The sequence below is a fragment of the Aristolochia californica genome, unplaced genomic scaffold, assembly GCF_029961685.1.
Source record: "Aristolochia californica isolate CCGP_79_NKW_82.1479 unplaced genomic scaffold, dmAriCali1.0.hap1 SCAF_3, whole genome shotgun sequence".
NCBI classification, from domain to species: Eukaryota; Viridiplantae; Streptophyta; class Magnoliopsida; order Piperales; family Aristolochiaceae; genus Aristolochia; species Aristolochia californica.
The window spans coordinates 1452502-1504230 of record NW_027181992.1 but is presented as its reverse complement, the minus strand read 5'-3'; the positions used below and the strand labels follow the sequence as shown (position 1 = coordinate 1504230).

Sequence of the window (51729 nt, the reverse complement as noted above, 5' to 3'; positions counted from 1 at the left end):
TAGACCTGTTTGCTCCTAGTTTAATTGCTCAAAATAGTAAAAATCGGATGAACCCTAATCGTAATGCTCCCACCTTACCACCAATTTTTACCGAGTCTGGAGAGACTAAATCTTTACACCTTCAACTAGAAAAACTCTCCGAAGAAAAGCATTGGTAGCACAAATCTCTTTTGGATTCACAGATTAATAGAGGACTTCTTTTGCCCTTTTGGAAGACGGTCAAAAGGTCTCTTCTGAAACTTTTCTCTGTTGTTGCTTCATTGGCCGGCCCCGTTTCCTTTTCGCCGTTCTGTTCATATTGATAAATCTAGCGTCCAGACCAAAAAGACACCCCATCGCGTCACCATGCTCACTGCAGCCGCTGGGCCTGGCTTTTTAATCTTTCTTTACAACAAGTAATGATTTATCCGCTCTCTGCAGTCAAGGTAAGGTGGCTCCAGCGTCGCGTGTGAAGCGGCGAGTATTCAGTCATATTCTTTCAGCTCTTCGGCTTAGAGAATATAATAATTAAGTACAAAACGCTGTGCGTGGATGCTCGGTCTTCCAATTTGCCACTTTCCCACGAAGGAAAATAGCAAGTGGTGCGTTTCGTTCAGACAGGACAAATCCCGGATTCTTCTGAATTTTGCCGCTGCGGGGTGTTGGAATTTGGAGAGGGAAATTCTCTCTCGTCAGTCTGGAGAGGCGTCGCCCGTCGTCAGTGAAGGGATTCGGTTTGCAGCTACCGGGGGGATTGGGCGGTCGTCGGATGTGATTGATTAAACGTGGAAATGGTGGAGTATTGTGTTAGGAGGGTTTCTAGGGTTCTGTAGAACCCTCGGTTTCCCCTATGGAAATGCCAGGGCGGCGATTGAGCTACTCGCTTCTTCGCCAGTTCCCGGACGAGACGCAGGCGCAGCAGACGGCCAAGTTCTTCTTGTCGGTATCGCCCGTGAAGAGTAAAGTGAACCCCGACAGAGCGCTGGATTGGCCGATCGCGCTCTCCGAAGGAGGGCCTGAACCCCGCGGCCGGATTGGGTCACTTTTCCCATCGGTTGGTTTGCAGAGGCAGTCAAGCGGCAGCAGCTTCGGGGACAGCTCTCTTTCGGGGGATTATTATCTTCCTACGCTGTCAGCAGTGGCGAATGAGGTGGAGTGCTATGGTCCGGTGCAAGATGAGGGGTTTAGAGGTGGAGGCAGAGATGGACAGTTAAATTTGGGGGTTGCCTCGGGCCCGGGTGGATCTTCGTCGTCTAAGAGCTGGGCGCAGCAAACGGAGGAAAGCTATCAGTTGCAGCTGGCGCTGGCTTTGCGCCTTTCCTCAGAGGCTACTTGTGCCGACGATCCCAACCTTTTGTATCCTGTGCTGGACGATTCAGGGGTTGGCCCGTCAGTTGCCTCCGCGGAGTCCATGTCACATCGTTTCTGGGTACGTGTCCTACTGAATTTTTGTTACCTTCATTCTGAATTTAGAAATTCTTCTTTCACTCGGTCCATTGTACTTCCTTAAGCTGTCAATCATACCGTTTACCCGGAGAAGCTTTACCATAACTGACGACATGTTTGTTGCATTGAAATTTAGTCTGTTGTTGACTATTTTTTGCCGAGAAAGTTAGTTTGGCGAAGTCCTATTGATTTAGAACTTCTGTTTGGATTTTCTGAAATTTTCAGTTTTATGTTTTAATGTATCCGGACTATCAAAAGCTGTGAAAAACTGTACTTTAAACTTTCTTTCTCAAACAGTGGCTATATGGGTGTACAACTGTTACGGTCGCTTATTTCTTTATCAACAAAGTCTGCATCATATTGTGCCCGGTGAAACATATGATACGGTGCTTCCACTTTACGGATGGGTAAAATGTTGGGCCGTTTGATGATATAGCGCCACATTTTCTTTCTCTATGGTGCTTCCACACATTCAGAAGCTTCTGTATGGTATGAGGGCTCCATTGTGTCTAACATCGTGATTTCTTCCATTTTCTATTTTGAAAACTAGTGCCGACCAACACTCCCTCTTACCCTGACTTCTGTTTGAAAATTCAATTAGGATAGAATTGTTATTGTCAAAGCCTTGTCCCAAGCATGTTAGGCCAGTCATCATTGAAGAAAAGGCTTAGTAGAATTATAATGAAGAGAAGGGGGCTGGCTGCATTAAAACAATGTGAAGAGAAGGAGAGCTGCATTAAGAAAATGTGAAGAGATGGAGAAAAGATCTTTGACAAGGGTCTGCCACATGATACTTTTGTTTGATTTCTGAATTTGCTTCTGTATGGGCGTGAGGATATCAAATATCTTAGGATGATGAATATCTCAATTCTGTTAACTCCAGTGGATTGTCTTACAACCAGTAGCTCTAGTATAATCTCCTCTGGAAAGAGGGGGGAGGGGGGGACAAAGAGTTTGTTTCCAAAGAGTCCTTGAGCAACAGGGCCTGGACAAAGAGTAGCATAACTGTCTTTTACAATGCTGCAACTACCTGCAGCCGAGGTTCTTTAAATACTGCCTGATGTTTTGTTAAATTTTGCTCTAGTGGTAGGGGTTTATTACAGGATGAGCTTGCTCAGTTACCTGTTTCATTAACCATGTTCTACTAGATTCTTTTCAACATGTCTGATTGTAGAAACTTCTTTAACTAATTTACGATTCTTCTCAATCGTTTGAAATAAATTTTGCTAGGATTTATAGGCCTCTGGGAGGAGCAGAAAATGAAATTTCTCCTTATTTTATTTTGTATAATTTGAATCCTCATTTTAAGGGTAGACTATCTAGGTAATAAGGGTGTCTGCCATCAGCATGTTTAGCACTCTTCTCCTGTTTCCTGAGTTTTGATGTCTTTTATCTCCCCCCTATTTCAGTTCTTATTCTTCAAATAGAACTCATCACTTTCTCAGAAACGAAAAAGAAAAAGCTAGATTTGTTAATAGATATGATAATTTTTTTTTCTTTTTATGTGTACATGATATATGTATATTGTCTATAGATTTACATAAAAACAAGAATTATTGTTTACTCTTAAGCATCCAAGGTACCTCTTTTTATACCCAAGAGATTAATTGTTCAAATCATAGTGGATGATGATAATCTTTATAGGGCTAATTGCATGTTGATTTAATTGTCATATCATTTGATACCAGGTAAATGGCTGCCTGTCTTATTATGACAAGGTCCCAGATGAATTTTACCTGATCCACGGAATGGATCCTTATGTCTGGACAATATGTAGTAATCCACAAGAAAATGGTCGAGTCCCTTCTCTTGAATCACTTAAAGCGGTTGATCTTCAAGAATCATCAGTTGAAGTGGTTTTGGTTGATAGGCAAGGTGATCCTAATTTAAGGGAGCTCGAAAATCAGGTAGTTAGCATCTCATGTAGCTGCATTATCACCACCCAGGTGGTGGAACAGCTTGCAAAACTTGTCTTCATTCAGATGGGGTGAGTTATCTTACTATTTACCTGCGGCATAATCTCTCTCCTAAACCATTTAACTGAGATTTTATTTGTATCTCAAGGGGTGTTGCTTCTTCTGGTGAAGCTAGTTTACTCCCACGTTGGAAAAACTGCTGTGAAATTCTGAAGGATTGTTTAGGATCTCTTGTCCTTCCCATTGGTAGCTTATCTGTTGGTCTCTGTAGCCACCGTGCTCTGCTTTTCAAAGTAAGAAAATTGTTTCTTTTAAACACATCAATGGCTTCCTCTTTCATTTAAATTGTTTGTTCATGTCCAAACTATTTTCAGATCAGCACCATGTGACGCTCAAGATACCCAGTGCCATGTTTCTCGCTGACAGTTTACTTGGTGTTTTTCTGTTATACATGTGGTAGAAATGGGCATCTTTGAAGATCATGTATTGGTAACTCCTTTCTTGCAGGTATTGGCTGACAAAATAGATTTACCGTGCCGAATTGCTAAAGGTTGCAAATATTGTCAGAGAGAGATGATGCTTCCTCCTGTCTTGTGAGATTTGCTGTGGACAGGTTTGTCCTCCCTTGGGGTTGTGTGAAGTACTTTATCTATGATACTGATCCACTATTCACGAGTACATTCTTTATGTCTCTTCCCTCTCTCTCTTTCAGTTTCTCTCTCATGCATGCAGGTAACAAGTAATATCCAATTTTTACTTTTTCTTTTTTACCACCCTTTCTGTTTCTTTATGAACATCTTTATCTATTCTCTATTTATTTATCGGAAGTAAAATCATCCTTTATGTGGCAGGGAATATTTCATTGATTTGGTTGGGAACCCAGGATTTTTATGTGAACCTGATTCACTGTTCAATGGACCGTTTTCTATCTCAATTTCTTCACCTCTGTGTCTACCAAAATTCAAGTCTGTTAAGGTCAATGAAGATTTCAGGTCTTTGGCCAAGCAATACTTCTCCGAGTTTCAATCACTAAATCTCAAATGTGATTCAACAGGTCATTACTTCTCTGATTAATCTCTATAAACCATATATTTAGCATCTTCAATGAGTTTCTTTTGGAATACTACCCTCACCTTTTTGATGTCTGTTTTTTTATGTTTTGAATTTATCTGTTCTAGGACAAGAAGATGGTTTAGATGCTTCATATCCTTGGAATTCAGAGATTAAGTGCCGAATACCTCCTGAGGAAGATTCTGAGGCTCCTGGACCTCATACTGTGAGAGATCCTGCTCGATCAAGTGAAGAACCCCAGATACAAAGGTGGCAGAATCCTTCTCAGATTGGATCATCTCAACCTCCTAATATGAAGGACTCCATCCGAGCTAGACCTATCCAGCAAACTGAGAGAAGACATATTTCTCTTTTTGCATTGTCTTCTCAAAGGGCTGGCAAAGCTAAGGATATAAGACACATGGAGAGTGGCCAAGTCCTACCAGCTAAAACAGACAGTGAATTGGCTTTTGAAATTGATGATCTGGACATACCATGGAATGATCTTGTTTTGAAAGAACGAATAGGAGCAGGTATGTATAATGCTGTGCATTCTAGAGGTATTCTTTGGGTATGTTTGATTATGGGAATTACGTGCCTTTTAAATTTTTTGATGGCAAATTTGGACTGCATGTGATATAATACCAAATTTGTATTATATACAGGTTCTTTTGGGACAGTTCATCGTGCTGATTGGCATGGTTCTGTAAGCATTCTGTAAACTTTGCTCTTAATGTTTGAGAATTTATTGTTTCTGGGTACATGATGCAAGTGACTCTTTTGTTCTTTAGGATGAGGTGACTGGATTCATGCAAAAGTTTTTTATGAAGCTTAATGATTTATTTGTTTGTTTCTTGACTCTACTCAGGTGAAGGTTAGAAATCACATTGGATTTGTTGAGTTTCATTTTCTGAACAAATACCTTTTCTTTTTTTTGAGAATAATGAGACAACGAATACCTTTCTTGATTATGTCTTATCTTTTATTTTATGTTCGATTTCTGTCTTTTACTCCTTGTAAATTCTGTCTTGGACTATGTATTTTGTTACGGATACCATAGCTAGGTTTCTCTGTATATTGTTGGTTTTCTTTATTTGCTATACTTAAAAAAAGGTATTTTTTCCTCATACAATAACATTTTCAGGAAGTTGCTGTTAAGATTCTCATGGATCAAGACATTTATGCAGAGCGATATAAAGAATTTTTGAGAGAGGTATTTACATGTCAGTTCTGCTAAGCTTTCGTCATTTTTAAGAAATGCATTTGAACTAAGCGTGTTTCATTTTGTATGGGATGAAGGTGGCCAAATCTTTTGTTTGGTGGGATATATTTGCAGCTGTAATTTCATCCATTTTTTTCAATATTAGGTTGCAATAATGAAACGGCTGAGGCATCCGAATATTGTGCTATTTATGGGTGTAGTTACACTACCACCAAACTTGTCCATTATTACAGAATACTTATCAAGGTGTGGTTGTTAAATAAATTTTCTTTAAGTTCTTTTCTTTTAATAAATCTTGAGATACCTTTACTAAGATTATTGGTTATGAAATCACAGAGGAAGTCTTTATAGGCTTTTACGTAAACCTGGTGCAAGAGAAGTCTTGGATGAGAGGCGTCGGTTAAGTATGGCTTATGATGTTGTATGTTTGTTTCTCTCTTTCTCTGTCTGTCTGGCACCTTCTCTCTCTCTATCTCTCGCTCAACCCCGGGCATAACAAGCAGTTGCAATTAAAAAATCAATATCAAGTTAGTTGTTCCATTTCCATTTAAGATTGCACATACCTGCAAATTTTCCATTTAGCACCCTCTTCTTTGCTTGGTACAGGCGGAGGGAATGAATTATCTTCATAAGCGCAATCCTCCTATCATACATCGGGATTTGAAGTCTCCAAATCTACTGGTAGACAAAAAATACACAGTAAAGGTATGATATTTCCTCACTTGAAAGAAACTGAATTTGAGTTTGTGGTCCATTTGTCTTCTGATCTATGTTTCTATTAGGTTTCTTATTTTGGGAAAGAGGGTTAATTGTAAGCTATGATCTTGAAAAAAAATTAAAGCTTGTTCATGGCTACACTAATAATTTAGTTAAACATATAAATTTCTGATGAATTAATACAAGAGCACTGAATTGAGTTTGTTGGCGTATGAGGTGAAGATGCTCTGTGCTTGAGAAACAATTTATTTGAGAAATAGACAAAACTATCCAATGATCATTTTTTTGTTCTGCCATAAATTTGTTGTTGACTTTACCTTGGGTGAGAAGTCTTAGTAGTGGAAATGGGTTAAAGATAAATTTGTCTTAAGCAGCAAATTTCTTTTCTTCTTTCCCTTTTTGAATGGTTGAGCCACAAGTTTGTGATAAGCAGAAAAAAATTGTGGTAATTTAACAGTCCCAAGTGTCCGGTACAGTGTTGTTGGTGTTGCATTTCTTTGTAAGTTGGTTCATCAATGTCATAATGGCTTTACTGTATTCTTGTGCTGATGGAGGTCATATTTTGGAAAATACCGTATGCTAAATGAAGGTTTCCAAGGAGATTTGTGGGTTTAGAGTCTAGAGGAATATGTAGTGGCTTGGAATATTGTAAACTAGCCTGTAATATTAGTAAAAAATTTGTATTCTGAAATTTCTTCAACTTGTGGAGTATCCTATCTATTTCCTATTATATTTTCCTTTTTTCTCATTCCAAAAAACATAACTTTTTCTACACTTGCTCTGAAGTTTCTTCAAGTTCTGGAGTATTTACCTGCTTGTATTTTTTGTTTATTTCAGTAAAAAAATAAAAATAAAGTCTAAACTAGCCATGTTTTACTAGGGTATTATCCTTGTCACTTTTTTGTTCAACTAATACCTCATGGAACTGGAATAAGCAAAATTATAATGCCAAACAATGGCCACCATCAAGAGGATGGAGAAAGTGTTGGGATAACCAGTCTTGTATGCAATAGATTTGTGTTTCTACTTCACCTTATTTGTTTTTGCTTGCACCATCTGATGATTTGCAATGACTGATTATCTATCCATCATTTAAAATATTGAAGCATAGATAGTCAGCAAATGGTATCTGAAATTTTTTAATTCTGTTGATTTTCTGAGATATGTGAAACATTAGTTGTTTTGCCCTTAAACAAATGATATCTTCACCAAAAGGGGAAATACGTAAACATCTTTCAGAAAGAAATTCTATCTTCATATACTGTTGAGAAGGAGAACTCATGGGGAAAAAAATCTGTTCCTTATAAGGTATTGATGAAGAATCATATGGAAGTGGATGTCTGGTCTCAATGATTATAAGGATGATGGTGAGGGTGGTGATTTTATTAGCTGTCTGTTTAATTTATGTTGTTGTCTTTCTGCTGATTGGCTTGATTTCTCTTTTCTATATTCTCATGACAATCATAGAGGACCATTTCCATCCTATCAACAATTTTTAATCTGTTATATACAGGTATGTGATTTTGGTCTGTCCCGCTCAAAACAGAGCACATATATATCCTCAAAATCAACAGCTGGAACTGTAAGTTTCTTAGATACAAATGAGAATCTTGAGTACATTTATTAGTTTCTACATTCAGTTTCATGTTCTTCTCTGATGATTTTATCTATCATTTTATTAGCCTGAGTGGATGGCACCTGAGGTTCTCCGTGAGGAGCCATCAAATGAGAAGTCTGATGTATATAGTTTTGGTGTTATCTTGTGGGAGTTGGTCACATTGCAGCAACCTTGGAGTAACTTAAATCCAATACAGGTTTGTGCTACTTTTGATGGCAGTTTTTAATCTTTGACTTTTTTATAAAAATTATTGAAATAAGGAAGAAACCTGGTTTGACCAGGTTGGTCAAACCCCTTTGTGGTCTGACTCAGCTTAAAAATAAAAATAAAAACTACATTCTTGGAAAGTTACTGGAAAACCAGTTGAAAGTGGGTAAAAAAAATAGGGAAATTAAAAAATTGATTTGGCCTTTGGCTCAGTGGTCACATGGGGGGTTTTTACTGTGACGTCTGGTGTTCAAGTCTCACCAGGGGTAATGCGGTGCGTGTGCATATGTAATCGACATTCAAAAGAAAAAAATACAAAGTGGAGCCAAAACAAGTGAAATAAAAAAAATTAAGATAGTATCAGAAGCATATTGAAAAAAAAAATGACCAAATTGAAAAGTGGTCGCTGAACTTGGTTGTACTGAAGATGCTAGCTTTTGTTTTTGACTTTTGAAACCTGCTGATTGTAGAGCTTTACCTCTATCAAAGGACACTGACTTTTAGTTAGAGATAGGTTCATCGCATAATGCTTTCTTATCTTGTCCTTTTCTTTTATTTATTCAACTGTTTGAGGTGCTTCATGTAATTAAGGATGTGAGCTTAAGGTCATTTCTTTTGACAACCGTGTCATGTATAGAATAATATTTGGATATTACATGTGTGCTGTTCAAATGCATGACGATGGTGGGGCAAGGGTTAAGTTGCCCTTCATGTCATTAGCGCCTCTGGTGAGCTTTGTTTAAAAAAAATGTACGAGTACGATCTTTTGTTGAGAATAATTGGAATTTCATTGATCAACTTGATGGAATGTAAATAATTTATTTGCAATTGAAATATTATTTTAATATCTTTGGCGTTACACAAATTTTGAAATTTTAAGAGTTGAATTGGAATATTGTATTTTTTTTTTTTTTTTATTTGCGGCTTTAGCCAGGATTCTTAAATGGAAAGAATTTGGTAAAAAATTTAGCCAGGATTTTTTTGCAACTTTAGTCAAGAATTTGGACAGATTAGATTTTTGTTGCAAACTTCTGCCGAGATTAACTTACAGACTAGTTTGTGATTAAGTAAGATATTTCTTCATCCCCAAGGCTTCTGTGTGTGTCTACACTTAAATCATTTTGAGTATCCAATTACTCATTATGTGATTCTCAAATGGATTGCGTGTGCAAATGACTGTCAGGATAGGATTCACCTATGGGGCAAGATGAAATGTGACAATTAAAAAGGTTGGGTAGTTAGGTGTTTAATTTTTTGTTTTCTTCTTGCAGGTGATCGCTGCCGTCGGTGGTAAGAATAGACGGCTTGAAATTCCAAGTAGTGTCAATCCTCAAGTGGCAGCTATGATTGATTCTTGTTGGGTTAAGTATGTTAATTAACTAATCTGAAGTTTTTTTATCTGATTCATCTCCTTTTACCCTTTTTTTATTTGGGCTGCTAAGATATTTAGCTGCTCGATGGGTTTTAGATAAGATCCCACGGAGTTTGAACATTGGTCGTCTTCTTGGTTTGCTGAGGCCCGAGAACTCAGGTTTGATAACAGTCATGTTGAGTTTTCCTTAGGTATCAATGGGCTGCCTGGACCAGTATGTGCACTGACCAATAAAGTGATTGCAGTTGAAAGATTTGTTTTGAAAGAAAAAAAGTTAAAAAGTTTTCTGAACTTATTTAAGGGTGGGTTCATGTGGTCATGGCAAAGCTTGCCAGAAATTAGCTGGGTCAGCGTAGGGATACACTCTTGGCTTGTGTTCTCAAACAATTAAATAATCTATACTGCAGTGAGCCCTGGAAGCGGCCTTCGTTTGCTGATATAATGGAATCCCTGAAGGAGTTAATGAAGTCCCCTACATCTCAATCAGTTGGGTGAGAGATGTGATGACTTACAAGAAGGAGAAAATAGCTGATTACAGGAGAGATTTGGTGGGTGCTTTGATGCGATTCATTGGTGATCTCATTGATGGCACAAGTCCATGGCTCTGCTTTTCTTAGGTAATCTTTTTAAGTGTCTAATTCTCAACCACATGCGATCCTTGCATCTTGTCATGATATCTCTCCCGGACTTTTTATCAGATTATATTACGCCGTTCATTCAAAGAATACACAATTTTAACGCGTACTTGCGATGCTTGATCAAATGACACACAGAGATGAAGAAGCTTTTTGATCATGTAAAACTCACTGTTCCGGTAAATGTATATGTTCTTTTTTTATATTCTTTTTCCTTTCCTTTCTAACCCCAAATATTTTTTGTATGTATTGTCAGAATATGTAAATTATATGACCAAACCATTTGTAAAAGTGGGTTTTTGTTGATAGCAAGAACTGTTTCTTTGTTTAGTGTAGAATTTGAAACACCGAATAATTGTAATTGTTCATTTATCTTTTGCGACTCGTGGTTCCTTCTTTCTCTTCTTTTCCACTAGGGACTACCTTCAGACTAAATAGAGTTTAACTTACGGATGATATTGTTGTCTCCGCGCTCGTCCGTATTAAAACTCTAGAACTGCAAAGGTCGTAGTCCCTTGTGTTGTGTTGCAGGTCTTGTCCGAGATTCTTCGTTCAAACTCCGAAGCCACTCAAACGGAAGTGCGTAAGTTCTGTCAGTAATCGGTGAGCTGCTGTTTTTGTATTGGCATTACCATCAGATGTCTGGTATTTAGGCGAATCGTAGAAATCGTTAAACCAATACCTATTTACGACGTGCTTGTTCAATGCAACTCATCACAACACCATCATTCAATTGGATCAAATGAGTTAAATTCATGATATCAGAAAAATATTTTCTTAAAAAAAAAAAAATCTGCTCAAACCTCTACAGACCAACTCATCCTCCAGCACTTACCACAATCAATGAGTTTTTTTTTTTTTTTTTTTTGTTTTTGTCGCAAATCTACTTTAAACTAGTTTAAAGTAATTCTCCACCAAAGCCGAATTGGCCCTCGAAAGCTCCTCCGCACGGTTCAGGACGTTGTCTCTGAGCTTCTCAAGAGACATCTTGAACTCCTCGAGTTCATGCAACCCACGTCCCCTGACATCGACCTCCCACCAGGACTCTTGGCCGCCACTCGCGGCCGCTGGTTTCCCTCTCTCTTGCAGCACCTCCTTCTTCTTCTTCTCCGTCTCCACTTGCTCCATCAGATCACAGCAATGTCGGCTGAGCTCCTCCGTCATGGGACCCAACTGGGGAATCTCCGTCCCAGCGTTATGTCCACGGAGGAACCGCTCGATTACGGAGTCTACGGAAGGGTGGCCAAACGTGAAGATTTTTCCTGCTGGAGAGAAAACGATGATGGCAACCTGGGCGTTGCACAGAAGGCAGAGTTCCGCAGCCTTCTTAAAGAGGCCGGAGCGACGTTTGGAGAAGCAGACTTGGCGGGCGTCCGGATTCTCTATCTTCTTTATATCGATCTTCTGACGTCCCATACTAGGTTTCTTCACCATCTTTCGAGAGCAGAACAAACTGAAGTCAGAGGGAGACACGAGTGTCTGTGTGTGAGAGCGGTGACGAGGGAGGCTGAGTTTCCTGGAACAGAGGCAAGGCTATTTTGATGTTGCGAGTGATGTTGACGCCGCCGTTTCTGCTGCGGGATGCCACCCGCATGTGCGCATCGTCGAAATTCAATTAGTGAGGATGCAATGACACCCGGCTGTGGAAGAACCTCGAACGGTCTCCTTCTCCGTCATCAGCAACTCGGACCTAGTTCCAAACAGAGCAACATCTTTCCCGCAGCACAGACAGCTGGTTTCTGATTTATTTCCTCGTTAATGATGGTTCCACGCTGTTCGTTGCCATATTTCTGCTGATTGATTCAGCTCGATCAAAGGATCATTGCCAGATTGGTTTATTTCAAGAAGTTTTCTCTTCCCGCTGGCATCTTCCGAAAACAGCAAGCCATAGAAATTATCTGATTTCGGAAAGTCCTTTCTGGCTCCCGTCTCGGCTCTGGACTTTGCTGATTTATCTTCCGAAACTTACGGATTTAACACATTACAGATATTGCCGGTTACGGATTGCAATTTCCATCAGCATTGATCTTATTTTCCGAAGTCTCCTCCATTACTGAAAATTCTCTGGATCGTCTCCATCGCTCGTTAATGCCGGCTATGCGCTCTGTTTGTTGTCGCTGCCGAAGAAGAAGAAGACGACTCCCATTAAATTTTTCCTAAGTTAGGAAAATTTAATCTAGCGACCGGCCCACGCCTGTTACAGACCCAAGGTATATATATTATCCTTGCCGAGTTTTTTTCTGGACAGTTTCCGCCGAGAGTTCGGCATCGGGGAAGAAGAAGCACTGTTGAAGAATTATATGTTTCCTAAAGTTAGGAAACTGATTAAATCCGGGTCGCGTGTCCGCCGAGCAACCCGGACCGGCCGAGTTCCCGTCAACCCAGCGAATCCGCCGACCCGAGGGAACTTACTGGTTCTGATCATGACCGAGTCAACTCGGACCAACTCGGTCCGTTCAACTCGGGTCCTGGTTAACCTGACTTGGGCCACTTATGTTTATGCCTCCGTATATGTATCCAAGCCCCAAACTTTATACATATTTCTTCTGTATATATATCCAAGCCCCAAACTTTATACATATTTCTTTCACAGACTGAGATATATTGATTTACTATTTGACTCGACACGACACAGTACTTTTTTTATGGCTGGATTATTATTTTAAAGTATTGACGGATTATTTTAGTACAAATATTGATATTTGCATTGTATTTTGTTTTCATGGGTAATTTTTACAAGGATTATTTTGGTTCTTGTTATATGGGCTCAGACCCATTGCAACTACTGCTATTATGTCTCTTTGGATGAGACATTATTATGGAAGAAAAGATGGTCTCAGTATCTATGGATCCACTAATCCCGTGAATTGAAATTTATTACTCCTACTACTTAAGAATCATTGTATTGTGGAAATACACAGTGATGGAGGAGTTTTTTATTACACTTATGAACAGTGTATAAACCCACTATCTACATTAATAGGAGTGACACTATCTACAAAAGATAAGAGTGTGTCGAACATCCAGCACGAGTTATTTGACTAAATTATGCAGCAATGTCATACGACTTGAAGTGATTTTACTTTCACTTTTCTTATGCCAGCTGGACCTCATGAACGAGAGCGTCAGTGTGAGGGGGAGTGTTGGAAGATACGAAGGACTGTTATTTTATACGAAAAGATTATTTACATCATTTTGAGTAAGCTATGATGTTTTCTCACCCCACCTTGAGGGGGAGTATTGGAATATGGGCCCAAGCCCACACCACCAAGGAAAGCCTACATATCCAAGTGTGTTAGAAGATGAGATCAAACCTATAAAACCAAAGAATGCTTACACATCTAAGAGATGTAGAAGACGGGCTCAAGACCCACAGATCATGGAGAAGGTACATAGGCCCATACAATGATGGCAGCATGGTAAATAAAAGGTTATCTCATAAAGATGACATTAATGTAATTAGGTTAAAGTTCTAGGGCTAAAACCCTAAACCCTAAGTTCAGGGGTATTATTATAATATAGTAATTTCATTAATATATAAATAAAGTTTCATAGGAGGGTTAGGACATAAGTCCATAATCCATTCTTCATTTGGTTTTCTCCCAATTTTTCTCTTTTTTATCCATAAGCTAAATCTATGAAGTCCTGAAAATCAACAAGAGGAAAGCATTAATTTCCGGTATTTAAGAAACTCACCATTCATGGTTTCTTCCTAAAACGGGGAAAGTTAAATTAGTAGACTAAGAGTTTGCTTGATTTAATTTTTTTATTAAATTTTTTTTTTCCCAATAAGGATTTAAGGACCGAAGTTTCCGATATGAGACGAAGCATATTTTTTATAAAATAGTTTATACTTATTTTCCTCAATTTTTACTTTAATTATATTTTAATTCATTTTAAAATTTTAAATACATATTTTAATTTTTTTCCTTTACTCTTCTCCTCTTCTTGCTATTTGTCTTTCAACTCTTATTTATTTTTCTTTTCCTTTTTCCCTTTCCTCTAATTTTTTTCGTTTTTCTTTTTTTTATTCTCCCATTTTTCCTTTTTTTGCTTCCCTTTTTTATTTATATTTTTATAAAATAGTTTATATTTATTTTTCTCATTTTCATTTTAATTTTAATTTTCATTTTAATTCATTTTAAAATTTTAAATACATATTTTAATTTTTTTCCTTTACTCTTCTCCTCTTCTTGCTATTTGTCTTTCAACTCTTATTTATTTTTCTTTTCCTTTTCTCTTTCCTCTATTTTTTTTCGTTTTTCTTTTTTTTTATTCTCCCATTTTTCCTTTTTTTGCTTCCCTTTTTTATTTATATTTTTATAAAATAGTTTATATTTATTTTCCTTATTTTCATTTTAATTTTAATTTTAATTCATTTTAAAATTTTAAATACATATTTTATTTTTTTCCTTTACTCTTCTCCTCTTCTTGCTATTTGTCTTTCAACTCTTATTTATTTTTCTTTTCCTTTTCTCTTTCCTCTATTTTTTTTCGTTTTTCTTTTTTTTTATTCTCCCATTTTCCCTTTTTTTGCTTCCCTTTTTTATTTATATTTTTATAAAATAGTTTATATTTATTTTCCTTATTTTAATTTTAATTTTAATTTTAATTCATTTTAAAATTTTAAATACATATTTTATTTTTTTCCTTTACTCTTCTCCTCTTCTTGCTATTTGTCTTTCAACTCTTATTTATTTTTCTTTTCCTTTTCTCTTTCCTCTATTTTTTTTCGTTTTTCTTTTTTTTTATTCTCCCATTTTCCCTTTTTTTGCTTCCCTTTTTTATTTATATTTTTATAAAATAGTTTATATTTATTTTCCTTATTTTCATTTTAATTTTAATTTTAATTCATTTTAAAATTTTAAATACATATTTTATTTTTTTCCTTTACTCTTCTCCTCTTCTTGCTATTTGTCTTTCAACTCTTATTTATTTTTCTTTTCCTTTTTCCCTTTCCTCTATTTTTTTTCGTTTTTCTTTTTTTTTATTCTCCCATTTTCCCTTTTTTTGCTTCCCTTTTTTATTTATATTTTTATAAAATAGTTTATATTTATTTTCCTTATTTTCATTTTAATTTTAATTTTAATTCATTTTAAAATTTTAAATACGTATTTTATTTTTTTCCTTTACTCTTCTCCTCTTCTTGCTATTTGTCTTACAACTCTTATTTATTTTTCTTTTCCTTTTTCCCTTTCCTCTTTTTTTTTTCGTTTTTCTTTTTTTATTCTCCGATTTTCCCTTTTTTTGCTTCCCTTTTTTATTTATATTTTTATAAAATAGTTTATATATATTTTCCTCATTTTCATTGTAATTTTAATTTTAATTCATTTTAAAACTTTAAATATATATATATATTTATATTTAATTTTTAATTTTTTTCCTTCACTCTTCTCTTCTTCATGCTATTTGTTTCCTTTTTCCTTTTGTCTTTCAAATCTTATTTATTTTTATTTTATTTTTCTCTCTCTCCTTTTTTTTCATTTTCCTTTTTTTTATTTTTTTCTTCCCTTATTTTTTCTTTATATTTTTATAAAATAGTTTTTTTATTTTCCTTATATTTCACTTTAATTATATTTATACTATATTTGTACTTTATTTAAAAATTTTAAAAATTTATTAAATTTTTTAATTTTTTCCTTCTTTCTTCTCCTCTTTTTGCTATTTGTTTTTATTTTCAAACTCTTATTTATTTTTCTTTTCTTTTTTCTCTCTCCTCCTTTTTTTCCTTTTTTACCCTTTTTTATTTTATTTTTATAAAATAGTTTATATTTATTTCCTCAACTTTCACATTAATTAAATTTTTTATTTATTTTAAAATTTTAGATATATATTTTTATTTTTTATTTTTTCCTTCGTTGTTCTCTTTTTCTTGCTATTTGTTTCCTTTTCATTTTGTCTTTCAACTCTTATTAATTTTTATTTTTATTTTCCCTCTCTTCCATTTTATTTTCCTTTTTTTTCCTTATTCTCCCATTTTTTCCTTTTTTTCTTCCCTTATTTTTTTCCCCTTCGTTTTTCTTTTCTTTTTTTCATAATCACTTCACGAGAAGTTTATTAGTCTCACATAGGTTAAAAGAAAGAGAATGACTGTAGAAGCCTAACTAGAAGGAAGGTAAAACGTGTTTACTTAGATGGGGTGAATCAGTGATGAGTTTTTGTTGAACGAGTCGAAACTCGGAGACATCCCGTCCCATTCCTGGCTCCTGCTTGTTGGGTATTGTTAGGTTAACAAACCGGCTTGCGAACTTTCGAACCGATCCTTGGTTTGGTTAAGTTCAATTTGATTACTTAAATGAGCCTCATTTGGATCTCGAACTCATTCGGTTTGAGATCCAAAGAAATTGTATTAAATTGAACCAGAACCGAGTCGAGCTCAAACTGCTCGTGAATCAGCTCGATTCGATGCTACCCCTACCAATAACGTACGATAGACAAAAATTCTATTTTCCTTTGACCAGATTATTGACTTAAACATGGCTAATTCTGCCCATGAAGAAGCTGGGCCCACCTGCTAGTTTGCCGTGGTTGCTTGCGGGTTTTGCAAATTTGGCAACTTATACGACCATACCTTTCATCGATTTATCCATGTATGAATTATTGATTTTATAATTTTATTTTTAAATTTTAAACAAAAACACCTTTACATAAGAAACATTTTTATTATATGAATTACTACACTAGACATTAAATTGCCTAAATGCGAAATTAACATGAGAATAGTATGAATTGCATAATTTTAACTAATATATTATCATTATACACAAAATATTCTCATAATATATACATAATTAAAAAAATTATAATATTATACATAATATTTAATTTCATGCATTTAATGATATGTAAAAAAGTATACAAATACAAGTAATAAAATATATTACCTTTTAAACAAACGAAAGCAAAGTGGCCTAAAGGTCACAGGCGCCATATTTGGTTCCAGCGTTCGTGTTGGCGCAAAATAATATTGAGAACCGAGTCAGATCGGACCTCTCTCGGGCCGCTTCAGCAAGTTTAGTCAACTGAAAGTCTGGAACCACCTTGTTTTTTTATTTACACCGAGTCGCCCCAGCTTGCAATTCGGTTTCCGAGTTAAAACGGTAAGACGATTCAACCAGAAACAACTCGGACCATATTTATAAAAAAAACCTCATGATTTTAATTTTTATGTTTCTGGGCGATGTCACGCCAGCGAACCTTTTGGAATGGTCAACGGCGCTGGATCCGATGCCTGAGATGTGTAAAACTTTCGGGGCCAGTACAAAACATATTCCATTTATCTTTCGGAATGGTCGCCTGGCACCGGCGTTCCTTACGACGTCGACGCCGGCGAACCTTTCGGAATGGTCGCCGGCGTCGGCGCTGCTTCTTTCTCCAAAGATGAAGGGGGGAAATGAAGTTGCCCGGGCAATAATCACTTGAAAACGAAAAAAATTACCGAACGATGAAGGGGGAAAATAACATCTGAAACCCAAAAACAGTAAAAAGAAAAAAAATCTGCTTAAACCTCTAAAGACTTACTCATCCTGCAGCAATTACCACAATCAATGGTTTTTTTGTCTCAAATCTCTTTTAAAGTAGCCTAAAATAATTCTCCACCAAAGCTGAATTGGCCCTCGAAAGCTCGTTCGCACGGTTCTGGACGTTGTCTCTGAGCTTCTCAAGAGACATCTTGAACTCCTCGAGTTCATGCAACCCACGTCCCTTGACATCGACCTCCCACCAGAACTCTTGGCCGCCACTCGCAGCCGCTCGTCTCCTTCTCTCCTGCAGCACCTCCTTCTTCCTCTTCTCCGTCTCCACTTGCTGCATCAGATCACAACAATGTCGGCTGAACTCCTGCGTCATGGGACCCAACTGGGGAATCTCCGTCCCAGAGTTATATCCACCGAGGAACCGCTCGATTACGGAGTCTACGGAAGGGTGGCCAAACGTGAAGATTTTTCCAGCTGGAGAGAAAATGATAATGGCAACCTGGGCGTTGCACAGAAGGCAGAGTTCCGCAGCCTTCTTAAAGAGGCCGGAGCGACGTTTGGAGAAGCAGACTTGGCGGGCGTCCGGATTCTCTATCTTCTTTATGTCGATCTTCTGACGTCCCATACTGGGTTTCTTCACCATATTCATATTCGAGAGCAGAACACAACGCAGTGAGAGGGAGACAAGAGAGAGTGTGTGAGAGAGAAGAAAGCAACAATTTCCGGTATTTAAGAAACTCACCCATCGTGGTTTCTTCCTAAAACAAGAAAGTTAAATTAATAGACTAAGATTTTGCAATGATTGTAATTTTTTATTGAAAATTTCTATTTCCTTACAAGGATTTAAAGATCCAAGTTTCCGATACGAGACGAAGCAATTTTTTATTTTTTTTCCCTCACGTGCAGTAGGAACTCTAGTGTAGCGAACTCTAGTGTAGCGACTTGCTGAGCCGACACCGTCAATTTTATGATGGACAAAAATTTTATTTTCTTTTGACCAGATCTTTGACTTACACATCACTAATTCTGCCGATGAAGAAGCTGGCACCATCTGGCTCGTTCGTTCCTTGGGCCCACCTGCTCGTTTTCCGTGGTTGCTTGCCGGTTTTGCAAATTTGGCACCTTTCATCGATCTATCCATATATCAATTATTGATTTTATAATTATTTTTTAAAGTTTTAAACAAAAACACCTTTATGTAATAAACAATTTGATTATTCCTGAAATAGAAAGTTAAATTAATGGACATGTAACACGTGGTTTGAATTATCTCGCCGCCATGTTGACCGGATTTTTCAATTTTTTGTTACTATAAAACGATCTCTAAGTTTAGAAATTTCGAAAATATAGTGTTTAATCCACTTGAGCAGATCGAATATCTCTTCTTCGTAGATTGCGTGGGCCCACCCTTCTTCCTTCATTTCTTTCTCAAAAATACCCCCGCTCACTTTATTATTCCTAGTTCGAGTCGGTCAGAGTCCTAAGCCTATTTTAAAATGATTAAGCCTATTTACCTATTATTAAATTCAAATATTTGTACTCATTAATAAATAAGACAACCTTTCTCCTCCTAAAAGAGACATGAGGGGCGGAGGCGGTTCAGGTCGGCAACAGGCACTCTTCTATGTGGGTCCCAAAAATCTTAATTTTTCCTCTGACCAACTGCATTACGTATTGAACCTTGATTGAAGACTCCACTAATCTTTTCAATAAACGAGCTGTCACTTTCTGCCTGCTCCATGCCAGTCATGCCAATTTGGCAACTTGCTGCACCAATACTGTCAGATGTGACTTAGACGCCGCGTGATGAACTCCTTAAATACTATGTCCTTACTTAGTTGCTAAGTATGTCTTACGGCAAATTTCATGAGACTAACTGAGCAGAAATGCCCGAAAGTCAAAAAAGTTTAGCGATTGTTTAGGAAGCTACGTGGCGCGTTTCTATTGTACGCTTTCTAGTTGCTGAACGCGGGGTCGTGCAACCAATGGACAAAATTCAGATGGTAGCCCTTGGGACACGATGTCAATGTGATTCAACCGGTCGGGGAACCGAACCGGTTCGAGTTTATGAAATATTATAGTTTTCATGATTTGGTTAATTATAATATTAATTTATTTGTTAACTCAATTTAGATTTTCCAGCCATTTTTAAGAATCTAAAACTATTATTTTTATATGTTTAAACATATTTTATATAGTTTTAAAGTAGAGTAAAGGGCAAGTAAGTAGACTTCAAGATCAGTTTGGACCTAATAATAACCCAAATAATTGATACCCCGGTTCGGTTCAGCCGGTATCACCTTGGTTCTCCTCAGTGTGGTGGTCTAGGTCCCACGTGGGGACCTTTCTTTGTCTCTTTCTGTTAACAAAACATCTCCTCTGCGACTGTCGGACTGTTGAAACAAGGGCCCGCCAAATAGCTGTACCCTGTTTCTCAACCGCTGTTTCCCCTCTCTACGAACGTATCAACCGACTTTCACTCCAAGTCCCAGTCGTCTCCTTCCTCGAACCTCTCTCGTTGGTCTACAATAAAATATCCTCTCAAATCCTAGCAGATATTTTCCTACCAAAGGCGGCAAAATTGATGCAGATATATTCCCCCCTCGCTCACTGACCTGTTCTCCATTGTCCCTGTCTGTTGTTATCAGTTACAAAGCGAAACACCGGACATTCCTTCCCTTCTCCTCTTCTTTAATCTTTGCCTTACTATGGATCCCAGGGATAAACCCCATTTTTCTCCCCCGCGTTCTATTCAATCTTCTCAAGGTTTTCCTGTAAATGAGGAGCCTTTGGGCTCTTTGCCGATGCGCAACATCGAGGCGTTCTCTTCTGTGACGGATGTTAAAGTCGAACCTTTGGAAGAGGGCCCGCATTTTTCTGGGAGTAAATGGTTCGGATCTTCTATAGAGATTGAGTCATTATCTGGTCTGCACTCTTCTACGGGTGGATTGTTTGAGGAGAGTTTCACGGGTGTTACTTTTTCAGCCTCGAGCCCGAGGACCTCTGCTTCGCTGGCTCATGAGGCGGGAGGTGGGCCTTCTGGGGAGGGGCTATCGGCTGTCATAATGTCGTCTTTGTCCTCTCTGTCTCCACAGGTTTTGCCTGAGGTGGAGACAGGTGATAGTACAAGTCCGGTGCCTCAGCCTCTTGAAGCTCTGCAAAGGGTTCCTATCCCTCCGTTTCTTTCCAAGACTTATGATTTGGTGGATGACCCTGCGATGGATTCTATCATTGCGTGGAGTGCTAGAGGAGCGAGCTTTGTGGTATGGGACCCTGTGGAGTTTGCCAGAACCATTCTTCCTCGGCATTTCAAGCACAACAATTTCTCCAGTTTTGTTCGGCAACTAAATACATATGTGGGTATTTCAAAATCGTTCTCTGTAATGGCTGATGTAAACTGTTTTTAGTTGTTTGTTCTTTTCTCTTTTCATTTGTTGCCATGATTCTGCTTGTTTTCTCTTGGTAATTGCGCTCGGACTTGATCGAGACGTTATTCTGTAGATTGCTGAAGAGGCTTATGTAATATCACGATGTATCATGTAAGAATTCTGGAATATGAAGAATATGCGATCGTATCCTTTTTTCTCTTCCATATTCTTGGGTAGACAATTTAATTTGGATGACTTTTTCTTTTTGTGGTAGTTTGCTTAAGAGCCGCTTGATTGATCTAACACATGTATTATTGGCTGAAGACTTATTAATTTTAGCCCTTTTTTGCTGGAAATGTTTCTGGGATTGGTTTGGTAGTGGCCAGCTTTAGCGATCATGCAGGCTACAGGATTCATACGTGTATTCTTGGACTGCTAGAGTATCCTTTTGCATCCTCTGGTAAACCGGCTTTTGGGATGGACACCTGCACTCGTGTTTCATTGATATTTGTAATTAGAAAGTTAGATTTCGAGGTTCAGGTGGTTGTTAACATTTACCATGCGATGAGAATTTCACATCATTAGGTGAACATATGTATTGGTTTTAGATATTAAATGCTTGGAAGGCCTCCATATGTGTGTACCTTGTGGTGACTAGAACTTCTTGTACTTCTGGATTTGTGGCCTGGGTATTGAAGTTATTGGGAGAGTAAGTTTGACTGCTGTGAGATCCAAAAGGACTAGAATGGAGCTTTTGCTATATTATGAGCTATGTTCGTGATTTTATCTATTTACACCTCATCTCCCCCTATGGAACGGCTTTTGTACTTGGAATGGAACTTTAGACTAACTACTGCCGGAACAGAATTAGGAAGCACAACACGCTTTTGCAGGATCTCATGGTCTAAATCAAGAATTTTTTTGTTGATTTTTGAAGTTCAGATCATTGATTTCTTTTTGATTGTTTGTTTTTTCTGCACTCTACCCTACTTTGTGTGAATTTTGGAATTTGGTGTTCTGATTTGATTCTTAGTTTGTTAATTTCATCAATATGAATGCTCTGTTGGGCAATAGAACATCTTGCTGTTTCATTTTGTAAAGTTCTTTGGAGGTTAAGTTGTTTAGGAGAATAAAAAATGTAAAGTTGCTTAGTAAGCATCCAGGATCAAGGCCAGGCTTGTATTGGACAAAATTTCAAGTCATACTTTTGTATGGATTTCCAATTTATTTGTCTGGGCTACGCTGAGCTGCATTTCTTATAGTTGTTAAACTCTTTTGTTTCCTTCTTAGTGACTTGATCATACCATTGTAAAAAGAAAATCATCATAGTAACGGAACTGGAGTTAGTAATGTGTTAGTATTACTCCTTTTCTTTTATTTTTCTCACATGTAATTGTTGCCTTCGAATTTTAAAAGTTTGTACTTGTATGATTAAGAACTGTTCTCTTTTTTTCTTATGCAACTCGTTCTGCCTTACCTTTACTTTGAGGCCTACAGAAGCAGCCTTGTAGACCTATTAAGTTACTAGCCTGGATGGTGAGCTCTTTCTTGGAATACATCCACAAAGAAAGAAAATCCCTCTCCTCTGATCTTGTTACCCATTAGCAGGATGGGTATCTCCTTCTTTAGCAGGTAGAGATATTATCAAGAATTGCTCTGCATTTCCAAACTTTTGAGTATTAATGGCTATTTATTTTCCTAATTTCTGTACTTTATTTTGTAATATTTGCCCCTGTACAGATTTTATTTGTTTTCCTAGGGGCCAAAACTTGTTCGTCTGTGTGGCTATGAGAATATTTCATGCTTTTATGTTTCATATCTCATTTACATTCCCTTTTTTACTAAAATTTCCGTTTTAATGTTTTTCAGGGGTTTTTTAAGATTGACACTGATCGATGGGAGTTTGCAAATGAAGATTTCCTGCGAGGGCGAAGAAATTTGTTGAGAAACATTCACAGGCGAAAATCACCTCAAGTGCAGCATGTTGGACTCCATATTGAGCCTTATACTGAAGCAGGGAAGGTGGGATCTGAGATAGAAAAACTGAGGAAAGAAAGGAGCTCACTAATGCAAGAGGTCATTGAACTGCAGGAGGAGCACATGAAGACTCTCCACGAAGTGGGTACAATGACGGAGCGACTTGAAACAGCAGAACAGAAACAAAAACAGATGGTTTCCTTTCTTGCAAAAGTTCTTCAAAACCCTGTTTTCATATCCTATCTACAGGCTCAGAGTGAAAGAAAAAACATTGCTTCAAGGGTGAAAAGGAAGTTTGTCAAGCAACAGCAAGTGACTCAAAGTACCTCAGACCAATCCAAGGAGGGGCAGATTGTGAGGTACAAAACAAGTTGGAGTGGTTCCATTGGTCCTATGGGTGAAATGCAGGACATAGAAACTGAAACAGGTGAGCAAGATTCAGGATATCTTTTGCAGGATTTAGTTGGAAGACTGAAGCTTGGAACACAAGGCCAGATGGGGGAAGTGTCATCCGAAGTTATGCCATATCTTGGGGAAACTGTGGGTCAGATTGGAGCAGGGTCATCCAGCTCTGTGGACCCTAGTAGCTCCAGTGGTAGAGAGTATTTTTTTTATTTTCCTGAGGATTTGTCTCCAGTCAAAATGCCTTCACCAATGTTCTCCCCAGCAGCTGAGAACCTTGTTAAACCAGAAGAGACTTGGGGAATGGGTTTGGAGACTGGTTCAAGTCAACCAAGTTCGAGCCAGGATGTGTGGGGCAATCCTTTCAGCTATGAATTTGAAGAACCCCTGTGGAACCTCGGTTCCCAGCGAGTGGATGAAGGTTTGGCTATTGATAAATGGATGGGCGAGGAACCCTTTTTGGATGATGCAGAATGGTCAAACGAGGATAGTTCTAAAGATAACAGACCTTAAGGCCTCCTCTGACTATCATTTGCTTTACTAGCTCTTATAGGGTTACTATTCATGAAGTTCCATTGGTTTGGGATACATTATGATTATAATGAGAGATCCTCTTTTACAAGTCTCTACAAAATTCACCTCTTTCGTATGTTTTACTGATGATTTTCTTCATGATTCTTTGTGTGATTTTTTTTTTCTCTGCCTCATTGGCGAGGCATTGTAATTTATTGGCCCTTTTTTTTTTTTTTTGTATTAACCGTACTGGGAGAAGAACTGCTGTTCTTGTTTTTCTTCTAACGGACAGCAGGCCCTGTAAATATGTTTATGCTACTTTCAGCATTTTTAGGAGGGAGGGGGGTGAATCCATTGCACTTCTAATTATATATATATTATTATTATTATTCATAATGGAGTTTGTGCAGCCTCTATAGTGACCTCAAATCATTTGTTTATAGCAATAAACACACAAAAAACGTAAGTAACTTAAAACAAGGGACTTTTACCCAAATACCAAATTTAAAATTTTTATTTAACTAAATAAACTACCGGATTTTAACATTTGAAATCCATGTGGGATTGGTCAACATCCCACATGAGCGAAGCTTCTCCACATGGCATCACGTCAATTGCTTACATTTCTTTTAACGAATCACGTTCTGCCACTTGAGAAAAGTTAATTGCCAGCGAAGAAGTGGAGGTCGGCCACGAGTTCACGCGGCGGCTTTTCTCGAGGAAAAATTGGTTTTGATGAGTCCATTCATTCCTTCATTCATCGGCTCTTCTCTTGCTTGTCGACGATAAACAATAACTAAATTCCCATATTTGCCCTTCTCTACCCTCTCCCTCCTTTCGTCGCCAATGCTCTACCCGAACTATCTTCGACACCCACTCTCACTCCCCCCCTCTCTTTCTCCTCCCCGTTTCCCTCTTCCTTCCCACTTCGGTTCCAATCTCTTAAATCGCCTCCCCTCCTATTCCCAGAACAAGCCGTCACTTTCTCTTCTGTGAGCCCCCGTCCATGACGTACTTCCATCGCTTCGGGCGGCATCCGTCGCAGTGTCGGCTTGGGGATTTCGGGCGGTTTCTTTCGGAATCCAATCGCGTTCCGATACTTTCCAGTAGCTTCTGCTGTTTTCGTTTTCATTTTCCCGTCTGGTGTTTGTAGTGTTGACCTAACTTAGGGTTAGGGTTTTCGTTTGTTGATTTGTTCCCGCATTTTTATTTTTTATTTTTTATCCTGAGATGGAGATGGAGAGCTCGCGGAGATCTATAGATAGAGCGAGAGAACCGGGGGTGAAGAAACCAAGATTGGCGGGGGACGCTGAATTCGACCGTGATCGCATCTTTTCGCAGAGGGCTTCTGTGGGCAGTGCTGTCCCGGTGGTTTCGAGGTTCAGGGCGACCGACAAAGAGAGAGATGATTCGATCCGAGGAGCTGGACACTCTCTGCAGCAGCCCGAAGAGCAGGAGATTGTGGCGCAGTATAAAACGGCCCTCGCCGAGCTCACTTTTAATTCCAAGCCAATAATCACCAACCTAACAATAATTGCCGGGGAGAATACCCAGGCGGCCAAGGGAATAGCTGCTACCATCTGCACGAATATTCTCGAGGTTTATTTCATTTCTGCTGCTCCTGCTCAGTGTGACGCCCATTCACTTCAAATTATCACTAGCCAAATTACGATACTGATTCCGTGTTTACCAAAAAAAAAAGTGCTTTAATCTATGCCTGTTGTGGAAAATTGAGCTCAGTCGAAGCTTAAATTGTAGTGGAGTTTAACTGACGAAATTTTTTCGGTTAAGGAAATTGTTTATGTAATGTGGCAAAAGATAAGTCAGTGATTGCTGTTGTTCCGTCTAATCCTTTTTTTCGTCTCCTCTCGATGGATGAGTTTGGAATCCGTGTGATGCATTATAACCTAAGGTGCTTTCCACTGCGTAGTTATTTTTCAGATGGCTTTTGGAGTCTTTGGATCTCGAGGAAAAAGATGTGGAAGTTATGGCCTTGAGTTCGGGAATATTGGGCATGGAAAAATATATGAAATATGGGAATCATTACTTGCGACCAGTGTAATATAGCATTAAATTGGCAGTTCTGATGGTTTGGTTGAGGCTGGCAACTTAATCGCCTTTTGAAGTAACTCGTGTGGAATCCTTGTTATGCTTGAGGTTTGCCAATTGTGCCATTGTTGTACACAATGTTTCAGTGGGCCATATCATTTCTAATCCACTCTTTGAACCTCAAAGTTTCTTGGCGCTTTTGGTTTTAGAGTGGCTTCTTGTTGTTACTGCTCCATTTTTGTTCCTTCTCACCTCTTTGGGAAGAGTTGTACTATAAATTGTTTGACTATAAATTTGGCCTTAGCTTTATATCTAAAATGTGGGATCTGAAATTATTCCACTTTAATTATTAGCATGAGAAATAAAATGCCATGTCTAAGCTGCCAAAGTTAGTTTACCTTAAAAGAATTTGACTGTGATTTTGAAGTGTATCTGATCTTAAAATAAATTTGCAGGTTCCTAGTGAGCAAAAGCTGCCATCCCTGTATCTTCTTGATAGTATTGTTAAGAACATTGGAAGAGACTACATTAGACATTTTTCTGGCAAATTACCTGAGGTTAGTTTCTTTTTTGTATCACTTATTATAGCACCAAAATCATGATCTGTTTGAGTGACCTTTAGATCTGAGATAGTCCATATGCTTTTATTGTTTCTTAATATTTTAGGTGTTCTAAAATTATGATTTCGTTATTAGGTATTCTGCAAGGCCTACAAGCAGGTTGATTCATCTGTACATGCCAGTATGCGTCATCTTTTTGGTACTTGGAAAGGGGTGTTTCCTCAGGCTACACTTCAAACAATTGAGAAAGAACTTGGCTTCTCACCTGCCATCAATGGTTCATCATTGGGTGCCGTGACATCCAGGCCAGATTCCCAGTTACAACAACCACCACACAGTATTCATGTAAATCCGAAGTACCTGGAGGCTCGACAGCGTCTCCAACAAGTTAGGGTAAGTGAATTTCTCCCCGTACTCAAATCTTACATGCATCATGGAAATGGGCTGAGGTAATAAAATTTAACTATCACAAATTTTACTATTTATTCTTATCCCTTTGTATTGTTTCAATGTCACCAGGTTTTTAAACTCTCAGATTCTCTCTTTGCTAATATGAGTCTATTTGGGAGCTTATAGAGTTCATTAAGTCAATCAATGAAGCCTCAAAACTCTCTCTTTTGGAACCATTATCTTACTTCAGCCATAGTTTAGAGTTCTTATCTTTCAAAAATATGTAAATTTGTGATTTGGGCCTTTGGTTCAATGGTTACATGGGGAGGTTTCTAGTGTGAGGCCTTGGGTTCAAGTCTCACCAGGTGTTAAGGGGGTGTCTACTTGTATATTCTACATTACAAAAAAATATATTTGACTTTGTGAGCCATTTGTTGGCTCAACTAGAACATCATTTTCTTTCATGCCAAGTTACAAGGAGGTGTGGGTCAAACATGATAACACCTGTCAAGTGAACCATCTCTCAGACAGCTTCCCATAGAGATTCTGTAGCAGGTACTATGTGTGTAAAATGAACACTCTCTGCTATAAGCAAGCTGATGGTCGCTTTGATATTATAGGCCTTTATGAGCAGTTAGTAGGCAGTGTTTTTCATGAAACCTACTCAATTTTTGACTGTTTAACGTTGCCCTGTCTACTTGGCAAATGCTATCATGCTTTAGGGAAAAGCTATTAATTTCATGTAAGTCATGGAATGTATTAGTTGTATCTATTGGCTGTCTGTTACTGTAACATTTGTGGTTTTGCATACAGTGACCCTGCTGCTTATGAAACTCTCTTCCTCTAGAGCTAAGTGTGGGACATTGGTTTAGTTTTTTAGGTTTTTACACCTTGGTTTGGGACATGCTAACATGGTTTAGTAAACTGTGAACTATGAGTGTCAATTTTTTAGTTTTTACACCTTGGTTTGGGACATGCTTTTTTTCATGTATTTTTATACTGGATTTTCACACATTTTTCAAGGGATGCTAGCCTAGTTCCAAAGAATATTGGCCATATAGCATTGTTTCCTCTCTTTTCTGTTTGTATAAGAATTCTCATAGTTCTCTCTCTTTTGGAGGCGCTGATTTGGCGTCATGCATTTGTAGATTATTTTCTGGGTTGTTCACTTAAGTTTATATGGTGAAGGCGAAGGGAGTAAGTAACGAAACTACTGGAAGCACGGTTATGATGGCCGAGGATGCTGAGAGACCTGATAGCTCTGCTGTTGTAGGTAGTAGTCGACCATGGGCTAGTCTGCCTGTTAAGGCAATGGTATGCAATTTCTTTCCAGTTTTTTTCAATTCGTAGGTATATTACTTATTTTCCATCTATGTGCTGCTCATCTGACATCAGAAAATTGCAGAACACCCAACGTTCTCAAAGAGATCATCCAAATGAAGCCACTCATAAAAAGAATCCGGATGCTGTATATGGGGGAGATTATGAATATGGTTCTGATATTTCTCAGCATTCAGACTTGGGAATTGGAAAAGGCTGTGAGAGGATTGCTGTGCGAGAAGCAGTTGATAAAGCCTCTTGGTATGGCGCTGCAAGCAATTCTACCAATAAGTCAGCACTGGGTCAGAGGAATGGTTTCGATGCTCCAAATATATACAGAAATAGTAGGGACCCTCGTGCACAAGCCAACAATCAGCGCCAAACAAAGTTTATAGCAAATAGGAGCAACAAGGGGACCTCTGAAAATTGGAAGAACTCCGAGGAAGAAGAATTCATGTGGGAGGATATGAACTCTAGGCTCATAGACGAAGGTGGGACGGAAAGTTCTAGGAAAGACTGTTGGAATACTGAAGAAGCTGAAAAACCATTAAAAAATATGACAAGGGGCAAATGGATGCCTTTAGAGACTGAACTTTTAGATACTTCTAGATGGAATTCACATGATATTTCTAGATTGGAGAAGCCATCTGGTAGCGAAGAAAGAGTTTCATTGAAAATGGTGTGGTTTTCTCTATCCTGTGATACTTCATTGAAGCCCTAGCACTTTTTTTTTTCCTTAGCTTGGGTCATCAAATATGTAAAAAATGTTAAGCATCTTTATAATTTCAAGCTTCTAAATTTCCCTGATTAGCATTCTCTTTACGTGCAGGAGATTGAAGACCGCTTTAATCAACCTCATGGAATACAAAGTAACATGTCCAGTTCAGGTACTGAATCTTATACAGATACACTGGCTGGAGGACAAGCTGCATTTGGTCATCAAACTCCACGGTTATGGTCATCTCAGGATATGCAGCTATCAGATGGCTTGAAGTACAAAAGCGTGGCTTCAATTGTTTCAGGTCAGTCTTCATCTGTTAGTGATAGCTCAATTGCAAGCTTTAGTTTATATCGAACAAACACAGGAAAACTGAGTTCTGTTACTTTGAACATAGGTTCTGTACCTAGTTCAGCATCACGGTCAAGTGGAACCTCTGGGCATCTACAACATCCATTGAGGCCTCCATCACCTTCAGAGTCGTCATCCTTTTACCAGCAGCCTCATTCCCCATCATCAGCCAGCTTGATGGATCAGGACTTCTCACAACCACCATCCCTCTCTAAATCTGGTCAAAGAACTCAGCTTGTGGGACTGAAGCGGGATCCACGTATTCAAGCTAGACATGAGTCTTTATCAGTTGCTTCACAAAGTCAAGCTCTACCAGTTCAGACTATGAAGTTGACATCCTCACAGCCCCTTCAGCATTTACAGAGTTCAACACATTTACCACTCTTTGCTCACCAAAGTCATCATCTACCTGTTTCCCAACAGCCACTGGTAGAACCATCGAATCAGGCACAGAACTTGTTATCTAAGCCTCTGGCAATAGGCTCTTCACTAGCAGTTGACTTCTCTGGGTCAGGAGATTTGAACCAGTCAGCTGTGAAATTTTTGAAAGAATCTAGCACTAGTAGTTTGTTAGCTGCTATCATGAAAAGCGGTCTTGTTGGGAGCAATCTTGTAACCAGTGACTCGCCTAACCCAAGCCATCCTGAGTCTTCACATGTGAAAATTCAACCTCTTCCTAGTGGACCTCCTCCAGTTCAGCAGACTGGTTCCTCCACAACTTTAGTGGGCACAACTTCTCTTGGTAATGTTCCATCTGTTACTACACATACTTCTGAAAAGGTTCAGCCTCCACTTCCTCCTGGCTCCCCTCCTTCCACTTCCATTACGGGTCTGACCTCACCAACATCAAACTCATCTGATGCAGTTCCAAACCCACTGTCAAATCTTTTGAGTTCATTAGTTGCAAAAGGTTTAATATCAACTTCAGCCACTGAATTAGTAAATCAATGTGAGCCTCAGCTGCCACCCAAGCCACAAAAGCAAACCACAGTTCTTGGTGGTAGTTCCTCTGTGCCGGTTTCTCTAAGTGTGACATCTTCTACAGATGAGGAATCTTGTCCAGCGCCTGCTGCAACTGGCATAGCTAGTTGTTCTAATTTAACCGCAGTAGAGGTGAAGCACCCAATAGGCACTGAATTCAGATCAGAGGTCATCCGTGAAATGCATCCTAATGTCATTAATAGTCTGTTTGATGATCTTCCTCACCAATGCAATATTTGTGGTCTAAGACTAGTTGTTCAGGAAGAGCTCAGTAGACACCTGGACTGGCATGCTTCAAAGAAGCAAGAGCTAATCAGTGTCAGTGAAGTTTCAAGGAAGTGGTTTGCAACTGTAGGTGATTGGGTTTCTGGTAATATGGGGTTGCCATTGGGACCTACCATTACACTCAATGAAGAGACAGCTTCTGAGGTTGAGATGTGTGAGCCCATGGTCCCAGCGGATGAAAGCCAGTGCATTTGTGCTCTATGTGGAGAGCCATTTGAAGATTGGTACAGTGATGAGAGAGATGAGTGGATGTTCATTGGAACAGTATACTTACCTACAGTAGCCGGTGAAGGAGTTGTGGAGAATGCAGAAAAAGTTGGCATTATTGTACATGCCGACTGTATATCACGAAGTACAGGCATTGAGTTAGATGCCAAGGCATGATGAAGCAGTGTGATCTACCACTGGGTCTTTTTCTGTCGTGTATGTATACTTATTCTTCACTCTTTTATTGTAATTTTTTTTTTGAAAGATTTTTATTGTGTTTCTTTGTGCTCATGATATCTCGAATGAGGCATGATACCCTGAGAAATTAAGATAAACGTGTGGAAATTCATCTTTATCTAATTCTTAAAGTTGTCAAATAACATCATAGAGCACTGAATCAATTACAAGGCTACGTCAATACTTTAGCTTCAAGGGCTTGGAGGTTCAAAAGAGGAAAACTGCTTCAAGGATATTATTGTTCCTAAAGCCTATATTATGATCACTTGAAGATGAGTTTCTGCTATCACACATGATTGGAAATATGAAAGCTGTTTAAAATGTTCAAAAATTTGAAGGGTTTTTGGTTTTATTGACGAGAAGTTGGGGATAATTGATGAGCATAACAGTTTATTTTATTGCATGCAGGTTGACTTCTGATAGTATGATCCCGAAGGGAGAACTCTGGGGGCAGCCATTCAGTGCCGGTACAAGCATATCACCGCGGGTTGAGGAGTAACAGTTTAAAGTGAAATGTGCATGATGTGTTCGTTTCAGTTGGCTTGTGCTAAAAGCATCGGGAGCCAGCGCCCTATTTTTTGCTCTTTGATATGGTATGCTTGCGTTTTTCCGGCTTTATGTTGTTTTGATTGCATTAGAGAAAAAAACTTTCGTCTGTTTGCTTCCATAAATCCATATTAAGAGATCAAGCGGATCCTGCTCTGCTGATGAGCGTGGTGTGGTGATTTGCTTTTTTTTGGTACATCAGCTGGTCGATTTCGAAACAGCATCAAATGTGTTGCACTTCTTTACAATTGAGTATTTAGATTTTGCCACATTTATTACTTGAGATAAAGCAGGCTATTCAACTTTGATGGCTAAGTTAAAATTTGGGAGATTTAGGTTATGTTCTTTTTTTTATTACAATTGTTTGTATCAATATACAGAAATACACTCTAATATGTGTGCACCTGGTTGATCTGTGGTTAACTGTAATCCGTTTTTAGTCCCTCTTTAACAGAGATTTGGGTTTGTTCATACTCGAGCTAAATATTTGATAGTTCTTTAAAACATGGCACAATGTGCTTTTGTTTGATTCTTTGTAATCTCTTACTTTTTGTCAACTGAAGCACATCAATTGGAGAAATAAAGAAAAATTGAACGAAAGAGTCGCCGACAAAGTAAGTTCGTGAACGTGCAAGGGTGGCATTTCTGTTTCCTAGAGTATAATTTTTGCACTTTTCGCCCATAAGAGATGAGGAGAAAAAAGGATTTCTGGCTAATTTGCCTCTCGATGGAACAGATTCGAAGATGTGGAAAAGCGAAACACCAAATTTCATGTAACTTGAAAGCTGGACTGTTTATGATTGATTAAGAGACACCCAAGTCAAATGCGTTCATGTGAAGATCATCTCATCGCGGTTATTCCCTACAGGAACCGCACTAGTTCCTTCTTTCATGGCTTATGCTGCTGTGTGTAGATATAATCCAAATGAGCCTCTGAAATCATTCTCCTCTTCAGGCACTCTTCTTCATTTTCACAGCCTTCCAGCCAATCTGCCTGCTACAAGGATTAAAACCAGAACGAGTTAAGATCAGGCAAAATGAACCAAAGGAAAAGAAACCCAGGTTTCTATCGCACAGTCCGGGCGTCCTCTCCAGCTCCTGATTCATCCATTTGAGACAAGCTACTGACTTTGACATCTTCTTGCACTGTGAATGAAGTAAATGATCAGTAAGTACCCGTGATCGGGATGATGTAAACCATATAAAACAAGAAGAGAGAGAAGAAATAAGTGAAATAATTAAGCTTAGAAGCACAAGAATATCAGAAGAAGAAAGAAAAAAACTGATGATTAATCTTCTTACGGTGTTTGTGATTTAGAGGACGAGTGGCTCTTGCAGCATATTGGAAGCAAACGAGGAGGATCATAAATACGAGGCCTTGCTTCATGGTTAACTTCCGAGAGAGAAAACGAGAGAGAGAGAGAGAGAAGAGGGATGAAGTAGGATGGTCGTAAGGGTGAGAGATAAACATAGAGACAGAGAGGGAAGCGATGGCGATCAGATGAGCAGCTAAAAGCAGGCACTTTTAGAACCAGAGTCCGCCGTTGGTGGGTCCCTTCGTCCCTTATTCTTATACCAAGCAGCTAAGCTTCCCACTACCTCTCATCAATAAAAACATCTGCATCAGAGCGCTAAAGTGCTCCCCTTTTGGGTTTTACCTCTCTCAGTTTCAGACTTTCAGGCTTCAACAACTCCCTCACCATGTTTCCTAAAGCCTTCTCTCTTCTCTGTCTTCTCTCCTACTTTTTACCTTTCACTTGTAAAGGAATCGGAAGACCCTCAAACAAAAGCACTCCACATCCTTCTCTGCCATTCCTGGGGGAAAACAAAGTCACTATTAGAAAAGACGAGGAAAAGATTTACAGGCCAGCCAGAGCACTCATGGCAAACTTCTTTTCTCCTCATAAGCATGCAAATGGATATCATTAACATGAAACATGTATAAAGGATCATTTTAAGCATGGCCAATCCATAATCAATGGGTTCATCAGGGTAAATGATGTGCAGTAACGTGAGTTCCCTTCCGATTTATAACGCCGAACGTGGTTGATTTGTCTGCCCACTCAAGCCATTCGTTGTGTCTTGTCATTAGCTGTCCCCTCCTGCAGATTTTCCCTGGCTGGAAACATGACACGTTAAGAGGAAATAAAATGCAACCCTAGACACAGTGCCATGGTTTCCACCTAACTTTCGGAAAATGTATTCCCGTTATTTCCTTGATCAAATATTGTCAACAACTTTGAATTTTTATTTTCTCTTTCGGGGTTCCCATTGTCACCCATGTTGAGCTCATTTCTCTGTTCTTCATCCAAAAAAACAAAGGTGGATCGAACATATAAACACGGAGCAACAAAAAATGAAATAAGCTTTCGCAAAGTTTTATCCACAAATTACAGAGAAAATCACTAGAATTACAGTACTAATGAAATAACAGCAGAGAAAATAAATGTTGGACGGTTCCATCCTTCGGGAGTCTTCAATGGCGGATGAATTTCACTTCTTCTTTCTAAAAGTGTTTTTTTTTTCTTCCTTTTTCGGGGTGAATTCAATGCTCCGTCTGTTCATTGGTGTCTCAATCGTCGTCGGTGTGACCATGGGAAGGGGACCAGGGTGTCATGTCCATGGGGTAGCTGCCGAGGACCCTGAGGAAGGAGGTGAACTCCTGGACCTCTGCAAGGGCGTTCTGGGCGCGGACTTCTGCCATGGATGCCTCGAAGTCGATATAAAACATGTACTCGAAGTGTTTGGCCGTGCCCACGTTGGCGTCGTCGACAAGGCGGATGGGTTGATTCCGGTGCGGCCGGCTCTCGATTTTCGTCAGACTTATGTTCCGGAATGCGAACGCCGACAGCACCTTGAACAGCACCGACGTCCCCTGGCTGTGGGCGAGGACGATGCTCGTCTTGAATGGCCGGTCCGTTCTGGGGATAATGGGTTCCCTCGCCAGCATCACGAACCGGGTCACGTTGCTGGAGTCGTCCTGGATCCCATTCGCGAGGATTTGCAGACCGTACAAATCCGCCGCTCGGCCGGAGGCGATCGCAGCCGTGTCCTGGAGGTTGTTCGTCGCCACGAACTTCGCCGCTCCGGCCGTATCGTCGACCGCTTCGCGAGCCACGTTCAACCCCAGCTTGGTGAGCGTGTGCTCGCACTGTGCCAGCGCCTGGGGATGGGAAATCACTCGGGTTAGGTACTCCCTTCTCACACCCGGCATGGCCAGCAAACAGTGGTGAACCGGTAGCTGAACCTCCCCGACGATGTGCAGCCGGTGACGGAGGAGGAGGTCGTAGTTCCGGTGGATCGACCCACCCAGAGAATTCTCCACCGGCAGCACCGCCCTGTCGGCGATCCATAGCTCCACAGCCTGGAATGCCACCTCGAACTGATCGCAGGGAATGGCCTCGCAGTTCGGGTAAGCCTTTCCGGCAGCAGCCTCGCTGTACGCCCCCGGAACACCCTGATATGCGACGCGCAGCTGGGAGCCGTGCATCGGCGCCGGGGACAGGTCAGTGATAGTAAGCGGCTTAGGCTGGGCGTTCTCCGTCACGGGGACGAGATCCAACGTCTGCTGCTGAACAGGAGAGCTCCGGTGGCCATTAATGACAACATGGCGCCCGCTACTATCACTATTGTCCTTCTGGGCCTCCTGCTGCTGCGAGGTAACGACCTTGGAGCTGAGGATAGCACAGGAGGACTGCCAATCCGCGCGGCTGGAGCCAATACCACCGGAGAAGGCAGTGGCGACGGGGTCCGACCTATAGCTACACTTGATAAAAAACGTCCGCGAAGGCAGGGGAGCCCAATGACGGGCGTGTTCAAAAATGGAGGAGCAGAGAGAGGAGGAACTGGCAGAGGAGACGGCTTGCATGTCTGCTCCGTTATACAGCTACTCACCAACTAATTATCCAAACTGTTCTGCTTCTTCCTCAATTCCACTTTCTGGGCAGGAGAGGAAACCCCAAAAAAAGATAAAGGAAAAAGGGCAAAATCTGCAGGAGCAGAAGAACAAGATATTGGAGGAAGCTTGGTGTTCTGGGCAGGAACGTTCAAGCTGAGAGAAACGATCGGAGAAATGGGGATTTTATACGGAGAGAGGCTGAGGTGAGTAGACCAAGGCAGACGCAGGGGGTGGGTCGGTCAATCTCTCTCTCACACCTACCCCCCGCCCCCCTTCTCTCCCAATTGCGCGTCTGGGAAACGCCACGGCAACTTAGTAACTTTTTCCTGGTCTCCTCCACTGTCAATTGCAACCGTGTTAAGGTGTCAACATTCTAAGTGTAATATTACGTATAGACTCAGAGCGAGTCAAGAAAAAACAAATTGTGGTAAGAAAAGAGAGAAGTCCACCGACTCAACTCACTCCCTCCCTAATAAGTTGCTTAACCATGCTTAAATTTGGGTCGTACGACCTATATTTTAAGTTAAAAATCTCCTATTAAATTTGGGTTGTACGACCTATATTTTAAATTAAAAATCTCCTATTAAATTTGGGTTGTACGACCTATCTTTTAAGTTAAAATGATAGTTTCATATATATATTAATGCGTATAAAGATCTTGTATTTATTAAATAAAAAAATATTTTCTAAATGGTTAATCATTTTGGAATAAACCCTATCACCCAAATTTAACATAGTAAAGGTTCTTATATGTTGTATCCACCTAAAATTTTTCATGTGCCACCACGTGAAGGACCTCTATCCAAATTATTTATATGCCACCCTGTGAGGTAGAGTGTTAAAAAGATAATTTTACATATATTAGTGAGTAAAATAATTTTAGGAGAAAAAATTTCTTAAGTGGGTAGTTATTTTTGAATACAGCAGTCTCTAATTTTACTAGGATCACATAAACGAGAAACGTGTACAAGCAACTTTACCACGTGGCGTACCCTACCGATAATGCGTTTCCTTGGTTGGAAGTGTCGAGGGAGCCACGTGGATGTCTCGAGTCCAAGCAACGACCCTGGCCCCAGTCCCGTTTACACGTCCGGCGCTGTGATCCACGCCAGGGTGCACGGTCAAGTAGACCAGCGGACCCCACACTTACGAAGGTGGGGCAGAGATCCTCCGATTGAGAGGCTGCGATTAGCGAGAGGAGGGCCTTGTACGTAACGACGACGTCATTGTGAATTTTCAGTTAGGGGCGGTTAGTCGAAAGTCAAGGTGGAAAAAGAAGCGTCGAGGAGAACATGGGAAGTGAGGAAGGGAGGAGGAAAGGAAAACGATGAAAGTTTCACGAAACATGAAAAAGGAGACCGGAGAGCGACGGACTTTGACCTTCGTTTTTCATTTCTATTAATGGATAATCGTCCTTCTACTTTAGAAAAAGAAGGATAGAGTTATTCATTCGAGTAGAAGCACTATCGACAGAATTTGTAGGTTTAAGACCTTCGTCTCTTCCTCTCGTGAAGTTAGGTCTAAAGTCCATACCAGAATTGACTAGTTTTTGTACTGAGTAAATCGATTATGAGCCATTTGAACTTAACAATGAAAAGTAATATTCACGATCTCATTATAAATGTGAAGAAAACTCCAAGGAAACTACTTTGGAGAAGCAAACAATGCCCCTTTCGGCTGAGCTTCCAAGTTTCGAAGACCATTTCTTAACGTTCAGAGCAAATAATACCACTGAATTTCTAATAAAATATAAGAAAATTCATTTCACAAAGCATATTCCAAAGAAACAAGCCAGCAGTACCTATTAATTTGAGCATTTCTAATACAAGAGACATTACCAAATACTAACACAAATTCTCTGACTTAGAAAGGATGAATGTTCTCATGTATCATCTCTCGAACTAAAAAAATATATAAAAGGCTAGTGAATGAAGAGAAAATACCTACCAATGACAGAGTAATGCTCGTTGACTCGCACCATCAAGCTATTTCTCATCACATTCTGTAGTATTCAGCAGTGGCTCATACACCCAAAAATCTGAGAGATCCGCCCAGTATTTGAAACCCTGGTCTTCACTCTTTACAATGAGATGGCTTCCCACATTAGATTGGCTTCACAAATAGAGATGGCTTTTAGACAACGTGTGTTTTGCCTCCAATTTCGGACACTTCCTGTCATTTGTTTCTCCAATCTGCTGGAAATTTTTTGATTGATAATAGTTGCTGACAGTTTTTTTAAAGTCTGCGGCAGACTGAAGCAACTCAGGATGTCTTTCGGATCTGCTGTAGTATCTGAATAAACTGAACAGTACTGAACTAATTTGGCGCCCCCTTCAAAGTGTAGATAGTCAGTTGACCATCATAAGCCACTGAATGATGCAGATGCACAGCTAGTCCACTTCAATTGAGACAAGACATGAAAACGTAAGAAGAACAGAGGTCAGGAAACACTCAGTTGAAGAATACAGAATTAACCCTTCTTCTCTCAATAAATTTCCACCCACCAACGAAGACAACAACAAACATCTCGTGACAGGCATCTTCTCTGTGACTCAAGTAACTTACATTTGTTTATATAATTTAGCATTACAACTCAAGACTATCTACCCGTCCAACATGGACTATTGTACACAAACAACTCATTCTCCCACCAAGGGCACAGCCCTCTGCCACGCTTCCATGCGAATGACTAAGAAACCCAATTTTGGCCAATATACCAAACGTTGTCAATGATATAAGAGTTATATAACCTGTGTACTCTCCATGTATGAGCCGAAGCAGCTGAACACAACAAGACACGGAGGGCCAGCAGGACTACACTGATTTTCGCTCATAGTCCAACCCATTTCACCCATCTGAAGACTCTACCAACCCTGAAAGGCAACTCATAATCTTTGACAACAGCTGGTTCTCTCCTTGCTGCCTCAGGATCAGACCACACATAAACCCCTCGTTCTTGCCGGCTGCCAGGTACTGTGTTGTCAAGGATCACGGCAACTAGAAATGCAATGACCATGTGAAGTGATAATAGTGTGTTCAAGACATAGTTCAGCTGCCAAAAGCCAAAGAAAGACAGTCATGAGCATCTTGTTTCCCAACTTGCTTGTCAAAAGTACATGCTTCTTCGAACAGTGGACCCCTTGAAAAGACCACCTCCCCTGCCCTTATTAGTCAGCAGATAAAAAGAAAACTGCCAGTACTAGGAAAATTATCACTGTTTCACTAGTGTATACATCTGTATACATCAATAGTGGGGAATATCACAATACCCTCAATTTATTTCTTTTTTTCATTTGAAAAGTAGCATATTCAATGTAATTATGTATCATGTTCCATAATTTGACATTTTGCTCCAAGAGGAAGAACAAAAATGAGTAACTTGAGACTGCCTAGTATTAAACTGGTTATTTACGAAAGTATATAGCTCTGTGCAGCCAGGACTATTTTCCTCTTTAAAACTTTAATTAACTCACTAAATTTATAGAACAAGGGATATGTTTTCTAATCAATTTACACATATAAACCTGTTGGAACCTGTCAAAATATCTACTTAAGACTTTTGACAGAAGCAACCAATCTGAATTCTCTAAGGATTGAACACATTGAGGAAGGGAAAAGTAGCATACCCCATGATATTTGCTCTTGAAAGGTCCATGAGATGCTACAATATATGGTTGGAAATAACTGGGCACAGATGAGTTGCTATTGGGAGATACACCATATTGCTGGAAATAAGCAGGTACGGAGAGCGAGAAAAACAAAGAGAGTCCAACAATGATAATATTTCTGGAGCTTCCTGCTTCACTATAGCGTAGGTTGGACAAACCCAAAGCGGCAAGCATTGCCCACATTAAGCATAAAAGAGCTGCAACCATAACATCAGGAATAGAGGAAAGAAAGCCCCCAACCTTACCTGTCAAACATCAGAAGAGTAAGCAGAGGTCTCCAAATATTTATATGAAGTGGGCCGAAAAATCTCTAGTAATGCAAGGAATAAAACTCAAGACCTCTCGCAAACCACTGATTCTAGGACACTATGGTATGACAAGCTTCCCTTCAGAGGATCGAACTTCTCTACCACTTCAAAAAATCTGCCCAAAGGCAAATCAAGTCCAAGATAGGGTAGAGGCTGGACATAACCTAAGCTGCCCCATCTAAGAAAAGATTTAAGACCATACAAAAAGACATTCAGGCAGTTTTTCTTTCTAAAAATAAGCACAACACAAGTGAGAATGAACAAGGAAAATAAGAAATTCAAACAGGACAAAAAAATTTTTGTTGCCAACCACTATAAGATGTTTTAACAGGCCTCAAGACTAGTCAAAATAATGTACGCCCGAACCAATAATATACAGACAATGAAGGGGAGTAAACCTGCCCATTGACCTATCTGGTAGTTCATTTATGCTCTAAGATACAAGGAACCAATGCCAAAGTTGCAAAGCCGTTTTCTAAAACAAGCAAAGAACAACAAGAAAGAACTTACCTATAAGGGATAAAAGTATTAAAATCAGAGCACCGAGCTCAACTGCCCGGCGGCTTCCCATTTTGGTAACAGCAATGGTATGAACATTCTCTGTAAGAGTTGTTGACCCTGTTCCTGTGCCCCAGAGACCTGCCAAGATACTTGAAAGGCCTTCCAAACCAATTCCTCGGCTAAGAACCCCAGCTGTTGGAGGTCTAGATGCCACAAGCAAAGATGATGCATGGTAAGATCCAACCTAGAACACATTGTAGCATGAAAAAAAGTAAGAAAAATAAGGAAATCTCAAAGTTTTGAACATGTCCCACAAAATTTCAGGTATTAAAAATGGGTATAGAACACTGATAGAAATATAAACAATACGCTACACACATTTGCAGAGTCATAGGTATATAATCAGAACCAATCGGAAAAAAGGAAAAAGAAAAAAGATATACTCAGATATTAAAGCTCATGTTAATACAAACATGGTGTTTCTTATATAATACCAGAGTTCCTAGTAATTTGTCGGATAGCTCTCAATCAAGGAATGATTTTTTTGCAGTTATTTGTTTCGTCACAGCTTGGTTTTCTCACAAATCTACAGACAGTTATTTGTGTCAGTTACTTGCAAGCACACCCCTGTGCTTTTGGCTAATGGATCATGATCTTTTTTGTGCCTTGCCTGATGTGTTGTGAATTTAGAGAATGCTGAAAATAACCAAGTTAGTTCATAGGACCGAATTTAAAGAATGCAAGATTACCAAGTAAGGGAGTCCTGCTACAAGGGGAGAGAACTCCCAATTACAAGAGAAGCTCTAGATACACTTTCTTTGGCTAGAGCATCTGACATACTGTTAGCAAATTAATTGATAGATTGGCTCAGAAAGAAAATGCCTGTTACTGGAAATATTAGTCCAAGTTACGAAATAAGTATAGTGTTAGAAGATATGGAGAACTGTCATTTTATACGAGAAGATCCTATACACCATTTGCAGCAAGCTGGGAGTTCATGACGTTCTCTCACCCCCTGCTTGAGGGGGAGTGTTGGAAGTTGGGCCCAAGCCCACACGACCAAAGAAGGCCTACATATCCAAGTGTGTTGGAAGATGGGCCCAAGCCCATAAGACCAAGGAAGGCCCACACATCCAAGAGATGTGGAAGATGGGCCCAAGGCTCATAGACCAAGGAGAATGCCCCAGGCCCATACAATGATGGCATGATGAGTCCTACACAATAAGAAGTCTTACAGAACTAAAATTATTATGGAAGCAGGTCTTACAAAAGAGTTTCAGTTTAAAGGTGTTTTAGTTAGCCTAGTCATTTTGGGATAGGCCTTGGACCCAACTTAACATGGTATCAGAGAAGGTACTCATATGGGTGCCTACACCTAAATTATCCACTTGTTGAACCACAAAAAAAAGCCTACACCTAAACTATCCACTTATAGAGCCACAAAAAGAGGACCTACACCTAAATAATTCATTTGTAGAGCCACAAAAGAGGGTCTACACCTAAAACTATCCACTTGTAGAGCCACAAAAGAGGGCATACACCTAAATTATCCACTTAACATATAGGAATTAACAGTCTTCTACATTATTTTCAGAATTTTGTAAAAGTTTCATAATTAACTTCAGATGTAGTTAATTTTCTGACAGTTTTCTATACAAATACCTGAGTTCACAGGAATTACATGATTAGCTCCAAATTTAGTTTCTTGACAAATGCAGCACTAACAAGAGTTTTTTTTTTTTTTTGAGAGGGAGAGTCACAAGAAAGAAAAAGAAGAAAGAAAGAAAGAATGTTAATATAGCTAAGTACACTGCCCGCTTTGTAGACAAAAAATGCTAAAAGGAGTATTAATAGGAATTTAATGCTAAAACAAAGGAATGCAAGCATGCCTTCATAGTTACATTAAAGAGTAGCATTTCTCCGAAGAGTTCGACTAATTAGTAGACAATTATAAGATTGGACTGTAAAAATATTCTTCAATTGGATAATTCAGGTTAACCAAAAAGGTGAATTTGTAATATAGGTTAAACAACTTGCCGAACCAGTCTGTCAAAAAAAAAAAAACAAAAAACTTGCTGAACCACATTAACTGGAAGCTTTGCTACACAGACTAAAAAACAAGTTTCGAACAATAAAAACCCTGAGGTATAGTGTTTCAATCTCCACCCGTTTCAACATGCAGGATTAATCAGCTCTTAAAATTAGAATCACTTTAAAATATCTATAAATTAATTATAAAGGCTCTTTTTCCAGATGAGGCTTTGAAGTTTCAATGTATTCCGAAGGACAGAAATATGGCTTATTTCCTAAAATAGAAAAACCTAACAGATATATGAATCTGTTTCTTGCAAAACTGAGTGTCAAAGTAGTCCTTTTTTTTTTTTTGAAAGAGTAGTCTTTTGAAATAAAAGCCATATATTTACTGAAAAATAGAACTTCTCACTTGTATAGATAAGAAAATTTTAAACATGCAATCATATGTTTCAGAACTTCCAAAATTAAGACCATTAAGTAACAACCTTCTTAGTTCCTCATTTGACTAAGAAATTTGAAGTCTCTGTCCACTCTTGGTAATAAGCTCTACTTAAAACCACTTTAGAAATTTACTAGAGCTTGAAGCCCTTGTTTAGAATGAAGGGGGAAATTAATAATAAACTGGGTCGGCCATCAAAACAAAAAAGGTGGCTGGTTCTAATTGCACTCATTCAACTAGGTTTAACCAGTGGTTGAAATGGCATGACATCATAAACAAAAATATGTTATTTATAAAAATATTTTAATTACTATTATGATTTTAAAGTTTGCATTTGGGTCCACCACAAAATCATCAGCCAAGAGTTAGGTTGTCACTTCCCAATGTAAGCAGAGGATGTTATTAAGCATAAATTTTGTTAGTTTATTATCTCTCAACAGCTTTTGTTCTCAAACAACTAGCCTAATGCAGGAATAGGTACAACCAAAAAAAATTGAGAGAGACTTTTACCCACTATCATGCCTCATCACTGACAACGGCTAGCCAATACAACCCAAGAGACCAATCTGCTAGGTGCAGAAAGCTACCGCCTACAAGAGTGGACGGAACCACTCTAACACCCACCCCGCCCATTCTTGACCGCCTCTCACGGGATTCAAACGCGGGACGTGGCATGCCCAGCTCTGATACCATGACAGCAGCTAGCCAATACACCCAAAAGCCCGATCTATTAGGTGCAGAAAGCTACCGCTTACAAGAGTGGACGGAACCACTCCGACAATCACGCCCAGGCCCATACAAGCAAATAAGCAATCTGGCTCTCGACATAGAAAACATACATAAACTAGCCACAAAGAACAAACATGAGCCTTAGAGAAAACAAACCACATAGAACACAAACATGGACTTAAATACCATGAGGTCCATCCTATATCGTCTAACCAAGCTTGGGATGCCACCTCTCCACTAATGAACTTAGGATCTTTCCCAGCCTAAACCTATGTAAGACTATTATCTACAACAACTTTCATTCTCAAACAACTAAAATGAACATCGAATACTAGTACAGCGACAAAATGGTGGGATCTTTCACCCACTAGCATATGATATATAATATATATTTTTAAAGTAAAAAGTGTAAATGCTATTAAGAAGAGTGAAGAGTACAATACCTGGCTAAAAAGGGTCTTCCTCCACAACAAGGTGTTGGAGTAAAACACCTAATTTAGCCTGAGTGTCCGCTAAATGATTAGCTGATCTAGGAATGTATTTCCAGTTACAGTTTAATTGAGAAATTAAATTACAAATATAAAAAAAAAAGATCCCAATGCCGCCAAGGAGGATTAATAGACTTCACACACTAGTTGATAACAATTTTCGATTCGCCTTCTATGCAAAGAGGGCCCACCAGACGTTGCCTGAATAGTTTCAGTCCATTAAACAGTCCAGAAAGTTCAGTTGTGGTTGAGTCAGAGAGTCCAATTGGTCCAACGAAACTGAAAAGAAGATTTCCATCGTCATCATGGATAACTCCCATATACCCAACAGGGCCTGGACAGCCACATGCGCTTCTGTCAAAATTTAATTGAAGTGTCCCATCAGAGGAGGAGATCAAGTTTCCATAGCCGGGGGGCGGGAGGGATATGACATGCCTGCTATCAACCGCCAATTTCCTCGTAGATTGGAGCCATTTATATTTCGAAATTCCTTACTCATGAGGATCCATGTGAAAACTTGGTCCACAATATTTTTAATCAGAATGTTACTAGGAGAAGATTTTAGATTGAATTTTCGGTTATTTTTTTCCTTCCATAAGGCCCAAATGATATGATTAACGTAGCATGAGATAAGCTATTTTCCGAGCTTTGGGAGGTAAGCACTAGTAACAGTAAGGATTGTGGATGAGAGATTTTGAGAAGTGCAATACTGAAAACCAATTTTGTTGAGGAGGCCAATCCAGACAATGTGAGCAAAATTACAGTGTAACAGGATGTGGGTGGCTATTTGGGGAGAAGTTTTGCAAAATGGCACAAGGGGTCCTGGATAGGGGTTTCTCGACGAATTAAGGCATCGGATGTTAGAAAAAAGGAGCCAAGCAAGGAGTGGCGTTCACCAACTTGCATTGCTATGAGCATCCCTCCATAATAATAAAAAGAGTGCAAACAAGGGCAGCAAGCAACCTCCAAATGATATGAAATCATTAAAGCGAAAAGAAAATACAAACTGAAAGGCCAGCATGTGTATGAGGGTAGTTTGTCATTTTACCAATTACTTGTATTTATGTTATGTTTCAAGTTTGGTATAATTCTGTTATGTATTAAAGAAGTTATAAGGGATATTGTACATAGGGGCATTATTGTCCTTATACATCAAGCCACTTAAAGAATGTTATACAGAGGAGACTGGCTCGAATGTTGAGAATAATCTCAACGCAGCTCTTGCTGCTTTTCCCCAAACTCTCTTCTCTACTCAATTTCTGCTACCTCTCTCTTCTACATCTCTCCAAAATTCTTATTTTTCAGTAATAATGCACAAGAGGAAAAAAAAAGAAATTGAATACAGGAGAGAGCCATATTGATGCAACAGCTAAAAGGAATGCAAGATTCTTAAGAATAAGAAAAGGGACAATAACTTACCGAGTCAACAGAGGCAATAATTGAAACAGCACACATCAGGATAGCCATTTTCCAAGTAAAGACAGGGGTACCCCATTGTAATGGGTACGGGAACCTAAACCATGGTGATGATCTCAGTGCATTGGTACTATCAACACGGCAATGTTTCATCTTTATAACATGATCTCTGCAGTGTGGGCTTAGTGTATTTGAAGTAGGTACATTAGCATCACAGCCCTTATAGCTATAAGCTCCAGCTTCAGTAAGAAGGAAAGCAACTGCCCATGTGATTCCCAGTCCTAATGGCACCTGAAAATTGTGCAACTTTAGTGAGCAGCTTACCATAACATAATTAAGCCAGACAGAAGGGATGAAAAGAAGAGTAAAAACTGCAGGCTTACAGCGTAGATTAGAAATATGCGATGGCCAAATACAGATATTTTTCGCAGATACTGTCACACAAATATAGAAGGAAATAGATCAGATACTCTATCTCAAAGTTGCAAAAAGAATATAGAAGAATAGAAATAAAAGACTTTTTTCAGAGACAAATAATGCCAATTTAGAACTCAAAGATCACAAAAAGGTAAAAGACTGTAATAAGAAAAAAAAACTTAATGTAATATTCTGTACTCACAAGCGTAAAAATGATAACCAGCAATATCTGTATTAAACCGATCTCAAGGCAAGTACCAACTTGAGGAAACCCATAACTGAAAAAGGATAGTCCAACCGCCGCAATTGTTGGGGCTACAACCACTGGATTGATCAATCTGCAGCATAAAAATAGTTGCAGAATAGTAAGACCAGGGCTAGACAAGTGTATATTATAGATTGTGTAAGTCGATCTAGCATATGAGAAATAAGAGCAAAAGAGAGCAAGCAAGAGAAAAAGAGAGAAGTATTCACATCAGTGGTACATAGGAGTCCTGGTTAACCCCTAATCCTTTTCTATTAAGTTCTCCAAATAATATTGCATGTAATCAGAAAACTACCTAACTCTTCTTAGTTCTACATTACAATATCTTCTTACCCTAACAACAAAATACATATAGCTTGACAGATTCAGTAAAAATGGTGAAGAAATAAAAAAGGACTAGGCAACACCAAAAGTTTGAATATCATGTTACTTTTACTCTTTTCTCCTTTATGGAACATTCTTTTACGTAACTGTATATGCCCTTCTATATCCTTGTCAATGAAGAAAATGTTTAAAAGAGACACTATGAAGATACAAGAATAGGGGTGGAAACGACCCAAATCTAAGTAAAGCCCAGTCAAGCTCAGTCAGCTAGAGCATAATTCCATAGGCTTGAGCTTGGCTCTGCTTGATAAAAATATGGCTCGACTCAAACTCTTAGGTTTATCTCTAACAAAAAATAGTATTTTTGTAAAAAAATTACATAATTTCGAGCCAACATAGCAAGCCATCAAGCTGAGCTCAAAGAGGCTCAGGCTTGGCTTGTTTTATCTAACAAGCTGAGTTTGGGGTTCGAGCTTGGTTGAGAATCGAGCCAAGCCGAAGCAGACAGCAAGCAAGATCAGGTCAGTGCCACCCCTATACAAGAAAATATATTAAGGGTGTTTAAAATTGTTAAATTTGGGTCAAATGCCCTATCCCAAAATGACTAGCCACTTAGGAAACCTTTTTCCCAGCTAATAAATTCAAGATCTTTGTATCCACTAATCCATGTGGGACTATTTCTTAACACTCCCCCTCATGTGTAAGCTCGCTCTCTTTTGTGGCTCTACAAGTAGATCATTAAGGTGGAGGCCCACATACTAAGTGGTTTGCTCTGATACCATGTTAAATTTGGGTCAAAGGCCCTATCCCAAAATGACTAGCCACTTAGGAAACCTGTTTCCCAACTAATAAACTCAAGATCTTTGTATCCACTAATCCATGTGGGACTATTTCTTAACAAAAATATTGACATAAAGCAAGTGCCCTACGCCTTATGTGCTTCGTCCTACATATTATAGATAATTACATCATAACTACAACCAGTTAGAAAGACCAATAGTATCTGAAAGATCTTACCATATATACAAAAAAAACAACACAAAATTTCACCAACTTACTTTAACATTCAATATACCTTTCAAACAAGTGAGAAAAGATTGACATAATAACCCATCAAAATAATAATTTTGTTGTATTGCTTCGGTAATAAAAGCTTCTTCACCATTTCAAATAATAATAATAACAATAATGTTGTAAACGTCAAGCAGATGGACGAAAGAGTTGAAAACCTACCGCAAAACCAATGACATTAGCCCACTATAACCCATCAATGCCTGAAATGCAGACGATATAATGATTGCTCCCTGTAGCTCCTTCATTATGTGCTTAAAACTCTGCAAATTTATCAAGAGTCAATGAGCTTCGCATCACAACCAAAACAGATAAAAACAATATTAACAGGGGACACTCTCAAGTTGTAAGATCAAAGCAGACCTACTGTAGACCAAGATTCAGATACCTGACCATACAATAATTTGCAGTTCTAAAAGACCTGGAAACCACTGCTTGGTTCAGATAGCAACATAGGTGACCAGTCATGCAAATTGAGTTTTTCTACACTGATTTATTAGAACAGAAATAATACCAATAGCACTAGTTCAGTGGTTTCAAGATTAAACACCTTTGAAACAGATCATGCCAGTTTCTGCGTCCTGCTCGGGTAGGTTTACCGATTGCAAGAGGTTGGTTCTGTGCAGGACGATTGGCCTGGCAAATAGGCAGGAGCCGGCTTATCTCAATTGACAACACGATATGGCTACTAGGCAGGCCACTGTATGACAAAAAACTCCAGTGGGAACAGTGCTTTTGAATAGCATACTCTTGTCTCAAAATACTCATGAGGTAGTCACGAATTCACACACTCTAAGCCCCGTATGTGAATGATTAGGACGAATCACCACAATAAGAATATTATCACTGATCAGACAAGACCAATTATAGGCAGGTCCTACAGCCACCGGAAGAGGACCTGCAGTGGTCTATAGATGGAATCCCCATAAAAGGCCACTCTATTGAGTTTAAAGGGTTTTTTGTCCTTAGTTTGTTCTCACTACTTGGAACTATAACCAACCCAACCGACTTGATCCTTTTCTTTGTAAAAAAATATTACACCAAAATTTTCTCATATCAATACTAATTTTCTTTTCCTTTATATATGTATAGGTAAATACAAGATTACAAAGCTAAGCACTATATTAATTATACTAATTAAAATTTTATTTTATATATAATTTTAATATATTCAGTTGATTTTCTAAAGGGCAGTTTTTTGCTCGGTTTTGCTGAACACATCCCCATCCCATATCCACATGGGGTTTTTGCCGCTTCCTATCTGCCCTGTATATCATCCCATTATACCGTATGTCTTAAGAAGTACGAACTAGGGAAAATCAAAATATTATAATGAGAAACCAAGGTTTAAATTCATAAGGCGTGAGAAGTGTCAGGTAGTACAGTCATGGTTCACCATTTTTGGTAACTTCAAGCACTGGAGTGAATAAATTGTGAATCTAGACATGGAGAAGACAACAAAGTTATTTCTCTATCCACCTTCAACAAGCACCACACACATGATGATTGAAAAGTATGCATTGTCTGAAATTAAATTAGAACAGAACCACTTACTGCTCAAAACATACACAAAATCTGTGACCTCAAGAAAATCTCAACAGGGAGCTTTCTTTAAAGTGTTTTACACAGAAAACATAAGTTTGGTCTTCCAATTTTATTTATTTATTTATTTATTTTTTAGGAATGGTGACCAAATAAAATTGGTAATTAGGTTATTTATAATTCAGCTGTTCGTTTTCTAGACCTAACCAAAACCAAAGTGATCAGATATTTTTAGATCTTGTCATTTCGCATGGTTAATTTCAGTTAGGCAGACATGATATTTTGTAATGAAAAGGGCATATGCTATAACAAAAGAACATACATTACATGCAGAACAAAAATGACAAAGATTTAGATCTATAAATTATTGGAAATAAATAAATAAATCATATAATATTTTATAATGTACAAATATTTACATAAATTATATTATTAATATGCAATTATGACGTTGAAATGTTATTAAAATAATGGTGAATCATTTGCTATATTAGTCCTAAAAATATCTAACTAAACAAAAAAATGCTATATGAAGATAATTGCAATTAAATAATTAGCTAACTTAAAAGATGAAATTCATAGCCAAAAAGTCTTAAACTAACTATATGAACCTTTTTCTTCCATTTTTTTATCCATTTTATCTAAATCTCTTTCAGGTTAGTCTTTCTCAAGTCGTTCATCACAACTTCCATACATGCCTTTTTTGGCCTCCATCTAGTTCCTCTAGGTTCATCAACAAGCATCGATAAAACCTTTAGTTCACTACTAGGTCCACATTAAACTTGTATATAAAGCAGCTCCATCTTCTTTTGCAGGGCATCACTCCAAAGTGTATCTCATAACACTCATTTTCTTCTCCTTTATTTGTTACTATTTTCCTTTTTTTTGTTACACATCCATCTGAACATCTTTGTATCTGCCAAACTCATCTTATGCAAAGGGTACTACTTCATTACCCAAGACTGCACGATTAAGTATTGCCAGCTCAAAAGTTGACTACTTCACCCTTTCTATTGCAATGGACTGTAGATCTCGAAACTGAATGAGTCGTGAATCAACAAATGGCCTATCAATTCCTCAACTTCATATATACAGCTTTCACATATGCTCTTCCCTCCTAAAAAGTGACCCTTTACATATACACACCTCTCTTCCAAATTGTTGTTAATAGGCTTCTAGAGTCTGGTACTGTTTTTAGTCTTTGTTAAGTGATGAGGCAAAAAGATTTCTCCACCCCTACAACAACCCTCAACCTTTATTGGCTTTCCCAAAATACAATTAAACCACTGTATTGGGAATTCAGGAACCCCCAGAACTTGAAAAGTTCAAATCATGTATCAACCAATCAACCTCTTCATAAAAGAATACAAGTGCTCTTGCACAAGTGCATTTGAGATAATCAAAATGAGCAGAAAAACCCACCTAAACTCCAGAAATCACATCATGATTAGAAGAATTGGATCTGCTTATAGAGTAAAATATTATTGCATTCCCAGCAATGGCAATCACACAAAAGGTTATATTAGAGAAGAAACCACTCTCACATTACAAAACGGAGGAAGAAGAAACGTACATTATTGTTCAATCCCTGAAACTCCTTTGAGTTAATTATTGCCAGTGCTGGAGCCAGATACACAAACGACGGACCCTGTATCAAGGGCAATCTCGATCCAAAAAATGTATGTAATAGTGTTGTGACTCCAGAGATGAAAAGTACAGTGGATACCACCATTGAAGTATCTTCCTGTAAATTTTAGCAATTAGCCCGATTGAAGCTTATTTACACCCAAAACTGTTCCAGAAATGAGAATGCCACGAAGTCACTCACATGAGTGCCACCCATTGCCGGAACAATGACAAGAGGTATGAGAATCAAAGAGCCCAACATGGAAAGATAATGCTGAAAACCGTACAATCCAATCGGAACTGAAATTACAAGAAGAGCACAGAAAAGCTGAGTGAAACTTTACGAAGAACACAAATTCACGGTTTTCAAAGATAGAAGTAGTTCAGATAATAAACTAACCGAGGCCAGGTGTATCTCTAAGCTCGTACTTCATGTGAGAATGCCTGATCGGAAACCCGTCGTCATCGTGAGACTGTGGCAGTACATCAACCACCTCTTCACGAGTATGTTTCAAAGGTGGCGGCTGCGGCACAGACTCGGCCCGTATCTGCCCATTCAGACCCGCAGCGTTCTTAGCACCTCCACCATCGCTCTCCCTCCTCCTCTTCAAAAACGCATCCTTATCCGCCGCAGCAACAGACGCACCTCTATCTCCCTGTGCAGGCTCTCCATTTGCCGGCGGCGGTAGAGCTAGACCGGCCTCCGGATCCGGCTGAAGCTCCGTCCCCTTACTCTTGACAACAATCTGTCCGGAATCGCTTGCATTCGTCTCACCAGACAACTTCGCCTTGAAACCCGTCCTCTTCGCCCACGAGGACGACGGCATTGCCCCCGCTGGCGCGTCCGGCGTCACCGGCGGCCACGGGCCTGGCCGCGGACGTTTCGAAGCATCGAAGCTCGCCATGTCCCCCTTAAAACTACACCTGCATTCTTCGAAGCAAAGCCCGGAAACAGATCTGAGTGATCGGAAACTCGGATTCGGTCTCCAGCTTAGGGTTTGCGCCTCTGGACACGAGCCTGGGGAGAGTGAAAGAGAGCGAGTGCAGAGTGTTAGTGTGAAGCGAGGAAGGTGGGGGCGTGTGGGGGTGTCGTTGGGAAGAGAGAAACGCCAAAAAAGAGACAACTAAGAGCGCGGTGGACTACGGAGGAAGATTTTCGGCGTAAATATTCGGATGATTTAAGAAGCGGAAGGACCGGCCCGACCAAGCACCACGCCTAAGTTTATTTCAAAAGATTTCTAATTAAAATATTCTTTGGTTCGTCGACGGTTAATTCTTTTATAAAGTAGGGACTATTTTTAAATTCAGGATATCTTTGTGTTTGCCCCCTGAGTATTACCTTTTTTTCTGGTCACTGCTAGTTTTTAATGCCTTTGATGCAGCTATCTCAGCCATTTTGAACCACTGACAAAGAAATCTTCATCGCTTGACTACTCGGCTTAAAATGAGCAGAGAAAATTTT

At 39.0% G+C, this 51729-nt stretch overlaps 6 protein-coding genes and 1 pseudogene across 6 annotated transcripts; 3 read left to right on the top strand and 4 right to left on the bottom strand.

Annotated features, from left to right (window-relative positions):
* Window positions 1-350: 350 nt before the first annotated feature.
* LOC137959730 (serine/threonine-protein kinase CTR1-like) lies at window positions 351-10485 on the top strand (annotated as a pseudogene).
* Window positions 10486-11050: 565 nt separating this feature from the next.
* On the bottom strand, window positions 11051-11596 carry LOC137958554 (agamous-like MADS-box protein AGL62). The gene has a single exon (XM_068805615.1). It carries the CDS (start codon window positions 11594-11596, stop codon window positions 11051-11053), a length of 546 nt encoding a protein of 181 aa, XP_068661716.1.
* A 6138-nt stretch (window positions 11597-17734) lies between these two features.
* On the bottom strand, window positions 17735-18286 carry LOC137958553 (agamous-like MADS-box protein AGL62). The gene has a single exon (XM_068805614.1). It carries the CDS (start codon window positions 18284-18286, stop codon window positions 17735-17737), a length of 552 nt encoding a protein of 183 aa, XP_068661715.1.
* Window positions 18287-20280: 1994 nt separating this feature from the next.
* Window positions 20281-23952, top strand: LOC137959955 (heat stress transcription factor A-3-like). The gene is made up of 2 exons (XM_068807385.1): window positions 20281-20993; window positions 22875-23952. The coding sequence occupies exons 1-2, from the start codon at window positions 20346-20348 to the stop codon at window positions 23895-23897; spliced, it is 1671 nt and encodes a 556-aa protein (XP_068663486.1). The 5' UTR covers window positions 20281-20345; the 3' UTR covers window positions 23898-23952.
* A 721-nt stretch (window positions 23953-24673) lies between these two features.
* LOC137959145 (polyadenylation and cleavage factor homolog 4-like) lies at window positions 24674-32063 on the top strand. Its single transcript, XM_068806470.1, has 8 exons — window positions 24674-25496; window positions 26402-26503; window positions 26642-26899; window positions 28085-28210; window positions 28302-28895; window positions 29046-29238; window positions 29332-30974; window positions 31404-32063. Exons 1-7 carry the CDS (start codon window positions 25128-25130, stop codon window positions 30933-30935), a joined length of 3246 nt encoding a protein of 1081 aa, XP_068662571.1. The 5' UTR covers window positions 24674-25127; the 3' UTR covers window positions 30936-30974; window positions 31404-32063.
* Window positions 32064-33879: 1816 nt separating this feature from the next.
* On the bottom strand, window positions 33880-35705 carry LOC137958968 (arogenate dehydratase 3-like). The gene has a single exon (XM_068806201.1). It carries the CDS (start codon window positions 35407-35409, stop codon window positions 34114-34116), a length of 1296 nt encoding a protein of 431 aa, XP_068662302.1. The 5' UTR covers window positions 35410-35705; the 3' UTR covers window positions 33880-34113.
* Window positions 35706-37151: 1446 nt separating this feature from the next.
* On the bottom strand, window positions 37152-51334 carry LOC137958969 (nucleobase-ascorbate transporter 12-like). Its single transcript, XM_068806202.1, has 10 exons — window positions 50668-51334; window positions 50470-50567; window positions 50215-50385; window positions 47262-47362; window positions 45642-45777; window positions 45406-45456; window positions 45026-45313; window positions 39926-40160; window positions 39066-39352; window positions 37152-38491 (listed from the first exon to the last, which is right to left on the bottom strand). The coding sequence occupies exons 1-10, from the start codon at window positions 51170-51172 to the stop codon at window positions 38270-38272; spliced, it is 2094 nt and encodes a 697-aa protein (XP_068662303.1). The 5' UTR covers window positions 51173-51334; the 3' UTR covers window positions 37152-38269.
* Window positions 51335-51729: the final 395 nt, after the last annotated feature.

Excerpts from the sequence above, each read along its gene's own strand:
- LOC137958968 (XM_068806201.1), bottom strand. The coding sequence starts at position 35,409 with ATGCAAGCCGTCTCCTCTGCCAGTTCCTCCTCTCTCTGCTCCTCCATT.
- LOC137959145 (XM_068806470.1), top strand. The coding sequence starts at position 25,128 with ATGGAGATGGAGAGCTCGCGGAGATCTATAGATAGAGCGAGAGAACCG. Across the intron at positions 26,504-26,641 it reads TTTCTGGCAAATTACCTGAG|GTATTCTGCAAGGCCTACAA; the intron begins GTTAGTTTCTTT and ends TTTCGTTATTAG. Across the intron at positions 26,900-28,084 it reads AGCGTCTCCAACAAGTTAGG|GCGAAGGGAGTAAGTAACGA; the intron begins GTAAGTGAATTT and ends TATATGGTGAAG.
- LOC137958554 (XM_068805615.1), bottom strand. The coding sequence starts at position 11,596 with ATGGTGAAGAAACCTAGTATGGGACGTCAGAAGATCGATATAAAGAAG.
- LOC137959955 (XM_068807385.1), top strand. The coding sequence starts at position 20,346 with ATGGATCCCAGGGATAAACCCCATTTTTCTCCCCCGCGTTCTATTCAA. Across the intron at positions 20,994-22,874 it reads TTCGGCAACTAAATACATAT|GGGTTTTTTAAGATTGACAC; the intron begins GTGGGTATTTCA and ends AATGTTTTTCAG.
- LOC137958553 (XM_068805614.1), bottom strand. The coding sequence starts at position 18,286 with ATGAATATGGTGAAGAAACCCAGTATGGGACGTCAGAAGATCGACATA.
- LOC137958969 (XM_068806202.1), bottom strand. The coding sequence starts at position 51,172 with ATGGCGAGCTTCGATGCTTCGAAACGTCCGCGGCCAGGCCCGTGGCCG. Across the intron at positions 50,386-50,469 it reads CGGCAATGGGTGGCACTCAT|GAAGATACTTCAATGGTGGT; the intron begins GTGAGTGACTTC and ends TAAAATTTACAG. Across the intron at positions 45,778-47,261 it reads CTAATGTCATTGGTTTTGCG|ATTGATCAATCCAGTGGTTG; the intron begins GTAGGTTTTCAA and ends TTTATGCTGCAG.